General features: G+C 44.8%; 1 protein-coding gene across 1 annotated transcript; it reads left to right on the forward strand.

The window, feature by feature from the left end:
• The first annotated feature begins 19824 nt into the window (after positions 1 to 19824).
• On the forward strand, positions 19825 to 57851 carry APCDD1 (APC down-regulated 1). The gene is made up of 5 exons (XM_010586852.3): positions 19825 to 19986; positions 34642 to 34825; positions 38557 to 39088; positions 54219 to 54540; positions 56182 to 57851. The coding sequence occupies exons 1-5, from the start codon at positions 19929 to 19931 to the stop codon at positions 56631 to 56633; spliced, it is 1548 nt and encodes a 515-aa protein (XP_010585154.2). The 5' UTR covers positions 19825 to 19928; the 3' UTR covers positions 56634 to 57851.
• The last annotated feature ends 14238 nt before the right edge of the window (positions 57852 to 72089 follow it).

Below are 72089 nucleotides of genomic sequence, written 5' to 3' on the forward strand. Positions count from 1 at the left end.
GTCTTTTAAAACAAATAGATATTTATCAAAGAACTTTTATTCAACTGGTCAACGATTTCTGTATTACAATTTTTTATCTACTGCTACTAGCTTTAAAAAAAAAGCTATAAAGACCCTTGCTTATTCAGGCAATGGTAATACCCAAACAGTTCAACATAGAAAATTATGCACATGTTCTCAAGTTAAGACTCTAACTTTGTCTTTAACTTTTTATTTGAGACAAAAAGTTAGCAAATTCCAGTAATCCCCCGAGGCTTTTAATTTAGCTATTTACGATGCAATGAAAGGATCCGCTAACCCATGGAGGGATGATCTTCCATTTCTCTCACCTGAAAGAAAGGGATCCAACTTCTCCAAATTTTGATAAAATATCTGGAGCTGAGGTCTCAACATTTTTGATCATTTACACCAGTCAGTTAAAAAAAAAAAAAAGTTTCACTCTACTATGTCCTTAATACATAAAGAATATGATTTTTAAAAGGATGAGATAAAGACAAACTAAACAATATCTTAAACATTAGTGGCACAAAAACCTTTTTGGCTTTATGCTTCTTTGAAAAACCTTTGAAAATCTTGCTTTAACGCTTTGTGATAAAGAGATCAAAATGTCTGATTCTAAATTCAGTTTACCCTGATTCTTGGTTACGGTGGCTGTGCTGGCGAAAGGTAATACTCAAAAATATGTAGCTCCAAACTGAAGAAATCTTACGTTGGCTGGCTTTTCTAAATACTGACACCCACTCTTCCATCCTGTCCACCAATTTTATCAAGGTTCCCACAAAAATTTGGCTAAAAATGTGCTATCATCCATATGTCAATTGGGATCTTGTTCTGTTCTGCTTCTTTGCAAACCAATCATAAGGTTTTGCTCTTAAACATTTGGAAAGATTTTAGACAGTTTAAATTTTTTCTTCCCGAGTGTTTTAAAAGTAGAGATTTGAGTTTTTATATTATTTTAGCAATAAAAATAACTGCTAGGTAGCTTTTCACTAACATGGACTTATTTTTACAGACAAGGTCAGAATTTTTGAAATACGTTACTTTTTTTATAAGAAAAAATACACTATTCATGTTAACTCACAATCTCATGGCTAAGTATTACAAATATCTCCCATTTAAAATTCTCAGTTTTGTGAAAACTGACAAAGCAATGACATCCTAGGTCTGCAAACTTCAGCGCTGCAGTGATGGGAAGGGAGCCAACGTGTGCGGACGGGCCCACAGGTTCAGGAGCATCAATCCAGAAACGATGAATTCCATGTGACTCCAGGCCGGACGCATAGACCACGAGAGGATAACAGGCCAGTCTGTTTATTAAATGCTAGTAAAACAATTTTTCTTATGTTTAACATAAAAATAAAAGTAAATAAAAATTCTAATATTTTCTTCCTGTCCCCCAGTGAGGCAGGAAACACACACATACCACTTTGGAAACAACCGCTCTTACCGGCTTTCAAAATTGTCATTCTATCCCTGATTTCCAATCTAAGGTCTGGGAATAGACAAGAATACGTCCGCATTGCACGGCATAAAATCTACATATGCAGGTTACACTCTGAGAAGCTCAGGTTGTTCACTCGGTCATCCACATGTACAGGGACCTGGGGGTACAGAAAGCAGTGCTTATCTTTTGTGAACTTTCCTGGTTCAGTTTAACTGAGAATAAAAGTCCCACGAGTCCTGAGCAGAGGCATGAGGAGGTTTGTCAAGCCCTTATCACCAGACAGTGTTGGACAGCTGTAGTTCACTCAGACAGTCCATGTTGGCAACAACCAGCCTGGCCTTCCCCACTCCCCAGGTGCTCACTCGTCTCAGGAACACAGGCCAACGGGGCTGGTGACTTTGAGTCCATTCTCTCAGTTTACTTCTCACATCAGCTTCCAGTGACCTCTTTTTCCAATATTTACATTCCCACACATTTCCTTCTATTCCAATTTTGCTTTCTCATTTAAACTCCTAGGAGCCTTCCACAAGGAACCCCACCAGTTTCCTTTTTCCGAGCTTCAGGAAAGGCTGAGGTGGCTACAGGGAGCAAGATCAAGGTAAGACACAGGGCACATCCAGAGCCTTGTACCCTCCAGTGCTCAAACATTCCTCTTCTTGCTCTACAGTTCACAGGTCTGGCATCGACTCAGTGACCTCGGCCCATGGCAGAACCAGGGAGACCCTATAGGACACAGAGTAACATCAAGGGGCCCCAAGACACAAAGAACCCAGGAACACAAAGTGAATTCCCACACACTTAATATAAATTGATAGAACTAGGGGAGCTTTTTTATACTTCGATTGTGTGAGATGATTGCTCAGACCCAGCTGATGTCTGAGCCCCACTACTTCAATTTTCATTCTGTGTCTACATCCTATGTGCTCCTTTCTCTTGTCCTTGGTCTCTTCCCTGGCTCAGCATACAGGTCTTCTCATGGTCAAAGAAGACTTGGATCCTTGTTTGAGACAGGAAGCCCATGCTCAGGCATGGGGCTCCTAAAGAATTTCTTCCTTAGGGCTTCTTAGAAGTACACGAAGAGGCCTTGGGGAGGAGGAGCCTTCCAGACCCTAAAGCGACACAGGCCTGAGTCCAACCATTGTTTCTGGAGGTTATCAGAATGCACAGAACAAATGATTTGGGACATCTATGCGGACTCCAATTTCATCCATGGACAACAGAGGCATATACACACTTTACCTCCATCTGCATTTTTTTACCTTTTGCCACAGCTCCTTAAATCTGCCTAATGTGGAGGTGGAGCCAAGATGGCAGAATAGTCGGCTGCTTCTGGGGAGCCCTCTTTACAACAAAGACCTGAAAAAACAAGTGAAACAAGTATATTTATGACAAGCTAGGAGCCCTGAGCATCAAAGGCAAGCTTAGAAAATGAACTGAGGGGCAGGGGGAGGAAGAGACGGTTCAGAAGCAGAGAGGAGTAATGGCCCTAAATCACAAGGAGCCCTCAAGCACCATTCCCTGAGCGGTGTTAACAGGCTGGTACTAGCGCTCGGCTGCAGTTTCCTCAGGGAGAAGCAGCAGCCACACAGCCTACTCACACCTCCGGAACCAGAGAAGAACGGTGCTCTCAGCAAAAGCTAAGTACATACATATATTTTACCACACCCCACCCCCACCCCCAAGCCAGCTTCAGCGGCTGAATTCCCTGGGCCTGAGATAGGCCCTGTTGAGCACCTAGAGCCATCCTCCTGGCCTTGGAGAAGGAAAAACTTGCAATTGGGGGAAAAGATAATTTGCCAGCTCCACTAACCGGGGGAGCTCAGGACAGAAGCGGCTCCTGTTCAGGCATAAACAGTCTGTGGACTTTGAGCACCTTTCCCCTCTGCATGGACCTGTGTGGGCCTGTTTCAGGAGAATAGGCCCTTGTTGGCAGTCTCCAACCGTTTCAGCTGTGCAGTGGAGAGGTGGGTGTTTGATGTTTGACATTGCTTTGCCTATTAAACAGGGTCATCACCTAACCACATCAGGGGCCTAAGGACTGGTAGCTCCACTCAGGTCATCCAGCTACCTGTGACAGGGGTCCAAGGATAACTGGTACCTCCCAGTCCTTACAACCAAAAACACTGGGTGCCCGTGGTCTGTCTGCAGAACCCACCCACCCACACACTCTAGGGAACAGAGACACGCTTTCCTCAGAGACACTTGGGGGTCAGTTCTCAGCCCCCTGCCTTGTTCAGAGCATGACCCCCCCGCTGCAATCAGATACCAGTACATACACCAATCACCCCTTCCCCTCTAAGACTGTAGGACAGAGCCTGTACCACACTCCTGGACACCTGAGCTAAATTCAAACAAGAAAAGTGAATGGACTCCTAGACTGATATACCTGAAAACAGGTCTAGCCATCTGGGTACAGGACATCAGAGCATCAAAAGCGAAAATAATCAAGCTGGCTCACTCAAGCAACCTATTTGGGCATATCAAAATAAAACAAAGCAAGAAACTACGACGCAGTAAACAAGCATAAACTAATACAGTAACTTATAGATGGCTCGGAGACAACAGTCAATAAACCTGCCTAATGGATTTTACTTATGCCTTTGTTCCCAATTATGTAAATAAAGCTTTTCATAGACTGAAATTGCTTGAATAAAGCACAACTCCTGACATTATGGAACTTACAATTTTGTGAGAAAGACAAACAAAACAATTAATGAAAACACAGCAGAGGGATAAACACTATAGCAGGGATATGCTCAGATTCCCCTGGGAGCAGTCAGAAAAGGCTTCAGTAGGGTAAACTGCAGGCCACTATGTGCAGGGATGGTTCTAGAGACTAAGGACAGGAAGCTAAACAAGACAGACAAGGGCCTCGCTCTAAAGAGGACTTGGACAGCGTCAAGAGGCAACAGCAAAACTAGTTTTGCCAAAGACAGCTTTTTAAAATTCAAACCTGAATATTCACTTAGACACTCAACGAATATTTATTATGCATCTACTGTGTTCCAGAGGCCATTTCCGGGTGAGGATACGGCAGTGCACAATGCTGCCCTTATGGAGAATAGATTTTAGTGGGGGAGTCAGACAGACAGTAAAGTCAAAAAAAAAGCCTATTATAATGTCACTCCTCTGCTTTTGCACTGACCCACCACCACATTCAACATCCCTAAGGCATAAAAGCCCTTCATTTCATTGCCTCCATCTACCACGCCAATCTTCTCTGTCTCAACATATTCCATCTAAAGCCCGTTTTCTGTAATTAAAGGAAAACAAAAGCAAAATTTCACTGATGCTTCCATGCTTTTGTTTTCTTCCCACAGTTCCCTGCACACAGCTGTCTCCACTGATTCCATTAAAGCGTGTAATTTGTTTCCATGCCGTTCTCTCCTGTGGACTAGCCCGTACGCTCCTCAGAATCAAGGCTAGGTCTTGTTCATCTCTGTAGCACCACTGCCTAGCAGACCACCAGGTACATACCATGTGCTCAGTCAATGTGCTTGTAACTGAATTCTCAACCCTAATGATACAGAAAGTAAGTCGTATCATGTCACTTCTTGGCAAAAAAGCTTCCAGTTGCTCCTCATTTCATTCACAGTAAAGGCCAAAGCCCTTAAAAGGCCTCCCAGGTCCTACCTCCCTGTCCTGATCCACTATTCTCCCCCTTGCTCACTGCTGCAGCCACGCACACCTCATTGCTGCTTCTGAGCACACAGTGCATGCTCCCACTCCAAACCTCAGCACCCCAGTTCCCACCTGCAATCTCTCCCCCAGATAGCTGTGTGATGCCCCTCACCTCCCTCAGGTCTCAGCTTTAAGTGAGGCTTCCCTTCACAACTCGATTTAAAATTGCAACTCTTACCCCAATACTTCCTAATCCCATTTTCCGCAGTATTTTTCTTCTTTGTCCTTAATTACTACATTTACTGAGCAGGTGCCTGGCACACAGTAGGCATATAATCCATATTTTTTTCAATAAGGGAATAAATCAATAAATGAGCTGAAGCAGAACACTTGAATATGCCCATTATTCAAGCTGTGCTGTGATTTTGTACAGTGTAATATTTATTGAGTACTGCATTGTACTGAGTATTGAGGTTGTACTGAACACTGTAATCCTATGTTCTGGGGACTCTCATATATATGATGTAATTCCATCTTTACAGCTCCATAAGATAGGTATTATTACAATGATTGTCATTTTTCAGATACAGAAACTGATCTCTAGAGATGCTCTGCAACTAATTCCAAGTCACAAAGTGACAGTCAAGATTGTGCCACATCTCCTGACTCATCATCCAAACCTCTTTCCACCACCAACTATGGTGTCTAAACTGTTAGACATGTACAAGACATTTTGATACGGTAAATCAGTTCTCATTTTGGAGGCTGTGAGAGAGAAAATGATCCTCTTTTGAAATTAGGTATGAAACCAGTTAACATAATCTAGGGTATGAGAGAGTTCCTGTCTTGTTCAGTCCCCAAAAGCATGTTTTCAGGCTGTCATTGACCTACAGTACAACAGCCCATGATTATTAGCTAAGTGAGCAGACAGTAGAATAGGGAGTCCTCAGGACATTTGCCAATGTTCTTGTGGCAGACATTTGTCATTTTGGTTGACCTTCCATCCTATTAACCAAAAGGTCAGCAGTTTGAATCTACCAGCTGCTCCTTGGAAACCCTATGGGGCAGTTCTACTCTGTCCTTACAGGGTTGCTATTAGTCAGAATTGACTCGATGGCAACGGGTTTGGTTTTTGGTTTTCCATCATACAAATCCCATTCCTATGATTAGAGTAGTACCACCTGCCACACAGAAGCTGAAAATTCCAGCCACCCTTGCAGGTAAGGGCTCAGACGTATGACTAGGCACTACCAAACCCAGTCACCTGCTCCAGGTTTGCTCAGAAGCTTGTGGTGGCAAGAAGAGTCTGGTAGGAACCCTGCTGGCATGAGTGGAGCATTAGGGCCAGCCAGTCACAATTTCAGAGGCAACAGAAGCCATTCCCAGGGTCCAGTGCCCATGGTGTTCCAGGCAATCTGCACAGTCTGGCCCAATGGCAACAGTGGGAATTTCTTTACTAGACCTGCTCTGTGCCCTGGTGGGGCATTGCTCCTGACACACTGCCTCCAGGCCTAAGAAAGAATCTGTGGGCCCACACCATCCTTCCAACAAACCCCCTTTCTGTTTAAATTAGCTTGAGTTCATTTCTGTGGCTTTACAACCAAGAACCCTAGCTAGTACAAGGCAAATGTGAATAGTTGTGATCGGTTCCTGGAACCACCTGGCAGCACAGGCTGGTGCTTGTTAGGAACTCATCTGGTCAGCTATCTCCAGCACTGCTCAACTACTACCACTAAATATTCACTTAGTGACATTTTTCACATGCCAGGCCCTGGGGGCAAAGCACTTTACCCATGTCATCCCATCTAATCCTCACAGCATCCCCAGGAGAACAGCACTCCTATGTGACCATTTCACAAATAGCTGTAGTCAAAACCTGAAACCAGGCCCGTCAGACACCAAAGTGCATGCTCTTAGCCACTGTAGTATTCCAATTCCACCCATCTCTTTCCACACAGTTATTTACTACCATGTAGATCAGAAAATTTGACGATGAGCAGATCTCAGGTTGATACAGTATGAGCTAATTTTAAAATGAGGGTCAGACTAAAATCGTCGACATTCAGATCTCTACTTCACCAAACGCAGGTTCGAGAAACAATTCTGATCACTGCAGATGTGGCTGAGCCCCTCAGTAACAAGAAAAAAAAAAAAAAGGCCCAAGAAGTTGTTGATCTAGAGCATTAAGTAACAGAATAGAAACCGGTTTTTCCACCATGCAGTGCTCTGTGGTACTCTCTCCTGCAACCTGCTAGACCACATTACCTTAGAACCAAACAAGCCATCAACTCCTAAAGCATCCCAGTGGTCTTATATTACCAAGCACTTGTCATGAAACACTGTTAGAATCTTCCCTGAGCTTCTCATCAGCTGCCTTCCTGCTTTGGCCCAGCAAGTGCTCACCATGTCGGTGCTACATAATTAACCATCTCCACTGACATCTGTGTTGAGGCTGGGAAGTCATCACTGAGCTGGAATGATAAGAAAGCAGTGCGCTGAATGCTCCTTTGACTTAGACACAACCCCAACGGTGCCTCCCCGTACGAGGGTTCTTCTTAACAGATGGGTTCACTTCAGTTTGAAAAGACATGTTGTCTGACCTAGTGACACCATCTACACTTTATACATAAAAGGAGTTGGTTCTGTGCTATATGGTTTTAATATTTTCCTTCTTTGTATGAATGTCTGTGTTAAGACACTCAAAGGGGATTGTAAAGTGACTTGCAGTATTAACTCTGCCCAGTTCTGCTTTGTTTTCTCCAGTTTATTCATATTACCATGCATATTTTGCAAATGAATGAAGTGGGCACCACACACACACAAAGCTTGATTGTTTAGAATCTGTCTGAATGTGGTTTCATTTGGATAAAAAGATACAATGTCATTTAATACTATTATTATTTTCCTTTGTCTATGTGTGTAATTTCAGGCTGTTTCTCAGCCATCCTGTATATTTTATGGACTGTAAGTAAAATTACACCCCAAAAAGCAAATGAGTTCAAGCTATTCAATTTCTGCTTTGTAACAACTTCTGTCTCTACTTGAAATGAAATAAATTCAATAGGTTGAAGATGCTGCATCTTCATATTACTAAAAGTTGTTCTGCTTTGAAAGGAGAAAATAAAGAAGGAATCTTAAATAAACATGGACAGCCCACATCTCAGTAGGCCTACAAGAAATTTTTCTTTGCATTTCGTACCTCTTAAAGAGTCACAAGGCTTACTGAAGTCCAGAGAAATATTTGTAGTTTTACTTTTTGTTTTCTGTCTCTTTATTTCTATTTATTTTAACTTCAAAGACTTTTATATCCAAATGGGTTAGAAAGTGTGAACAATTATTCTGAAACTTGAGTGAGAAAATATCTCTCGTCACCTGCAAGAACGGCAAACCTCCTTCCACAGCGAAAGAAGTGATGGTAAGGCGTACGGTACAGCTGGTGTATTTATTTCGTTAATTAATTTACCTACATGAGGTACACTAATTTTCATAATGATTATAGATAATCTTGTTAAGGATGACATTATGATACGAAAGTCTCAAACGGCAACATGAACTTTTCCTTAGGAAATGCTGAAATATTCGAGTAATTTGCTTGGGTCTTGGGCCAGCCATACTACATCCCTCTCCCTCACCCCCAGGCCATCACCTATCCTGAGATCCACCTAGCATCTTTAAAACCCCATCATGATACAAAGTATCTGTAGCATCTTCCCATTTCATAAAGTGTTCTTGGACAATCCCAAGGACCATGAGCATATTAAATATATCTTCACTACCTACTTTCCACCTATTGTAGAAGACCGCAGGGGCTGGGCCACCGGCAAGCTGAGAACAGAAACTGGGAATCTCATATTCTCTGCTTGCTGGTAATGGAGAAATATTGTTGTTAGGTGCTGTCGAGTCAATTCCAACTCATAGAGACCCCATAGGTTTTCTTGGCTGTAATGTTTATGGAAGTTGATCACCAGGTCTTTCTCTCCTGGAGGTGGCTGGGTGAATCTGAACCACAAACCTTTCTGTTAACTGTTGAAGACACCAGGGCTCCCTGGTGGAGAAATAGCCACCACAAAATGGAAGATACAGAGATGAGGTCAAAGCATGGAGTGAGAAGCAGGTGGAGACTTTGGTCAATGCCCTCCTTTCCGAGAAATACCTAATAGAAGATGTGGTGACTGACTGAAGGGTATTAGTGAAGAGGAAGGAGAGGTGAGCAGAGGGAGGAGAGGAAAAAGTGAGAAGGAGGATGATCCATATATGAGGAGGAGACAACCCTAAAAATCTTACTGAATGTATATGACAATTACCTGTAGCCAAGTCCCACTCTTCCTCTTTGATTTCTCGTGGGAAAGGGAAGGGCTATGCAACCTGATTAATGGTCCAGCTAATTTAGATACCAAACTTACATTACATAAAGTGGAAAACAGAATAAACCCAGGTAACATTGACAAGTTAGAACAGAACCAAAAGACAACACTCCAGTGCATTACAAAATCATCCACCCCCAGCTAAAAATAATAAATAAAACAAGGGCCAGGATGTAAATGAAAGAGAAATCCGGCTTCCTTGGAGTTTAAAACAAACACAGCAAAGCCACGTCCCACCACTCCCTCCCCACTCATACCTCTGTGGTGGTGGGGGATGGCGAAAGGCCTTGTAGACACAGGCACAGAGCTCTGGGCTGGGTACGGATGCTCAGTGAGGTGAGATGTGGTGGCAGCTGTGGTGGTCAGATAAGATCCTGCCATTTTAGGAGTGCCTGGCTATGCCCTTTGTCCCTTCCCATTCCTGAAACTTCACTGTTCCAACTTCATACCAACATAAGGCTTCGTCTGCAGTTGACACATAGACTGACACTTTAGGACTTCCTATGTATATTTTGGTATGAGTGAGTGCAGTGCAATGGGTTTCTCTTTATATATGGCCTTTCTGGCCTTGGGTTTGTAGTTCTGCCAAGATGATTTGCTAGGCCACAATCTTGTGGGGATTGAACAGTTTACTATGCCAAAAAAAAATGCATAAAACCCTTGTGGGGATTAGTTGATAACTATGCAAATTAGCTGACTGTGGCCTACTCATGGGATTGGTCAGCTCATGGTCTTAAAAGAGGCAACTGCACAGAGGTTGAGGGGAACCTCACTACCATTAAGAAGAGCCTGGGCTGGAGCACATCCCTCGGACTCGGGGTCCCTATGTTGAGAATCTCCTAGACCCAGGAGACAGAGAGATGTAATGCTGCAGAGGGCACGAGATGGCCAGAGATAGTGGTGGCGGCAGCAGGAGCACAAGCATCAGGAACCAGGAGACCCGCTCAAGGCAGCTGCAGTGAGTTTGCTGGCCCACGGATTAACAGAGAGGGAGTGAATTTGGGCAAGAGGCTTGCTGGTGGAGTGGGGAGCCTTCAGGCACTTCTCGGTGGGGCTAAAGAGCTGTAACACTTGCCGGAGCAGGGCAAAGGCCAGGCCCAGTGAGGCCCGGTGGCAGGCACAGCTGATATCAACAATGGGGCAGAGGTCAGGCCAAGAGTGAGGGCCTACCTTTGTGCACGACAGAGAAAAAGCTGAGAGCTGTCTTGGTTGGAAGTTGTTCTAACTGACAAAGTATATCCTGTCTCCTGAGTTGTATCCTGTTATTTCCAAGTTAATTCTAATCCTGAGTTATTTAGCCTGTTACTTCCCTAATAAACCACATAATCACAAATATAGTCTGTGAGTTCTGTGTGGCCATTGTAGTGAAATATTGAACTCAGCAGAAAGGTAGAGAGTGCTGTGGGAGGGATGACTGGTGTCAGAAATGGTAAAAAGTTGGAGAGTGGTGATGTGTCTGACCCCACTAGGTAGGAATCAGCTTTATGCTGATCCTGGTGATTCGCCTCCCCTCTCAAGAATTTAGAGGGCTTATTTTTTGTTTTTCGGTTTTTGTGTGTGTGATACCAGTAAGAATCAGTGAGTTTATGCGATAACTTCTTGTTGGTTAAGGAGGAAGGGCAGAGAACACAAAGATGCTCTAGGACCTTTTGGGAGGATGGTGCAAAGAAAGGAAGCCCAAAGAGACAGATTTTGAGCCTGACAGTTCCAGCTAGAGGCGAGGTGGAGCCCAATCCAGGGCAATGACAGGGAGGAGAACAGGACAAGAAAGGATCCCAAACAACTCTGCCTGTCACCTTGATGCACTTCTGGGTTTTGGATGTGAACAGGAGTGTATTTACATAGACAGTGCCTGAAACGCGGCTAAATAAATGTCAACTGAATGAGTAAATGACTCACAGCAGACTGAAGGGCTCTCGCTTAGCCTGCTTATCATGTCAGAAACCACTGTCCTGCTAGGAGGCCCAGAGTAGAAGAAGGCACCCAAGGAGGAAGCGGAAGGGGCAGCGGCCCTTTGGCCCCACTCCAGGCCTTCAGCCCTTTACACCGAGGCTTTGCTTCAGTACTTACCACCAGATTTTCTTTAAAAAGTTCATCCTCTTAATCCACCCAATAGCTCCAAGAGATGACCATTATTCCTGATATGATCATTTTACAGATGAGAAACCTGAGGCTTAGGTTGCTCAAGGTCTCATGGATGCTAAGTGGTGGAGTTGGAATTTTAACCCAGTTTGGCCTGCATTCCTAACTGCCTCCTTTGTTGTTGAAAAGGTGAAACTATGCAATCATGCGTATTATTATGGCTCTATATCTATTCTTATCACAAGTGTTTGGAACCTACTTAGATATAATTTAGTAGATTCTCATGGGAAATTTTAGAAAACCAATGGTTTTCAAGTCAGGAGTATATCTGCCAGTAGTATTTCCACATTTGGCTCTATTTGTAGCCGTAGAAATTTTTATTTTCAGGAATTTTTTTCTGTGTCATCCTTATCCTATGATTGCTCTGTAATGTTTCTCTTGTTCTTTATAGACTCAGATTTTTCCTGGTTTTTGGCTTATTGAAAAGAGGTAATATTTGTTTGCAAATTATTTTGCTATTCTATGATTTTAATTACTGCTTTTGCAGAAGTCTTTGGTCACATAAACGTTTAATTACCAACTCATCTCAGAGTCAGTGTGGCCAACAGCAGGTACAATGGACTGTCTACATGACCATCACTTATTACCCAAGATGATGACCTTAAAAGTGTCAGAGCTAGACAAACGCAAGTGTGGACTTGTGTCCTAGTAAGTAGTGTTAATAACTACCTGTGTTTATATAATGCTTACGGTTCACTACTGAGGGCTTTTACTATTAGCTTGCCCTCAGGAACCCACCTCCCGTATCCCAGAACTCAGCCTGCAAGAGCTCCTGGGTTACCTGGCTCAGACCATCTCTCACGGCTGAGGGTAGATGCGTGTAGGAGGGGAGAGGGGAGGCTCTTCTACGCACAGTTTTGTGCAGGAGGTTGAGCTGCAGAATTCAGTGTAATATGCTGGGTCAGCTCTCTTGAAGTGGCCTCAGAGCAACCTACCCCACCTCTACAAGTGCCAGATCTTGTGAGATTTGTCTGCTGCAGTGGTTTCCCTGGAGTTGGTGACGCCAAATTTGGCTTGAGTAAAAACGTGTTAGCTTTAAAGCAGGGCCCAACGTCTGCCCCGCCCCCAGGGCCCTGCATTTGTGGAGAATCACCAAGTCTTGGCATACTCAGCATACCCAGCTCAGCAGCGGCAAGGGGGATCTTCCTGTACTGTACTGTACTCTGCACTAAACCACGGGGAAGGCAGCCTGCAGATTGGGGAGTGCACGGCACACGCCCGGGGGGTGCAGCCTCTGGTTTCTCTCCCGGGTCTCCCCAGTGACCTAGGGTTGGCTCTGCAGCGTGGATCAATCAGCCAGGAGCTCCTCACCCTGCCTTTCCTCTGCTCACCCAGAGGACTGCTGTGTTTATGCTTCGGAGAGCTAAGCTTTGGATGGGTGAACTGTAATTTTGCATGTAGCTTTGCCCACACAGTTATCTACATAAACACATGAAATCAAAAGCACACTCATACACACACACACATATTTTCAAAGGGCTCATGAGTTTTAATATTACAAAGTTCAAAGACTCCCAGCACTAGGCTGCATTTTAGTGCCCATCTTGTCCACTCACCTATTTTACAAAGTCAACAGCGTGTTCTAGAAACTAAAATGTTTGGATACTTTATACATAAAGTGAACTGTGGCACCAAGAGTACAGATAACATCTGCAGTGAATGTCCAAACTGCCTACACAAAATCCCCCCTTGAGACTGAATGTCTCAAAAACATCTAAATCAGTTTTCTACTCCTGAGAGGTGAAAGGTTGTTTTGTTGTTGTTGTTGTTTTTGTACAGGCTTAGAGCTGGAAATAGAACCCAAGTGGAAGTTATAAAACCTAATGGTTCTACCCCTATAAAGTTGTACAGCTTTGAAGCAAGCTACTCAACCTCTTTGTGCCTCAGTTTCCCCATCTGTAAAGAGTGACTAGCAGCGCCTGAACTATCTAAATCAAGAGTAAACAACATTGATTATGTTATGATGATGTAATCAGATAGTACACTGCCATTCAGTTGAAGTAAACATATTTAGTGTCATGTAACCAAAACATACCCAATGAATGAAAGAAATGAAGTTATTATCAACATTTGATAGATGATTAATTATATCATTAATCTTATAATTTATTCATCTAGTACAGTGTTTCTCAAGCTTCCCCCCCCCCAATATTTCTCCCTAAGGAAAATTTTTGGACACATTTTTCTAGATGCTCTCACCTACCCCCACTAAATTGTAGGTCCGTGGTTATCCTTTATACGCTGTGGCTCTTGGGTGGGCTACAAATCATCGTACTATCTAAATCCCCGCCCCACACCAAACCAATTTTCTCGCTTGAGGGATAACTTTGCCGCAGCTGAGAATGGATGGTCTACACTCATTATTGTTAGCGTACACTTAGGTAGTGCTTTACCGTATGAAACTGTACGCTACTGCTGTCTCCCTTTCACAGGCGGGGACACAGGGCCACAGCAATGTCAGATAACTTGCCCAGGGTCACAGAGCTGAGCGATTGGAGGCCAGTGAGTCTGCCTGCTAGTGCTGTAACCAGTATGCTACATGAGTCAGATGTTTTTGAGCGTCACTATGTGTGCCACACAACACAGCACATGCTGGATTGCACAGCAGTGCTTTTGTACCTCTCTGCCTTTGTAGTTGTGTGCTGCAGTGGTTTAGGGTGGTTTTGCCTCCATAAAGACTCTTTCTTGATGGTGTGATCTTATCCTACATTATCTACCAGTCCAACAAATGCCTATTATGGAAGGACTTGTAAAAGGGCTGAGGGAGGAAATACAAACATAATACCCAATTTTCTTCCTGCCCTCAAAGAGCCTAATCATCTAGCTGGACAGATAAAGCAGTCAGACATACAAGACAACCAGCACTACACAAGTCATGTGAACAGTGCAGAGAAATGCTACCAAGGTCCTTGACAGTGTCCTCTCTGAAGGGTCTTATATTTTCTTCCAGTGTAAGAGTTCTCAGACTTCACTTCAACCCCCCAAACTCATGACAAAAGGTGAACGAAACGGTTAAGCTGAATCACTCCCATACATATCTGTCCCTATTTTCGGATGCGAGTACATATGTATCTGGTACTCAGCAGTGTCCATAATGTTGGATGGATGAATGAATAAATGCTAAGCTCACAAACATGTTATTAGTTTTCACTGATAATGTCCGTTAGTATAAAAAAGAATGTAATACTTAATTTCTTACATTCAGAAGACTGTGCTCTTCCAAAAGATACATCTAAACTACATTCTCAAAATAGAGTTTGTTCTAATTAACATGTTTAAAACTATAAAAGTAAAGTATTCTTTTCTAAGGATTCCTCAGGATAATTTTACACTCTCTGCCTCTAAGGGAAGTTGGACAGGATTTTAAAAAATTCAATGTATTTTCCCTTTATCGAAGTATCACTGTGGGCAAAATACTGAAAATACTGGCTTAGGCACTGGAAGCAGACAGAGATGATTAAACACTATCCCTGTCCGCCAGATACTTATAATCTATGATAATTTACCATAATGACGTCACAGGCTTGGCAGCGACATCTAGCAAGTTTTGAAAAAAGTCTCTTCCTGGTTATATTTCTCATCCTTTGAGGACGCAGGCCAAGAATGCAGTTTTCCCTTCCCCCTCTCATTCTCTGGCACCCTGTGCCAAACACTGAAAAGCCACAACATGCTTTTAACCATATTCATAGTTGAGCACATTTAGGAATTAACGTTTTAATTATTCTAACCGTTCTTATAACTGTCATTTTCTTTAAGAACAGAAAGACCTAGAACCTCTTAAATTCCAAATGACTTGCATTAGAGCATAACTGCAGATGAATTTTCATGATGACTGTATTAAAAAACCCAGCCGCAGCACTAGTTTTAAAGGACATTGGGGTAACAGTGCCCTCTAATACCCTGTGCTCCCTAAAAACTGAAACAGCCCCTAAGAAGATCAAGCCCTGGGGATCGCTCAAGCTCTGTGCCCAGCACAGCACATTCCAGAAAGCCTGCTCATGATTCAGTTACTATGGAAGGTCAAAGGGCTAATTTTGGCTCAAAAACTGAGTCAATTATAGAGGCTCACAATTAGCATCACAATGTTTGTGGAAAGAGACAACTTGGAAACCATTCGAGAGGCCTGGTGAGTTGGCAACTGAACAAATCATGGGAATTACAAATGTGCCTGGTGATACACTGTGCTGAGAACTTAGCTCCTATGAGTTTCCTCTTCCCATCAACATGGCAAATGTTATTCACAAATAGCACTGAATCTTTGAACACACTTGTTGATGCTACTAAGGGAAACCTGTCCAGTTGTCGCTGCCAGGGTCTCTCCATTATCACTGGGACCTGGGCTGCAGGAGCTCCTGCCCAAGGTCCAGGTCCTTACAGGTGGTCTGGGAAAATCTGTGGGCTTGTTTCAGGGGCCCCATTCTGAGCTGGAGCTAAGAACTGCCAGCTGCCTCTCTAGAAATGCTCTCCTCCCAATTCTAGCACCCTTGGCATATAGCCACACATAATCATTGTAAGACAAATTAAGACCATATTTTTTTCACTATCCTTGAGCACTATGTCGTTGTTGTCGTTAGGTGCCGTTGAGTTGGTTCTGACTCATAGCGACCCTATGTACAACAGAACAAAACACTACCCAGTCCTACACCACCCTCACAATGGTTGCTATGCTTGAGCCCATTGTTGCTGCCACTGTGTCAATCCATCTTGTTGAGGGTCTTCCTTTTTTTTTTTTACTGACCCTCTACTTTACCAAGCATGATGTCTTTCTCCAGGCACTGTTCCCTTCTGATAACATGTCCAAAGTATGTGAGACGAAGTCTCTCCATCCTTACTTCTATTGAGCCCTACAGCTAGGAAAATACTAGCCCTGGCGGTGCAGTGCTTAAGCACTCGGCTATTAACAAAAAGGTAGGCAGTTCAAACCCACCAGCTGCTCCGCAAGAGAAAAAAACTGGCAATCTGCTCCCATAAAGATTCCAAAAAAACAAAAACCAAACCTACTGCCATTAAGTTGATTCTGACTCATAATGACCGGATAGGACAAAGTAAAACTTTCCCATAGGGCTTCCAAAGCTGTAATCTTCATGGGAGCACACTGCCACATCTTTCTCCAGCAGAGTGACTGATGGGTTCAAATCACTGGCCTTTCAGTTAGCAGCCAAGTGCTTAACCACTATGCTACCAGGTGTAGAAAACCCTGTGTGGCAGTTCTACTCTGTCCTATAGGGTCACTGTAGGGTCACCATGAGTCGGAATCTACCCGACATCACACAACAACGTAGCTAGGAAAAATCTAAGCCTACATAGGCAGAAGTTGATGAGGGCATTTCTGGAAGCAGTAGCTCCAAGATGTTACATTGAGGGTTGAGAATCTGCATCTATGACACTACATGTGGAAAATAGACGGGCAGAACAAATCTCAAACTGGTGACATCATCTATCCATGTTCATACCACACCAGTAAAACCAGCTGAAAAACAAAAATTGAATCGACCTGAAAAATGACACAAAATTATAGCTGGCTTATTGGTTTTTGTTTGTTTTGTTTTTTAAATAACACAGTCAGATAACTATTTATATAAATGTATTACCTAATTGTTCTGCTAACGTGTGATCAATGACCTTAACATTTTTCAATTACTATCAACCAAGTTGCTTACACATAAACACATCATCCCTAACACTCTCTTACGTAGTTTGCTTGTTTCAAATACTCCCAGATAGACTAAAAGGCATCACATGACTAAAAGGCATAGAAAAACTAAACACTGCCTAAGTATGTGTTCTTGGTGACAAGAGAATGTTCTGCTGAAGCAGCCAAGTAGGTTGTTTACATCATTTCCAACTGCCCAACCATTTGTGAAGAAATCAAGTTCTTGGTTTAAAATAAAAACCTAATTGACACTTGGGAAGCATTCAAATTCCACAAATCATAATCTGCTACCCAAGCCCAGCAACAAGGAAAACAACTGATTGGGAACAAAATCAGGCTCAGAGATGTAGCCAAGCACGCCTAACTCAAAACAACACTCACCCTCGTGGGCATCATGACTCTTCTTGCACACTTGCTGTTAGCTGCTGTCGAGTCACCCCTGGCTCGTGGGGACCCCATGCACAGTGGACTGCTGAGATCCACAGGGTTTCATGGACTGACTTTTCAGAAATAGATTACCAGGACTTTCCTCCTAGTTTGTTTTAGTCTGGAAACACCACTAAAACCAGTTCAGCAACACAACAGCACACAAACATCCACTAACAGCTGGGTGATGGCTGCACAGGTATCCCACACGGAAGGCAAGAATTTTACGACTGAACCACCACGTCCCACGCTGTGTACCCGTGGAGCCCTCATCTTTAAGATCTGCAAACATTAGCATGTTAATTCTCACAACATCCTTGCCAGCTAGGCAAGTGGTCCATGTTATGATCCCTCATATTAGAGATAGAAAGAAAATAATGATGGTGATAAAATTAAAACACATCCAACAATATCAGCACCATCACATCAAAAAAACCCATGGCCTTCGGCAGGTCGGGGGGGGGGAAGAAATGAAGAAGAGGAAATTGTCAAACATATTATCATCTATTTTACTAAGTATTACTTTAATGCTGAGATCTAGCTAGTTTTGAAAGTGTAAAGCATAAGGAGTTAGATCATTGTTGAAACGGGCAGAGACTTCTCTTGAGAAGCCAGACACTTCACTTTTTTTTTTTTTTAATGTGGTAGATTAGTTGATTGGTTTCCAATGTTGAACCATCCTTGCATACCTGGTATGAGTCCTACTTGTTAATGGTGCATTATTTTTTTGATATGATGCTGAATTCTATTGGCTAGAATTTTGTTGAGAATTTTTGCATCTATATTCATGAGAGATATTGGTCTGTAATTTCCATTTTTTGTGGTGTCTTTTGGCCAGGCACTTCTTGAACATGTTTTCTTGATGAAAAGCACCAGTAGAGTCGAGTCAAGAACTGTTCTCTTGATTTCATCTACCCTTTTTTTAGTTTTAGTGACTGCTCATCATCCCCGTGTGACGAGAAGGGGACATTCAGTCTAGGGCTCTAGACAGGACTCCTGAGGGAGGACAGAATGGCCCTGGAGGCCCTTGCAGCAGAGGGGCCTCAGGTCAGCCAGAGAGCAGCTGGGCAGGTGGGAAGGCCACCATGCATCAAAAACAGCCCATACCACTGCCCTGGGGAATTAAGGGAGAGGGGGTTATTTGTTCCTGCCTTTGGGTATTTAACACCAAGGTAAAATTGAACATACCCCAATAGGCCCACAGAACACGAAATCAACATAACGGAGGTTATCAGGTTTGGGGTGGAGAAGAAGAGGAATCAGAGAAGGGGCCTACGCACTTTCCCAGGAACTGACAGAGAGTTTCTCTGAGATGTCTCCTCTGCTTCAGCAAGTCCTTCGACTTCTGGAAGTGGGAGGGAAAAGACGACGGCTCCTGCTGCCTACACCTTTCACCGGTCGGGGCCTGTGACGCGCGCACTCTCCTCTCAGCCCAGAAGCGAGGCCTGAACCGGCGGCGGGAGTTTTCAGTTAAGACACGCACTGCCCCCATTAGAAGCCCACCACTCCTGCATCCCCACGCCCGGGCAATTTCCCAGATCTCCCGTGCCTTCTCTCCTCCTCCTCCTCCTCTCTCACGCGCGCGCACTTCACCGCTCAGAGCCCACTCGAGGCCCCCGTGCGTCCAGCCCCTCTCACCTGTGGAGAACCGAAGCCAGGCTCCCGAGCTGCCCTGGGCGAGGCGGACGATGAGGGCCACTAGTTCCTTCCTGGCCGGCGGAGCGCGTGCCCAGCCCCGGGGAGCCCCTGGCAGGAGGCAGTGGGCGCTGAGGCGGAGGCGCGGAGGGGCCGCGCGGAGCCCGGGGAGGGCGAGCGGCGAGGGGCGCGGGGGGCGCGGGGAGGGCGGGGCGCAGGGCGGGGCTCCCTTTCAAGTGCCCCCGCCCCGCCCCGCCCCCGCCCGCGGCCCTCCACCCGCCGCGCGCTGGAAATATGAAGAGACGCTGCGGCTGCACGGTGGTGGCGGCCACTGCTCGTCGGCGCGCGGCGGCCGAGCAGGACGCGGCGGGCGGCGCCGGGGGCCACGGAGCCCGGCGCGGAGCCGGCATGGGGCGCGCGGCGGCCGCCTGAGCGGTTCGGCCCGAAGAGGCCCGCGCGGCCGGGCTAGCCGAGGGCGAGGCGGCCGGCGCGGCCTCGCCGGGACGGCCTTTGTACGCCGCCCGCCGGACGGTCGGGCGCGCGGGGACGGAGGTCCCCTCGGGCGGGCGCGGTGCCTCTGCCGGCGCCCGGCGGCGGGCGGCCGCGAGATTCGGAGAGCCGGAGCCGCCGCAGGAGCCTGGAAATGTTCTGTCTCTGCTGCCTCCTGGTCAGATACCTGTTCCCGGCCCTCTTGCTTCACGGTGAGTCCGAAGGTGACCCACTGCTCTCCGAGCCCAAGGGGTGGGAGCCGCGATGGCCCCGGACCCCACCCGAGAGGCCGTGCGGCCACGGCTGGGGCTGCGCTGTCCTGGGCAGGGGCTGACTTGAGGAAAGCCCCGCGTCGGCCTGAGCGCTCCTCGGAGACGGCTCTCCGGCGTCCTAGCCCGGAGCCCCTGCGCCCCTGCGCCCCTGCGCCCTGGCGCCCAGAGCGGCTTTGCTGCGGGAGTTTTCTTTCGTGGGAGGGTGCGAACCTGTGCAGAGCACTCCCCCTCGACACACACACACAGACACACACACACACAGACACACACACACACACACACACACCCACCCCAAGTGCATCCACGCTGTGGAACTTTAAAAGGATCGACTGTAAGGAAGCTGCACGCTCTGCGATCCAGTGTCCGAAGCGTCAGATGCAAGAGAGACTCGGTGTAGTTCCAGCTTTTACGGGTCTGTAACGAGAAACTATGGTCATTTAAGGGGGAAACCATTTCGGGGGGCGGGTTGTGTAGCGTTTGTTAGCATTCATGTGTGTTGTATGGATAAGCTTTGAGTCACTCTGAAGAGGTGATGGTGGGGTTGCCTTCTAGTGCACTGATGGGTAGAAGCTCCTGGAGTCTTTGGCTGCAGTTTGAAAGAGCAGGGAGCTTCTAACAGCCAAGACGTAATAATTAAAACCAGTCTCCCGAGTCTCACCCGACCTTGATGCTTTATTTCCTTGTACTCTTGCTTGGTGGTTTTTTTTTTTTTTTTTTTTTTCAGGGTTGCATGTGCTACACTTTCTCAGGGACTGTGCTAAACCCTTAGCCAGGGAACATCGGCCCTTTTAAAAGGGTTGCAGAAATTGCAGTGAGAACAATTAGGCAGAATTGCACTACAGTTTGACGATGCAGATTTGGGGGTTGGTCGGTATTGACAATCATGACCTGCCAAGGAAAAAGATTCAGTCCTCCACAGACCCTCCCTCATGGTCAGACAGTGAACATTTCAGCAGAGTGACCCCCCCCCCGGAGCAGCGGCCCTCCTTCCTCAGCACCTCTTCACAGCCACTCCGAATCTGGGCTGAGATCAGCGCCCTCAACAATTCTCCTTCCGGGTTTTGAGCAGGAGCCTGCAATGGATCCAGCTTCAGAATGCTTGTAGCCAGGACTGAATATTAGGCTGTGTTCCTTACTTAGCCCACAAGCTGCTGCTTTGCTGTCTTCTTTCAGGTCCCCCCAGGTGGCTCACCCTAACGCCACAGGCTGTGTGGACCTGTCTGGATGGGCAGACCTGCGTGATTGCCAAGGTGCATGTTGAGCCCCCCAACAATCGCAGAATTTAAAAGTCAGGATGCAAGGCTTGCAGTTAGAGGGCAAAAGAGAGAAGGTATAATTACAGGGTTGAGCTCCTAGGCCCATCTGCTTAGAATTACAGAGCAGTTTTAATCTTTGGCTGAAACATGAAACAAATCAGGGGCAATGAACAGATCAAACAGCAGCTGCCACACACACAAGAAAAAAGAGATGAAACAGGAAAATTGTCCCTTTAAAGAAGTCTGTTGTGATATCTTAAGAAAAAAATAGGATGGTCAAATAACTTAAAATGAAAAATTACTTGAAAATTTGGCATGAACAGAACTTTTTGCATAAAATCGTTGCTTTTGAACTACAAAAGCAAGGCTCAGAGACGGGGCCTACTCCTGTCCAGATGGAGCATTTTCTTCTTGTTTTGAGATTCAGGGTTGTAATTATACTTTTTACCTTCCAGTCCAAGCTGAGATAATAGTAATAGCTATCAGGCAGGTAGCAAAACCCCAAGTATACCTTTAGTGAGGTTATAGTATAGCCCTGGATCTCCCAAATTAGAGTCTGGAGCCTTAGGTAACTCCTTGGGATCTGCAGATATACCCAGACACAGAGGTGCTGCAAAGAGGACTGCAGGGAGCGAGAGAGTAACTGAAGGCACAGGCTGAGTATGAAGTGGTGGGACAGTGGAACCAGAACAGCACGTGTGCATGTGTGTGTGTATGTGAGAGAGAGAAGAGGAGGTATAAAATAAAAAAGGGGGTTGCAAAATTTAATTGGATTACATGGATAAACCTACAAAAAATTATCCAACTTCAAAATGAATCTGCAGTGGCAAAATTTTTAAAACAAAAGTAGCCCAAAGATCTACTTAGGTCCGTACGGGAGGGTTGGGCTTTAGTGCAGAAAATAAACAGACGGAATCATTGTTCAACTTGTAAATCTTCAGGATTTATGGAAGGTTCGTCACAATTAGTTAGGATAATGTAAAGCAGCCGAGAAGAAGTGGGTATTCTCCCCTTCCCCCCTGATTTTTTTAACGTGATTGAAGTAGTGTCTTAGCTATCTAGTGCTGGTGAAACGGAAATACCACAAGTGGATGGCTTTAACAAAGAGAAATTTATTCTCTCACAGTTTAGGAGGCTAGAAGTCTTGAATTAAGGGTGCCAGCTCCTGGGGAAGGCTTTCTCTTTCTGTCAAATCTGAGGGAAGGTCCTTGTCATCAATCTTCCCCTGGGCTAGGAGCTTCTGGCACAGGAACCCCAGGTCCAAAGGACATGCTCCACCCCTGGCTCTTCTTTCTTGGTGGTAATGAGGTCCCTCTATTTGCTTGTTTAATCTCTTTTATATCTCAAAAGAGATTGACTTAAGATGCAGTCTAATCCTGTAGATTGTGTCCTGCCTCATTAACATAACTGCCTCTAATCCTGCCTCATTAACCTCATAACCTAACCCAACCCCAACCCGTTGCATCAAGTTGATTCCAACTCATGAGGTTAGGATTTACAACACATAGGATAACTAGATCAGATCACAAAATAGAAGTCAACCACACAGCACTGAGAACCATGGGCTAACCAAGTGGACACATATTTTGGGGGGACACAATTCAATCCATAGCAAGTAGTTTTACCAGAAAATGGCTATTAATCAGCCTAAGCCAAGAAAATGGTTTTGTGACTATGTCCTACTCTACAGTTATTTTACAAGCATTCAAAAATTCTCTTCTGTAGTAACAGATGGAGCTTGATCATATATTTAAGTTGAAGTTATGAGTTGAAAGGAAATCTCAAGATGGCATAATGATTTTTTCCTGAGAAATACGACATTTTATTATTTAAGCCATGTGATATCATTTGTCTATTTATGGGAGTAATTTCTAGGTAAAATGTATTTCCTATGGTTATGAATGTACTTGTAACAGAGTTTAATAAACTTAGTTTCAGACATCATTTATAGATTTCTATGTGCACAGTTCATGTTGATAAGATTAAAACGTGCTCTTCTTTTTTTTTTTTTTCTTCTTTATGACCAGTCCTGTGAGGGTGCTATAGATACCATATGTTTGGTATCCAGTCATTGTTCAGTTTTTTGGTTACTTCTGTTTCAATTCATTGCAAGTCATAAATCACTCCCTAAGCGCCTATTGATGAGTAATTCAGACTCTGGCGAGACTTGAACCTGTTGTTTATTTTTCTTGTTTTTCTAAACTGTAAATGCAGCACAAGACCCAAGTTGAAAATTTAACAGCGTAAAAGTATACATGTCAATTTTACTTTCCTCCCCTTCAGATTCTGAAAACAATTGCATTTCTTAATCCAAATAAAACCTATTGGATGTCATGAAGGTATGCAGCTGGAAGACATCCGTTATCACTGTTTTCTTTGCTTACATGAAAAGTCACAAGCGTTTCAGATGTCAGATGCTAAAAATCATTCAGTTCCAGAAACACAGATTAGCACGAGGCTGTCTAAAGTCACTGGTGCTTTAACACACGTCAAAGCACTGATTCCCTTTGCTAATGAAAACATTTGTTTTTAAGGTTTGGAGCTAATGTTGGGAGACAGACTATATTCCCAAATGCTGTTTACTTTTGTAGAATTGACTTTTCTGAAAGGTAAAGACTCTGGAGCTAGTCCCTTTCATTCAAGCTTATTCTGTCAAAACTTTTAAAAGCTGTAGCGATTACCACATGATAGCTTAACCAACAAAATGGGAAGACATTTAAATAGGGTCAAATAGGACTCTGAAATGCCATTTTACCAAAGACAGTTTTTGTAACCAAGAAAATATTTTCTTTCCTGCACCTTTTTCTCCTTTAGTCAAAAGATGAAAATAAAATTTTGAAAAGAAACATGACTCATCTGTATATCACAGGAAGGCAGAGTCTTAGATTAAATATTCTCTTGTTAAATAAGTCGACTTCTTTCAGGCACGTGACTGCAGGAGACCCAGCAGAGTTCTGTCAGGCTGCGTTCATTCTATCTCGCCCTAAAGGAGGAAAGAGCTGAGTAGAGGTGGATGCTGTGACTGTAATTAAGTACTGTTTTGGAATAGACTGGTGACAACATGATATAATGTATTAAAGCAAAGCATAAAGCGTTTAAGACTACAGGCGAAATATTAGTGATTTTATCTTTTGGCTGAAAGCATACATGGCAGGACACATCTCCAGTAGACTATATATAGAGTTGACGTGATTACAAAGAAAGCTTCAGGAAAAAAAGACTGCCATAAATGTCAAGATTTTATGTGTATAGGTTGTTACTTAGTTCTCTCCAATTTGGGAACAAAATTATTCTGGGAAGTCATATGTTAGTTTCATTCATTCAGCTAACTATTCATTCAACAAGTATGTTTATGAGGTTCAGAGCCCCGGTGGCCAACTGGTTAAGAACTCAGCTGCTAACCAAAAGGTTGGCACAGGGTCACTAGGAGTTGGTTTGGTTTTGGCTTACTGTATGCCAGGTGCCACACATTGCTGGGCACAGGGATTGTAAGGAGGAACATTTCCTCTTTCCTGAAGGTTCCCGAAGAATACCAAGGGGTGGGAAGAGATGAGGATTGTAGAGCCCCAGAGCTGGGGCACGGCATGCTGTGCCGTGGCTGACAGCAAACACACACACAGGCTCACGCTCACACACGCGTACACGCGCAGCTGGGCTGAAGAGGACGGGTATGCCGCAGCAGTTAGCTGCAGAGCCAACGTGTAAGATTTGCAGTCTCGCTTCAACACTAGTGTCTAAGTGGGACATGGTGTCAGAAGAAAATGACATGAAAAATTACCTCGTTTCAGCTAAAGTTAAACAGAACTAGGAATTTGAGATCTTGACACTAGTATATGTCTATCAAGAAAAAAGAAAAATACTTTTAAATATGAAGGTTTAAAGATTGGTAGAAGGAGCTTTCTTTTAGCTCAAAAAAAAAAAAAAAAAACTTGAAAGTAAAAACAAGAACTTGGTCGGCACCTGTGTGTGGGAAGAAAATCCAGTCTTGTCTGTGATCCACAAACACTTTATTCCAAAAAATGGAAGCTGTGCTGGAGTTTATCTGGCAATATCCACTTCAAAGGACACATTTACAGTAATGACTGTTTATTTAATTGGGCAGGGCAATTTCATGGCTAAGTAATTACCTGTGTTTAATCAGTCACATTTTATCTGCTTCAAGTTTTTACATATCATTCAGGTTCTGACTTGAGAATACTTTTCTCACTCTGATTATCAAAGTAATAGATGGCTTATTACATGAAGTGTAACCAAAACCAAACCAAACCCAGTGCCGTTGAGTCGATTCCAACTCATAGTGACCCTATAGGACAGAGTAGAACTGCCCCATAGAGTTTCCAAGGAGCGCCTGGCAGATTCAAGCTGCCGACCGTTTGGTTAGCAGCCGTAGCACTTAACCGATACGTCGCCAGGGTTTCCATATAAAGTGTAGGGACATGCAAAATGTATAGGAGAAACAATCAAAACCCTTCTACCCAAATACAACCATTATTAATATCTAGGCATCCTTATCTAGTCTTTTTTAATGTAATTAAAGACTATTTCTTAAGCGTGTGTGTGTGTGTGTGTGTATTTGGTCCCAAGCATGCTTGAAAATGATTGTTTCCTTCCCAACTAATTTTACATACGATTACATGTAAAATGGCCTTGAACTTTTGGTTTCTCGTAGGCAGGTGAAAAATGGTGGAATGTACTAGATAATTCAGATTTTTCAAATATTGAGAAATCAGGGACCTGGACATGGAGTCTACCATCCTTCTGTTTCACCTTTTCTTTCATATGTCCGCAGTGGTCAGTGCCGAAGAGGTAAGCCAGTGCTTAGTAGGCCTTCAGTGACTTGTGGGACATGAATGTTGACTTCCAAAGGCAAGCAGCAACAGCAGTGCCCTTGCTGTTCTGCCCCCTCGGCAGCACTTTCTGAGCTCTCTCAGTGGACCAGCCTGCTTTTTGAGAGCACCTTGGGTTTAGGACTAAGATCTGCTGTGGGTGTCTGTAGCAGAGGTACTGTGTTTGTTCTTTTGAAAACTGCCAAGGACTGCTTTCTGTATTTGTGATCTGGTGAATTCAAGCAATGTGAACCGTTAGCCTAGTCACATAGGCCTTTTATTTAGGGTGTAGATCTCTGTGTGAATGGTCAACTCTGTGTTTCCTTTCATTTACAGAAATCTTTCTTTTACCTGTTGTCACTGGGAATTTTCACTCTCTGAACGGTAGGTTACTGGGATTATGATTGTGGGGTAGTTTATTCCTTGGGATAAAAAAAAAGGAAAGGTATAAGCCCTCCAGGGATCTCATTTAGAACCCTGGTAATTTATAAAATTGTACCCTAAAGCCCTCAGGACTTAATTTGCTTCAACAGGTGAGCGATTTCCATCCTGAGTCTACCTTTTTCTCTCTCACTCACTCAAAAGAAGCTAGCCCTGTGCCATAATAATTTTTATACAGGCCATAGGGCTCCCGGTGTTTGTAACCATTTTATAGTGAAATCATTTCCATAACCTCCTTAATCAGAATCCACTGGGCTGGCAGCAGTGCTGTGGGAGTCCTGGTTTCCTTGGCATCGTTGACTGACGTTACATGACACTCCCGTTGAAGAATTCTCGCCTACCATTACCCTTCCTGTGCCTTCGTAGGAACTAGCACTTGATTAAACGAGATAATACACACATGAAGTGAAGTGCCAGGTGTTGGACAAACAGTGGTTATTTTCACCGTTACTATAATTTTTAGTTTATACTGGAAAAAGAGAGGCACAGATTGGGTGACTTCCCAGAGCCACTTGGGAAACTAAAATCTCACAGCCACTCTCTCTTTGCAGTTGTTGTTTAATCCTTTGAAATGCTCTTTTCTCTGAATTCATTTTCAGAAAAATTTAAATAAATGAGAACCAGTTAACTAGTCCCTTTAATTAATATTGACTCAATTAACCAAAATGTCGATGTTATTTGCATGCACACAAACATATGTATGTATGTGTGTGTGTATATATATATATATATATTTTTTTTTTAAGAAGAATAAAGGGAAAACTTTCACGGCCTGAACAGGGCTGATACTTGATCCTTTAGGCTCACTGTTTCCCTGGCCACAGTACCATCCCATGAACACTGCCCTAACAATGACCTTGAGCCACTTTGAGCGCCTGAATCATCAGAGAAAGGTCATAATGTCAGTTGCATTCAAAATACAATGGCAGAATTTTCAACATCCAAATATTGTGATTAACCAAGACTTTATATTACATAACTAATCCAATTAAGTGAAGGATTTTGCATATTATTGTTACGGAGAGTAAGCACATTTCTTATAAATAACGGGTATACTGAGACAGGAAATATTACACTCGTTAGCTGCCATCCTTGAGCACTGTATTGCGAAGTACAAGGATGATTGATAATAGAATTTAAGATACATCAAAGTAGGACACACAGTGTTTTACAAAAGCTCTTATTCAGGTGCAGTGCTAAATGAGTGTAGGTTTCTTTCCTTCTTTTCTCACTCCTCCCTTCCTTCCATCCTCCTTTTCTTTCAATATAACTTCTTGGTAACACCTCTTCCACCCTAAGATGCAAAAGGTGGTCAGTATGTCTCCAAGACTACAGAAAGGATTTTGTGTCACTTGTTGAAATCAGCTCCCTTCTCTTCTCTTAGCTCTCTAATTTATTCAGGCAATAAATGATACGACACTCAACTACTGCTAAAAAAAAAAAAAAATTTTTTTTTGCTTCAGCTTAATAATTAGTCTTCCTGCTTCTCATCTGCTCCTCCATGCCTCCAAAAAAGGGAAAAGCAGTCTTCGAAAATCACCACTGCATTGTTTATAATCTTTTGATGATTTCTCCTGACCTTTCAAATCGAATGCACACCCAGAATGACACCCATGACATTCTCAGCCATGGCCTTGCCTCCTTCCCGGCGACACCTACGCCCTCCTCCTGTGCACCCTGTGCTCTGTCTCCTGATAGGAATCATTCTCTCACACCCCCATGTGTTTGAACATGCTGTGTACTCTGCCTAGAGAGCTCCCATTCAGCCTACAGGCTGCCCCTGTGTGCATCCCGCAAGGACGCACCGAGAGCCACCCCTTTTGTTCTCACGAGTCCCTGGACAGGCCTGCATGTAGCTGGCATGTACCTTCCCTGAGCGAGGCTCCTCTGGGTATCATGCTTGTAGCTTCTGTGCCTAGCACAGTGCCTGGTCCTTCAGAGCTTTAATGATTGTTGGAATGAGTGAGTTGTTAGTTTGTGCCCCCCCAAATTTGGAGTTGATGCAGTGAACTGTGGGTGATGCAATGAAAACAGGGGTCCCTGGGGTAATCAGAAATCTAAGGCCGGTCTCCTTAGAGGGCACCATGGCTGATTCTCCAGAAGGGAGCCTCGGAGTATAAAGACACAGCTATTACACTTCGTGCCTTCTGCATTTAAATTGGTGCTTCAAATGAGCGTTTAACTTCCTGTCATTTATTACAAGTAGCACTTGCAAGAAGGCCATCCATATTTTGCACATTAGACAAGCCCAGTGAATATTGGAGACCAGTGTCAGTGAACTGAAGACCTAAGAGATGGTTTCTCCTACTTTATAGCAACTCTTTCTTTCACTTCACCTAATTAGTTACTTTTGCTCCGTAAGTGGGGCAGTGATTAAGAGCTTGGCTCCTAACCAAAAGGTTGGTGGTTAGAATCCACCAGCTGCTCCTTGGAAACCCTATGGGGCAGTTCTACTCTGTCCTATATGGTTGCTATGAGTCGGAATCAACTCGATGGCAATGGGTTTGGTTTTGTTTCTAAAAACAATCAAGCTGGTAGGTTTTTCAAAGGGAAAAGATAAAAAGAGAATAAATACGAACCGTTTTTCTCACCCTTAAAAATACAGTATTGCCTTAGAGAGATGGCCCTAAATGATAGCACTGTCGTTGGTGAGGCTAGGCCAGCTATAGAGCTCTTCTGCAGATGGGCTCACAGTGCCCACGTTGATGCTGCCCCAGCACTGACAGCCCCACCAGCCTGTGAGCTCTTCTCCATAGTTGCAGGAGTGAGGTGGGAATTATTTGCCATTAGAAACCCTGAGTAAGTTAGTCACTTGCCTGCTTTCCAGTGATGTGCATATTGGTTATTGTATTTTATTTCTTCCACCACTGGCTTTAAAAAACCTAACTGTAGGCCCCCTTCACTGTGTGTCTCTAGCCTGTGGGAGGCCCGTGCAGATGATCACGCACCCTCTCCTTCTGCCTTGGCAATCCCCAGCCTTCCTTCCCTAGAGCCCTCCCTCATCATCTCAGCCCTTGTTCTTTGACATCAAGGCCAATGACACCTCAAGATCCTCAAGGCCAGAAAAACTTATATTTACTCTTTGTGCCTGTGGGCCCTAAAATATACAAAGTAATAGTAGGTACTTGTAAAACAGAATAGAGCTTGTCGGAGCCTGGTACTTAGGATCCCACCCTCTTCTACATCAGGTCATCATTCAGCTTTGGGAGCCCATCTCTTTACCCTGAACATGTTGTGCTTCTGAGAGCTCAGAATACGCTTGGCTCTGGGTGACTTGTGTCATTACTTCAACTGTTCTGTTGGTCAGGAAGGACTTTTTGAGGGTGGTCTAAGAGCCAAGGCATTACTTAAACTAATAACAGATAGCGTTTAACGAGAACTTACTATGTGCCAGGCACTTTGCAAAGAAAATTCTCACTTAATCCTGAGAACAACCCCATCAGATGGGTAATGTTTTTATCCCCTTGTTACAGATGAGTGGACTGAAGTGTGGAGAGGTTAGGTGATTTGTTCAAGGTCACAGTACTTTATTTCATTGATTGTAAAAAGATGCATTTTTTTCATACTTTAAGATCTTTGAAGTTGGCGTGCACCTTAGAATCGATAGGGATTATATATAGCCCCACCAGTCAGCAGGCAGTGATGGGAGGAGGCATGTGAACTTGCCCATGTGAACTTGGCTGCAGCCGCTAACACCATCTTCACCTCAGTCCTTTCCCGAGTGTTGCTGGTACTCCCTCCCTTGAGTTCAGTTGCTAATAGGCTGGTTTTGAAAATAGAACAAAATGTCTGAGTCAGATACGCTTGGTTTCTTCTCCATAACTCACTTAAGCATTCACACTCTCAGCATTGAAAAGTAAATTCATTGTGAAAAGCAGAAGGGCCTCATAACAGAGCTAGATAACAGAGCAGTGGAGTGTTAATTTGATATTAATGAAGCAATATTTATTTCTAGAAGAGTAATGCTAACCCCATATTTCCTTACACAGCAACAGTCAGTTACTTGGAAAGGAAGATACCCAAGAAAAGATGAGGCTGAGGCTGGCTTTTTGTTTTGTTACTGAGCTTCATGCGAAGCAAATGGATTACCTGTCACAGTAAAAAAAAAAAAAAAAAAATGCAGCTGAAGGCCAGACAAATTGCCAAATCTCTTTAAACTGATAAAAGAAGTTTCAAAGTAGTCAGAGGCTGCTGTGGATGACCCACATGTGCCTCAGGTCTGCTGTCAAGGCATGAGTCACCATTAAATGGAAGTGTTTTTTTCCACTGGTACATAAAATTATGATCCATTGTAACAATCACTGAAGTCTTAGATTCAGTGAAATCCTTTCAGTGGCAGATCCAATTTCAAACCCAAGCAACCTAGCTCCAGAGATTTCATCCATACCCACTACCCTCCTGGCTTTTATGATATTTATTCAAAAACATTTTGCAAGGGGTAAAGTGGTTTACAAACCAATTTTTAGAACACAACTAGGTTGATGCTGATATGATGGCATCTTTACTGAATGCTTGGAGCCCTGGTGGCACAGTGGTTAAGAGCTTGGCTGCTAACCAAAAGGTCTGCAGTTCAAGTCCACCAGCTGCTTCTTGGAAACCCTATGGGGCAGTTCTTCTCCGTCCTATAGGGCTGCTATGAGTCAGAATCAACTCCAGTGCAGCAGGTTTGGTTTGGGTTTGGTTTTACTGAATGCTTCGTAGGCCATATTTAAGACAGAATCTTCCCCACTTCCAATACTTTGTGAATTTAATTAAAATCAGTTTCAGGTTAACTACACTGTAATTGATCACAATGCACCTGACCCATCAGGCACACATTGCAGTTTGTTTCATTCCTTGATTGCCTAACAGAGACCGTAATGGATTGAACTGTGACCCCCAAAAATGTGTCAACTGGGTTAGGCCGTGTGTGGCTGTCCTCCATTTTATGATTTTCCTATGTGTTATAAATCATAATCTCTGCCTACAGTTAAAGAGGATTAGGGTGGGATGTAACACCCTTGCTCAGGCCACATCCCTGATCCAATGTAAAGGGAGTTTCCCTGGGGTATGGCCTGTACCACCTTTTATCTTACAAGAGATGAAAGAGAAGCAAGCAGAGAGTCAGGGACCTCATACCACCAAGAAAGAAGCACCAGGAGCAGAGCGCATCCTTTGGACCCAGGGTTCCTGCGCAGAGAAACTCCTAGTCCATGTGAAGATTGACGAGAAAGACCTTCCTCCAGAGCCGACAGAGAGAGAAAGTCATCCCCTGGAGCTGATGCTCTGAATTTGGACTTCTAGCCTACTAAACTGTGAGAAAATAAATTTCTCTTTGTTAGAGCCATCCACTTGTGGTATTTCTGTCATAGCAGCACTAGATGACTAAAACAGAGACGTTCCAGAAATGCTTACAATCATCAGGGTAATTACAACTATTGGGCTTGGTGTGGTTACAATGAATAGGACCCAATCTTCCCTACACTAGTTAAAAGCTATCTGAGATCAAGGATGTGTCAGACAAATGGGGATTAAAGCGTTAGAATAGGGGTAAATACTTGATTGGAGGACACAGTTTAGATGTGTGGCCCATGATAGGCTTGCTAATAGTTCACTCTGAATTTTTCAGACTTTGCACCTAGTCCAGTGCCACAGGAGAACAATAGAAAGAGCAGGGCCTTTATGACATGTTAGAGGGCAGATCAGAATATGTACATGTTGTAAACCAGCATGTTTTGAATAGAGAAATATGACTGAGTCAAGCACACTTGGTTCCTTCTTCATAACTCAGCACCTTTTCCCTAGGAGGACTGGTTGAGGGGCTAAGAGAGAATACCCAAGAGTATTTCTCTAGTGGAAATGCCTTCGCTCTCATGAAAACAGATGGCTACAGGAAAGGTGGTTCCTGCTTAACCAGATGAGCACTGGTAACGATACCACTAGACATGGATTTTTAATTTTTACTGTTCCCCCCTGTTTAGCTCAGGTCACAGTTAGCTTGGCTAAATGGGGTTGGTTGAGAGGTTGCATTTAGTTTGAACATGGTACAGTCACGTTTCTAGAAGCTCTTTCAAAATTTTTATTTAGTTGAATGGCATCTACAAGTATCTTCACCTGATTGCCTTTCACTTGATTTAAGATCTATAAGAACAAATCATGAAGCTTTTTTTTTTTTCCATCAAAAGGCCAACATTTTACTCAGTGGAAAACCCGAGAGTTCAAATATTGAGACTTCTGTCTTCCTAATGCCAAAGACTTTAGATAAAAAATTAATTCAGTCTCCTGAGTGTTTTATCCACAGGATGGCAAATGTCTGCATATTTTACAGATAACCTGACTGTTATCGGTCTTTGGGTCTGAGTTTATCCAGATACATTTTCATTTTATTACTCTAAGTCACTGTATTCCAGATCTAACTTTTCATTTTCAAATGATCTCTCATAAAGCATGGTTTTTATGTGAAGTTATTTAAGTGTTGATTAAAAATAGTAATTGCCTTCCTGTAAGTAGCATTCTCACAGGTACATTTATTTTGCATCTCCATTTTCTTTCATTTTTGTACATTTGCTGACTAGTGTCTTTTTTGTTAACACAGCGTTGACTGCATAGTAGACCAATTTCTTTAGGAGTGAATCCAAAAGGAAACAGTGGGCTTAAATATTTTAACTCCATTTTTTTCCGCTTCTTTTTTTTTTTTAATTGTTTTACTGTGGTAAAAATATATGTACCAAGACATTTTCCAATTTAACATTTTTTACATGTACAATTAAGCGACATTGATTACATTCATCATGTTGTGCAGCCATTACCACTGTATGTTTCCAGATTATTCTGCCGCCATTAACAGAAACTCAGTGTTGCTTCAGCAAAGACTTCCCCTTCCCGCCTTCCTACCATTCCTGATAAGCACTAGTAAACTTGGTTTCCATACATTTGCCTGTTTCGTGTAAGTGGGATCATACAATATTTGTGCTTTTATGACTGACTTATTTTGCTTAGCATAATGTTTTTAAGATGTAGTGTACCAGGATTTCATTTCTCTTTATAGCTGAATAACATTCCATTGTATGTATGTATATCCATTCAGCTGTTAATGGACATTTAGGTTGTTTTCACTTTTTGGCTATTGTAAACAGTGCTGCAATGAACATTGTCATACGATCCATTTTTTTTATTGCTTTATTCTGAACACTGGGCTGATGGTAGTTTTGCATGTGTAAATTTGGGCCAACCTAAACTCCCTGTGGTACTAAAGATAAACTTAGACCTAGTATTCCTTTACCCCTGGAAAATAAAAATGTGCAATCTTTTTGTAATTCATTCTTAATTTTAAGCCTTATATCGTTTGTCACTGGCTTTTGTGGGGATGAGAGGCTTGATGGAAGGAAAATACCACAATGTCCCCAAATTGTAGGGAAGGCATGGGTGCCCCCCCCCAACCTTGTTGATGAGCAGCCTTGTAGAGGCATCCACCTGAGACCGAGAACTGGAAGATGCATGTCTTGGTGGAAGCAGATCTTAGGTGGGAGTCTTTGGAACTGTTCCTGGGCCTTCCTCCATACCATCTTTGCCCAGGTTCCATTTTCACTAAGCTGGTCTCCTTGCTCTTTGCTCACCTAAATGTGTCTTTGTACACATCTACACTTCCCGATGCCTCCCTTCTCACTGCTTCCTTCAATCCCATCTCCTCTTTGGTGATGCTGCAACATGTCCGTTTCTTTCTTCTACAAACCCTGTTGCACTGATGTGCCTACACTACACAGGTACTCACTGAGATGCACAACCTCATCTGCTGTTTCGTAGGTGCGTGGATTTCAGTTCTGGCCTTCACCACGAACTAGCCAAGTAACCTCAAGCAAGCAGATTTGTTGTCTCTTGGATCTCAGTTTTCTCACCTGTGAAGTGATCACCACAGACACTTCTAGTTCAGGAATGTGAACTCTGTGAGACCAAATACAGATAATATCTGGTAGAGTAAGAGTGCATTTCCAATTTGCAGCTATTTCACTACTGCCGAAGGCAATTCTTCAACCTGATTCCTGTCTGCCACTAATTCTCCTGTGGGCTAACTTCTCACTTTCTTTTTTTTTCAGGGCTGGGAGAGGGTTCTGCCCTCCTCCACCCGGACAGCAGATCCCACCCAAGATCCTTAGAGAAGAGTGCCTGGAGGGCCTTCAAGGAATCCCAGTGCCACCACATGCTCAAACATCTCCACAATGGTGCTCGAATCACCGTGCAGATGCCACCCACAATTGAGGGGCATTGGGTCTCCACAGGGTAAGGGTTGGGAGAGTGGGAGTCGTCGGGATAGCCCAGAGAGCACACTGAAGTGGAAAGCTCTTGCTGTGCTTTCTCAGATGCGTAGAAACTGTATATGATGTACAATGATACGGGTGTTGTCTACATGTAAAACTAAGACCCAAGCAACTTTTTGCAACTATGATTGGTAAGGAAACAGAGGTAGGACTGTCGAAACCTTAGGCTAAAGCACAGATTACGTTGTACCGGCATTGACCACATAGTGTGAGTGAACAGATCCTTGTTTACTGAACTCTATCGCACCACTTGTTTATAAAAAGAAACCATTAGCAAGTGGAATTAAGAATCTGTGTTTCCCCAACCCTGAAACATGACTTGCAAAGCTTCTTACGGTCTAAGTATTCTAGCCATATTCTGGTAATTTAATATATGGCTCCAAGTTCTGAGAGTGAGTTAAAAGGTACTCAGGCTACCTTGACTAGCCAGGGCATAGTGCTTGGATTCTTTTCCATGCTAAACTCTGTTCCACCCTGAGCTCTGGCTTATCTTCCCATTAGACCTTTTAAAAATAGCCTAGAGGCACACCTGTGTTTTTTTTTTCCTACCCATTAAATTGTTGAGAATTACGAAGACTAACTCTGGGATCTGATACCTTCTCCCTGTACACTATGCCTGGGATATGGGTAGCTTCCTCCAGATACCTTGGAGAGAGATTAAATGAATATGAGAAGAGAAAAAAGTTTTATAAAGATGATGAAGACCCAGAATTTTTTTCAGTAGGGTCTCTCAAAAAAACTTGCGCAGTAAATATTTGCATAAACAATCTTAATGTGATGTGTTTTAAAATGATTTATCAATTTATTCAACGCACATCTATTATGTGCTGACTGTGCCAAGCATGGTTCTAGATTTGGAGCTTGTAGCTGTGAACAACACTAGACATGGTCCCTGTCTTCATAGATTTTACAAATAAATACACAAAAAAATAAGTAATTATAAAGTACGCTGTGAAGGAGAAAAAAAATACTCAAATGCTGAGAGAGAATATCCCTAACCAACCTAACCCATTGCCGCTGAGCCAATTCCAATTCATAGCACCCCTGTAGGACAGAGTAGAATGCCCCCACAAGGTTTCCAAGACTGCAAATCTTATGGAAGTAGCCTGCTATTTCTTTCTCCCGCAGAGTGGCTGGTGGGTTTGAACTGCTGACCTTTTGGTTAGAGCTGTGCACTTAACCACTGCGCCAACAGGGCTCCTTGAGATAATACTAGGGAGGTCTGTTTTAGGTTGGGGTGGGGTCAGGGTAGTCTACTGAGGAAGGTGACACTTGAGCTGAGAAGCATTGGCCATATGAAGACTAGGGAAGAGATTTCCAGCTAGAAGGACCAGCCTGGATTGCAGAATGAGTCAGAGCCTGGCTAGACAAGCGTAGTAACCAAGGGGACAGTAAGGCTGGAGAGGAGGGCGGGCCAGATCTCAGGGAACTTTTCAGGCCCCATCTTGGAGTTTGGCTTTTGAAAATTTTCGGTAGGAGGCATGCTTAAAATATGACTCAACTTTACTAAAGGGCACTCTGGTTTCTGTGTGCCGAATGGATCATAGAAAAAGTGACTTTAACAGAGCATGGCAACAGTTCTGGCTAGAAACAGGAGGCTTAGATGCGAGTGGTGGCAAGGGTGATGGGGAAAATGAATGGATTTGAGATGTACTTCACTTTGGAGACAGAATCAACAGATTGTCACTGCTTACATAAAAAAATAACAATAAGTGATCTTATCTACACCTCATCTGATATTAGTCACTTCTTACGCTAACTTTTTCCTCGGAAGAGAATTCTTGGGTCTGTTCTCTCCCTTTTTTCACGGATTATGAATGCTTGAAGTACTGCTGAGGGCTTTGTGTCCATATGATGTTATTTGACATCAGTTGACAATCTTCATACAGCGAAAGTTACCCACCTTTAAATAGTGTTTATCATTCACTAATTTGTTAACGATTTTGAATGCCACTTGCCTTTGGGATTTCAGACCAACTGCCTGCTTTTGCAATGCTACCAAACCAAACCCAGTGCCATCGAGTCGATTCCGACTCATAGCAACCCTATAGAACAGAGTAGAACTGCCCCATAGAGTTTCCAAGGAGCGCCTGGCGGATTCGAACTGCCGACCCTTTGATTCGCAGCCGTAGCCCTTAACCACTACACCACCAGGGTTTCCTTGTCAATGCTAAGTAATCTCAAACCAGAATTCTTTGTTAAGGTTGTAGACACAGACAAAATTGTAAAGCCACGATTAGGGAGGTGAGAGTCAGGATATAACTTAGATGAAGATCTGGTAAAAGGTTACATGTGAAATGACAGTATATTGAAGAAAGCCTCGTCTTCCTGGCACAGGCTGTGCTGCATGTGTGTGAATGTATTACAATTTTAATTGTTTGAGAAGCTGACTTGGGTAAAACCTGCTGAGCCATTTTATGTTCTGCAAACCCAGTCTAGGTGTTTCTGGTTGGGAATATATCATTTACCTAACGCCATAGCAAAGGACGTTGTCTCCTTATCAGTCAGCTCAGGTAAAAGGAACCCTTGTTTCTATTGTTAACGTGAGTTTTGCTTTCACAATGAACACTAATTGCCCCTTTATTTTTCTCCTAGAGGGAGAATTACTTTTGACTGGAGTAGAGGGTGAACTTCCAGCTGCCTCTAGATGATGTCGCTAAAAGGCTAGGTTCGGTTTCAGCATGTAGTTTCACCACATAGTACGTGTCCTCTCCATATAAGGCCTTAAAATGAGTGTTTAGGAAATCAGATAAACCTCTTTGATCTAGTACCAGAGATCTTTTATAGGCCTGCTCTACACTTCCTTGTCCAGAAAGAAGTCCTGTGTAAGTTAGGGGTGCAAGTGAACAGGTGGAACCACAGATGGCATGGTTCTGCCCTCCTGGCCTGTTCATAAAAGGAATGAAAGACATTCTGGGGTAGAGTGTTTAAGAGCACAGTGCTGGAACCAGACCACTTGGATTCAAGTTCTGGCTCTGATACTTGTTAGTTATGTGACCTGGGTTTTTTACCTAACGTCTTTGTACCTCTGTTTCCTCCAGGGCTTCAAGCTGGTTCAGACAGGTTCAATCCTGACCAATAAAGCGAAACCAGAACAGACCCACATTTTTGCAAGTGGGGTAATCTGAAACGATAACCAGAAGGGTAAAAATTACAGGTTGAAGCCCTGGAATGGGAGACTGGAAGAGGCGCAATGAGCCCTTTCAGGAGCCTGACGTGTGAGATTGCATTATTGCCAGGACTGAGGAGAGTGACACATAGTCAAAGTAGTGCAGTCAGCTGCCGTCTTTGAGCTGGGCACCACTGTTCCCTACTCTGCTCAAAATCCCACAGGCACTGCGCTTATTTTCTAAGAGGGAGATTAGGTTTCTAGCAGAGCTTTGACCTGTAATTTTTCCCATTCTAGTTATGGTTCTGGTCCACACCAATTTTAAAAAATTCAGGTCAGTTCTAATTTCGTTTCCTTGGCCATGACTGAACTAAGAGGAACTGGTTCTAAGACCTGGTTTCCTCATCTGTAAAATGTGGATGGTAATAATACTTAACCCCTAGGATTCAACAAATGAGCGTGTATAAACAGTGCCTGGCCCAGAATAGGCATTTTGTTATTACCATCATTTCTTAGCACTATCATGAATCCCTTCCTCATGCCTTGGGCCTTAAAATTAAGTCTTTCCTTCCTTTTTTCTTCAGGTGTGAGGTAAGGTCGGGCCCCGAGTTCATCACGAGATCTTACAGGTTCTACCACAATAACACCTTCAAGGCCTACCAGTTTTATTACGGTGGCAACCGCTGCACAAATCCCACTTACACCCTCGTCATCCGTGGCAAGATCCGCCTGCGCCAGGCGTCCTGGATCATCCGAGGGGGCACCGAGGCCGACTACCAGCTGCACCACGTCCAGGTCATCTGCCACACGGAGGCTGTCGCCGAGAGGCTCAGCCAGCTAGTGAACCGCACGTGCCCTGGGTTCATCCCAGCCGGGAGCCCCTGGGCACAGGATGTCCCCCACGACCTGTGGCGCGAGGATAGCGGCTGCGAGTGCACCAGGGCCATGAATTTTGCGATGCACGAGCTTCAGCTGATCCGGGTGGAGAAGCAGTACCTGCATCACAACCTAGACCACCTGGTGGAGGAGCTCTTCCTTGGTGACATCCACACCGACGCCTCCCAGAGGATGTTCTACCGGCCATCAAGTTACCAGCCGCCACTGCAAAACGCCAAGGTACCTGCGTCAGCCACCTGCTCTGCGGAGGATGGGCACCCCTTGTGAGGGCCTGTCAGGGCAAGGTGCCTGAGAAATGAGGCAGCAAGTCTAGGCGTGTAGGCTGAGGCAGGGGCTGCTGGGAGGTGGGAGGCTGCAGGACGAGGGACACAGCACCGGCTGAGGGGACTGGGTGTGCCACCAGCTGACCCTGTAGTCTTGGGCCTTGGTTGTTCCATTTGCAGTGGGTAGTGGCCGGGGTGGTTGTGTGAGAAAATGTCTTAGACCCCCTGCAGCTCTCACAGTCCGGGAGCTCTTCCTGTGATCCTAAGAGGAAGGAGCGAAGGCAAGTAGGAGGCATGTACCCACACTTGGAGGAGACACTGACCACAGCAGTGACACCAGACCTGATAGAGGTGGGGAGGGACCGCAGACAGGATAGCAACGTGGCCTGCATGGGGCTTTGGGCTTTATAGAGGTTTCCACATACAGTACTTCTCAGCCCTCATAGTGGCTTGGGAGGTAGACATGATCACTGCTGTCTTTTGCAGAAGCGGGAATTAAAGCTTGAGGGGCTGGGTGACCTGCCCAAGATCACAAAGTTAGTGAGTTTCAGGGCTGGAACTTGAACCCAAACCTTTTTGCTTCAATTCCCACATTCTTTCAGTTTTACCAAGTAAAGTATAAAGTCACGGTGATCAGAAAAGGAGGACTCAGAAGGTCAGGAAATAATTAAAACTTTATAATGCTCTGTTCTTGAATGATAGTCTTATAATTACACTTGGAATTCACAAAGCATTTCCTTCCCACAAGCTCAGAATACATGTCAGATATGTAACGCGATCACTTCCACCACAGAAGTTAGTGAAGTTCGAGGAAAGGAGGGTGGTTTGCTTCTGGTGGCTGTCCTGGGGAGCCACCCTGGCCAGCTGCAGGTGGTCCTGCAGGCCCTACCAAAGTGGCCCACAGCCTCTCAGGTGGGCTTTTATGGAATCCTTCCTAGATCAGTGGCTTTCTAATTGCAGAACCCAGTTTGACTTTTGCTTGGTGGTTTATTCATTTTTTAAGTCTTTTCTTTTCTTATTCATACTTTCAGCTGATTCATAACTGGTCATGATATATCACAGAGTCCTTCCCCTGCCAGAGACCACTCAGTGTTATCTCTGTTTATCTTATGTTATTGTGAGCTCATGCAATGAAAGTGCCCTTTGTTATATTTTTGAAAACTCTGCTGAGAAAGCCATCTTGGCGGAGGCTGCTCCCGTGGGACCATCTGGTCAGGGATGCTCGAGTGTGTAATGGAAGGAAGCCTGGCCACGAGCCGGTGCCCTCAGACCAAAGCTGCCCGCACCCCTGCCTGTACCCCTACCTGTGTGGGCAGCTTGCCAGCAGGCTCAGAATGCCACAGTCCTCCTTATTTTCTGCCTTATGAGTGGCAAACCAGCTGAAGAGGAAGGTCTGTTAGGGCTGGGAGGAGCGACCGCTTGTGCTCGACTCCATGGCTGCTGCCGTCGAGCATCCCAGAGGCTCTCTTAGAAAGCGCTGCCCTTTTCAAGATGCTGATTATCCTGGAAAGGCAGAAAGAGGAGAACCTGCTCACCAGAGCAAGACCTCAGCAAGGGTGGTGGTGTCTGCGCCAGGCTCTGTTGATCTCTTGTGAAAACTGGTGTGAATAATGGGCTTCCAGTTGTTTGGGACCTTCCGGTGCGTAGTATCCAGAGTTAGAATTGAACATGGCCGCTGAGTAGCACTTCTCTTGAAATCTCTGGTTTGAGATAGTAGAAGGGGCTTCCTCTGAGTAGGGCCAGGTCAGCTTTCACATTATCTCCGATAATGAGAGGTAAAGAAGCCATGAATAAAATGGTCCACAGATAACCTAGAAGCTTCACATTAGCCAGGAGCAACCTTGAGCTTTTATAAGATCTGCTAAGCAAGAAGAGTGTTCTTCATCTTCTGTTCACCTTCCAGCCAAGACACTAATGAGCAGCAGAAGACCCAACAGCAGGGAGAAGGGAGTCCAGGATCCGAATTGTGGGGCTCAACTGCTCTAGGTGGAGGCAAGGAGCAGTAATGGGACTTACCCTGGGCTGCAGTCAGGACCACAGGCTCCTTTGCTCCCTGTTTGACCTTGGGCTAGCCATTTGCATGTGTTCAAATTCACTTTCCTCAACTGCAGGTGACAATTTAGGCTCTTGATGCCTCAAGCTCTTTTTAGCACTGACAAAAAAGGTGTCAACCATAACCACCTTCACTTCACTATTTGTACTTCTTGGATGTGGCTCTTCACATGGTGGTCTACGAGGTTCCCTCACTCACTCCTCTGGTCTCAGGAGGAGCAACTTTTCACTGCCCAGTGTCCACCCAGTGAGCAGGGACAATCTTTCAAGAGAGCAGCACACACTCGTGACAACTGGAGGGACAGCATCTTGAAAGTGAGAGTTACTAAACATTGGCCTGGGAATTAAGGATGGCAGTTGTAGGGCTGACCGTTGAGGATTCTCATAAGCCAAGAAGTTGTTTTTTTAACACAGTCTGGATAAATTGGCAAGGTTATGGATGGACTCTGGAACCAGTAGCCAATTCTGGGATCCAATCCTCCTGCTCTCCACAGCTGTGGGTGTTGATAGTGCTATCTGACCTCTTGGAACCTTAAACTTTTTTTTTTTTCCCTATAAAATGCCAAAAAGAAAAGAATCGATTAGGTTAATGTTGGTAATGATGTTGGGAAAAGGCCCGTGGCTGAAGCTGCCTTCCCTTCTGGTCATAGTAAGTAGCCCTCTGGACCTGAAGCTCTTAGAGGCTGGGGAACATCAAAATGTTTTATGATCCCTGACTATAAAATGTCTCCTCCCATTTCCTCCTCCCTGCTCTGCTGAGGCACTGTTGGAACATTTGCCCAGATTTTCAAGCAGCAGACTTTTTAAACTATAGGCCTGATTGCATGATTCCAGAAATATCAGGGGTTTCAAGGACCTTAGATGTTATCTAGGATATACCACTAAGTTTAGAAAAAAATAAAGGAGGACACTGACTGACATTTGTTAAAAGTAATAATAAAAAGAAAAGAAGAGCTTACAGAGGAGTAGAACACCTGTGAAAGGAGACACAGGAACCTCTACAATGGCAGCCTCTCAGGAAGGGAGCTACGTAGCTGGGGGCTGTCGGACAGAGACTTCTCACGACATAGGTTTTTGTACCTTTTGAAATTTGTGGCATGAGCTTATCTTCCCTAAACACAATTAGCACACAACATGAAAACTGGAAGGGGAGAAAAAAAAAAAAAGCTGGGACTCTGAGGCTTAGGGGAATATGGGGGGCCACAGATCAAGATGGCAGCAGAGCTGGGGGAGGACCTGGCACTCCAGAGTCCTGGCTTGGTTCTCAGACCACTTTGACTTCCCACCAGCCAGCCTGGAGGGCTGAGGGGGAGCTCATCAAAGGCTGGCCCTGAGGCCCGACAGCCTGCTCGTCCTCACTGCTCTAGGAGCTGAAAGGGACCATTCTTCTCATGTTGTTCTTTGCGTTGTACTTCTTGGCCTGGCGTTCACAGCAAAATCGTCAGGATGTTTTTAGATCCTGTCCCCAGGACAGCTATGAGTATGAATGAGTGGACTTGGACACTGGTGTCTTTCCAGGCACAGGAAAATGAAAAACCACCATTTTCTCTGCCTACTGCAGACTCTGTTAGACCTGGTGGCAGCTTTTGGGGCTGAGAACAAGAAGGAAGGGCCAGTGGAAGCTGGCCCTTGAGGAGCTATAACTCTTCTTCTTTGAACTCTGTGCCTTACCTAATTGCTGGTCCATAGACACCTGGCTGAAAATTCGTTTAAATGCTAAATTGAGTTTGAAACCACTAGTCTCAGGCCCCTCTGGAAACGGGACACCCTGGTAAAATAGAAACATTAAATCAACTTGTTTTTTTAAGCTTTATGCAGCTTTGTCTGAGGTTGAGGGGCCTTTGGCAAGCCTGCGATGTTTGAAGAGCATCAGGTATGTGGGAGGAGTCTTTCATTATGGAATTGGCGACTCATCATTAAAACAATCAAGATAGCCTTGAAAAAAAAAAAACGCTTTTGTCTGAATTCAGCTTAAACTTGGCAGGCATAACCCTCGGCCTAGATTCCTTAGGACTGTTGAAGGGTCTTGCAGTTGGAGAGTTAACTAGGTTCATTCTTTCAGTGTTAGAGTCAAATGGTAATTAAAAGCAAATGATTGCCTGGTTAGTTAGAAATACCAAAGCCTCAGGATCTGACTTTTAAGCAAATAGAATTGGTCTTTCTCGAAAATCCTGCTCTGCTTTAGCCACAGAGTGGTAAATCAAAGGGGTTGTCTGAAAACCAGACAGCTTTCACCAAGCTGTATATCTTAAATATTTTATCCAAGCATACACACAGCAGTGGAGATGCATGATGGAAGAACAAAATACCAATATTCTTCGAGTTCCTTGAGTCCTCTAGAAGCCCTGGTGGCCCAGTAGTTAAGAGCCCGGCTGCTAACTGAAAGGTCAGCAGTTCAAATCCACCAGCCAGTCCTTGGAAACCTCATGGGGCAGTTCCACTCTGTCCTGTAGGGTTGCTATGAGTCAGAATCAACTCAATGGCAATAGGTTTAAGTACTCTAAGAAGAAAATCCGCATGCTTTCTGTCTTGAATTCTAGAAAGCTCTAGGCTCTGAGCTAGTGAGTGTTTTAGAGGCATCCTATCTTGCAGAGTCATTTTAGAGTAAGTCAAAAGTGTAAGGTAACTGTGGGACAAAATATTTGTGACATCAGAGGGCCTTTGGACCAGATGGCTGTGGGCAATGGAGGATTTAGCCCAGCCCCAGGAAACCAGCTCTGCAGAGGAAGGTTGTCTCTGTGTCTCTGCTTGGTTTGCTCCTAGTGGTGGGTGTTGCCAGAGTAATGCTAGGACCCAGGTGCTTGTGGAAGAAACCCATGTCCCTTCTCATCTCCCAGTATGGGGAAAGGAGAGGGGTTTGCAGAATGGGGAGATGGTGGAGGACCAGGAAATCCAAGGAGTCACGACTTAAAACAATTTCAGGAGCCAGTCTTACATTCGTGATGACTCGAGTTTGGTATTTGTATACGGCAATAGATGCTGCACATTGTATAAAATACTGAGCTGGTCTGGAATCAGATGATGGAGTCTTGCCTCTGAAAGGGTTGCTCTTATGGACATTTTATTTAGGTCAAGGTATGAAGGGTCACAGCACTGCTGTACCACACAGCTGCTGTCCTACACTTTTATTGCTGAAACAGTTCATCATCTCTTTCCACCACAGAGATAAACAAGCATGCAAGGTTGCTCTATTTAAATAGTGAGCAGACCAGGAAATACTTTTTGTCAGGGACAATGAAAGTGGTAAACATTTCATCCCTTAAAAGGCAAGAAAGCCAAGTGGACAAGCGAAAGCCTGAAAGCAGGAAGTCAACCACTCCACAGGCATTTATTAAGGATCTACTATGTGGGAGTATTCAGCCGAGTACTGTGGGGAGAGACAGTCCAGACCATGGAATTCACAGCAAATCTAATTTAATTGTTAAAACTAATTTAACTATTTAAATGAATTGAAATTAATAGGTGTCAAAGAAACAAGCAAAAATTTTCTTCTTCTGAAATCACTCTTAAAGTCATTTCTACTAGATAACCAGCTGCTCATGGTCCTTATCAGCTATACATAGTCCGTATAATAGGATGCAGCATTATCTTTTTGTTGTGATTACTGATGTTCCTTGAAATCCTGGGTGGTGCAAATGGTTAACCTGCTTGGTTGCTAACCAAAACGTTGGAGGTTTGAGTCTACCCAGAGGTGCCTCAGAAGAAAGGCCTGGTGATGTACTTCCAAAAAATCAGCCATTGAAAACCCTATAAAGTGAATGTAGTTCTACTGTGACATGCGTGGGTCGCCATAAGTCAGAGTTGTTCCACAGCAGCTGGTTCAACTTCTTAGGGAACCCGTTTTGGGAAGCATGATGTTGCTCCTGAGGACCCACCCAGGGCCCCTTCTTAACACCAGGGTGCAGTGGAGTTTTTCATTGACTTTTTCTCCACCTCTAAGTGTTCTGTAACCAAATACAGAGTCTGGAGGATCTGTGTTTCTATTTTTTGTCTTCTCCCACCATGCTCTTGGGCCCACACCCCTTTATGGATGATCGCATCAGGGTACAGGTCACTGTACAGTGTTCCCTTGAAGCTCTGTAAGCTTTTCTACAGCCTTCTAGCAAGTGCCCACTACCTGGCCAGCAGGTGACCAGCGAGTGGAGTCGGTACCTGGCCATGGAGACAGGGCTTCAGCCACCCTGCCTTTCACACTGCTGGTGGTGGCTTCCTGAAGCTACAGTTAAGAGACACACACACCACACAGCATGTATGGATGCGACTGCTCACCCCACTTCTTTCTGAAAGTAGAATCATGTGATCCCTTTAGGTGACCGAAGTGAGCCAGAGTTCATAGCCTCTAGGATCCCACGTCTGAAATATACCCAAGAGATCTCTCCCACAAGGCAGGTCAGCCTTCATCCTGTGTGATGAGTGGTAGCTTGCGCTAGTTATCTTTTTAAACATCAAATTACTACTCTCAGTGTTTCAGTCAGTTGTATCAGTCCATCTGTTTCTCCTAGACGTTATGGGAAATACAAAAAATGAGAACTTTGCTTTTGGCCTCAGAAAACTTACAAAGAAGTAAAAAAGATCCAAGAATAGGAATTGCTACAATAGAAATTTAAGCAAACGCATGGCAATGGCAGTTATAAAAGAAGCCTCCAACACTGGTCACCAGCCATGACAGGCTTCTTTTTGAAAAACATCAGTGTGCTTTTTATTCCTTGGTTATCTATTGGAACAAAGCCCCAGGAAAGGAAGTTTCCATCATCTATTCCCATTTCTCCTCCTCCTCAAACAAAACTTTTAGCCCAAGAAATGATGCGCCTTTGAAGACTTCTGTTTTTTTTTCAGCCTGCTTCTCTAGTTGATCTGTTCACAGCAAGATCATACCAAGTAATTTCTTCCATTCTGGGAAGACGGTTAAAACACGTGGGTACTGTCAGCAAATGTTGTTGACGGACCAACTCTCCAGAAATAAATGTTGTCACGGAATGAAGAAAGCCTGGAGAATCCCCACCAGTCATCAGCCAGAGAAGACCTTTCCAAGGAATTGGGCCTGTCTTAGTCATCTAGTGCTGCTATAACAGAAATACCACAAGTGGATGGCTTTAACAAAGAGACATTCATTTTCTCGCAGTGTAGTAGGCTAGAAGTCCAAATTCAGAGCGTCAGCTTCAGGAGGAGGCTTTCTCTCTCTGTCCACTCTGGAGGAAGGTGTTTCTTGTCATCAGTCTTCTCCTGGACTAGGAGCTTCTCTGCGCAGGAACCCTGGTCCAAAGGACACGCTCTCTTCCCAGTGCTTCTTTCTTGGTGGTATGAGGTCCCCCCTCTCTGCTCACTTTCCTTTTTATCTCTTGAGAGATAAAAGCTGGTGCAGGCCACACCCCAGGGAAACTCCCTTTACATTGGATCGGGGATGTGACCTGGTTAAGGGTGTTACAATCCCACTCTAATCCTCTTTAACATAAAATTACAGTCACAAAATGGAGGACAACCACAGAATACTGGGAATCATGGCCTAACCAAGTTGATACACACATTTTTGGGGGATACAGTTCAATTCATGACAGGGCCCTTGATAGGGCAACGTTTGTTCTTTCAGCACCTCAGCGCGAGAAGCAGTATATGTCCAGGAGGGAGCACACAGCAAGGCCAGAGACCAGAGTATCTTCCTGATTCTACATTCTGCTTGTAAATTCATCTGAGCCAAGTTATTTTCTCCCTCTGTGCCTAGGTCGCCTCATCTGTAAAATGTGCCCGTGCTCTCTTGGGGAGGTTATATAATGTAAGGAGGTGATACACTTAAACCTTCTCAGAATGGAGTAGCCATGAACACAAGCTGCTACTATTTCATGTGTTCCCAGTGGGCTGGGCATAAACTCTAAGTGGGGCAGGCAGAACCCCATTCTGTGCCTAGGACATAGCTCACCTATAAAGTATAAGGCGTGTTTTTCATTTTTAGAATAAGCTTGATTTTTTTTTTTTAAGATATTGTATAGGAAGCCTTTTTTTCTCCCTCCCCTTTCTGAATTAAAGTTTCTTATAGTTAGTGTAGAGAATAACAACAAGGAAACACTTGTGATCCCTCTTTTTTAACCTCCAATCATCTATGTACAGAAACTCTGACTTCAAATAGCCCTTTCTGAGATTGAAGGGAAGGGCGTGGTGTTGAGGCCAGATCAGTGAGCCTGGGAAAACAGACCTTCCCAAGTGAGGACTATGTGTCAGAACATGGATCCCAAAAGTGGAGCAGCTTCATAAAGCAAATGATATTTCCTAATGGAAACCATTCTGCATGTTTACCAATGCCATATGTAATTCTCTTTCCATTTATTAACCTTGAAAGGTACTTTTTAAGAAAAGCATCTTAGAAAAATTTAGAGCCAATACAATATATAGGCTTTAATTCCTGCTTCCCTGAAATAGTTCCTTTAGTTCTTTGGTTCTTATTCAAGCCAAGAACTGTGAAAAGTAGGAGCACAAATTACAGTTTTTAAAACTTGCCTATGAAAACAGAGAGGCGTCCCCCTTATCGAATCCTGGCCAAAAGTGCCCCCTTGTTGACAGTCTCTGTCAAGAGGCCCAACAGTTTACCCTTGATTGTGACATCTTCCATTTCTTAACGGCAGAGAGTAGTTTAAAAAAATTAACTGGTTTAAAAGCCATTCCTGAAGCCAGCTCTTCAGACAAAGATTAGACTAGACTATAAACTATAAAATAATACTCGTGAAAAGTGTGCTTCTTAGTTCAAATAGATACACAAGACTAAAGGGGCAGCTCCTCTCCAGAGGCGGGATGAGAAGGCAGAGAGGGACAGGAGCTGATTGAATGGACATGGGAAATCCAGGGTGGAAAGCGGGAGTGTGCTGTCACATTATAGGGATAGCAACTAGGGTCACATAACAATGTGTATATAAATTTTCGTATGAGAAATTAACTGAAGCTGTAAACTTTCACCTAAAGCCCAATAAAAATTAACTCGTTTAGAAATTTGGCAAGACCAATAATCTAAGAGCCAGGCTCCTCCCATTCCCTCCACCCCACCCTAAATTCTCACAGACCCAGATAACAGAAGGCCAGCCTTCCCCATGAATCTGCTTGGACCTGCCGACCTTCTCCAAAGCTTTTTCCGAAGAGCAATTGAGCCTTGATATTATCCTAGCAGCATCTTTTGTAAGAATAAAGATCCCTCCATTCTTACAAGAGATTATGGATTAAATTGTGTGTCCCCCCAAGATATATGTTGAAGTCCTGTCTGCTGGTACCTCTGAAAGTGAGCTTGCCTGGAAATAGAGTCTTTGAGGATGTTATCAGTTAACATGAAGCCACGCTGGAGTTAGGTAGGTCCTAGCCAAGTGGAAGTGGTACCCTTATGAGAAGAGCAGAAGCACCGACAGACAGACAGAGGGAGGAGCGCCAGTGAAGATGCATCTACAAGACAAGGAACACCTGGGCTTCCACAAGCCGGGAGAGACAAGAAAGGGTAATCCCCCAGAGCCTTCAGAGGGGCCATGGCACGGCTGACACGTTGATTTGGACTCTTAGTCTCCAGAGACAGTAACTTTCTGTTCTGATAAGCCACCAAGTTCGTGGCATTTTGTCACAGCAGCCCTAGAAGACAATATACCCTCTGTCTCCCCCCAGTCTCAGAAGCTTCTATCAAATTCTGGAATTGCTGTCGATACTTAAGGAAACAAATCTTTTCAGGGAGTAAGACTTGGGCCTTAGAAAGGCCAGAAATGAAATAGCCACAATCGATTTTTTTTAATTCCCAAATGACAGCAAACCAAGTTGTGGGGAAAGGCACAAAGGGGCGTGGAGGCCAGGGTTGGCGTGTAATCGAGCAGGGCCTAGCGCTTGGGCTATTTCGGGTTTGCTTGATGAGCAGGTGGTGTGGCTAATGCGCATCACTGCCTTCAGAGCAGGCCCGCGGGCTGAGGAGCGCTGAGTGAGAGGACCGCAGAGCGCCTTCGTAGGTAGTTTGCTGAGCGAGAGGACCGCAGAGCGCCTTCGTAGGTAGTTTGCTGAGCGAGAGGACCGCAGAGCGCCTTCCTAGGTAGTTTGCTGAGCGAGAGGACCGCAGAGCGCCTTCCTAGGTAGTTTGCTGAGCGAGAGGACCGCAGAGCGCCTTCGTAGGTAGTTTGCTGAGCGAGAGGACCGCAGAGCGCCTTCGTAGGTAGTTTGCTGAGCGAGAGGACCGCAGAGCGCCTTCCTAGGTAGTTTGCTGAGCGAGAGGACCGCAGAGCGCCTTCGTAGGTAGTTTGCTGAGCGAGAGGACCGCAGAGCGCCTTCCTAGGTAGTTTGCTGAGCGAGAGGACCGCAGAGCGCCTTCGTAGGTAGTTTGCTGAGTGAGAGGACCGCAGAGCGCCTTCCTAGGTAGTTTGCTGAGTGAGAGGACCGCAGAGCGCCTTCGTAGGTAGTTTGCTGAGCGAGAGGACCGCAGAGCGCCTTCGTAGGTAGTTTGCTGAGCGAGAGGACCGCAGAGCGCCTTCCTAGGTAGTTTGCTGAGTGAGAGGACCGCAGAGCGCCTTCGTAGGTAGTTTGCTGAGCGAGAGGACCGCAGAGCGCCTTCGTAGGTAGTTTGCTGAGCGAGAGGACCGCAGAGCGCCTTCGTAGGTAGTTTGCTGAGTGAGAGGACCGCAGAGCGCCTTCGTAGGTAGTTTGCTGAGCGAGAGGAGCGCAGAGCGCCTTCGTAGGTAGTTTGCTGAGCGAGAGGACCGCAGAGCGCCTTCCTAGGTAGTTTGCTGAGCGAGAGGACCGCAGAGCGCCTTCGTAGGTAGTTTGCTGAGCGAGAGGACCGCAGAGCGCCTTCCTAGGTAGTTTGCTGAGCGAGAGGACCGCAGAGCGCCTTCGTAGGTAGTTTGCTGAGCGAGAGGACCGCAGAGCGCCTTCGTAGGTAGTTTGCTGAGCGAGAGGACCGCAGAGCGCCTTCGTAGGTAGTTTGCTGAGCGAGAGGACCGCAGAGCGCCTTCGTAGGTAGTTTGCTGAGCGAGAGGACCGCAGAGCGCCTTCGTAGGTAGTTTGCTGAGCGAGAGGACCGCAGAGCGCCTTCGTAGGTAGTTTGCTGAGCGAGAGGACCGCAGAGCGCCTTCGTAGGTAGTTTGCTGAGCGAGAGGACTGCAGAGCGCCTTCGTAGGTAGTTTGCTGAGCGAGAGGACCGCAGAGCGCCTTCGTAGGTAGTTTGCTGAGTGAGAGGACCGCAGAGCGCCTTCCTAGGTAGTTTGCTGAGTGAGAGGACCGCAGAGCGCCTTCGTAGGTAGTTTGCTGAGCGAGAGGACCGCAGAGCGCCTTCGTAGGTAGTTTGCTGAGCGAGAGGACCGCAGAGCGCCTTCCTAGGTAGTTTGCTGAGTGAGAGGACCGCAGAGCGCCTTCGTAGGTAGTTTGCTGAGCGAGAGGACCGCAGAGCGCCTTCGTAGGTAGTTTGCTGAGTGAGAGGACCGCAGAGCGCCTTCCTAGGTAGTTTGCTGAGTGAGAGGACCGCAGAGCGCCTTCGTAGGTAGTTTGCTGAGTGAGAGGACCGCAGAGCGCCTTCGTAGGTAGTTTGCTGAGCGAGAGGACCGCAGAGCGCCTTCGTAGGTAGTTTGCTGAGCGAGAGGACCGCAGAGCGCCTTCCTAGGTAGTTTGCTGAGCGAGAGGACCGCAGAGCGCCTTCGTAGGTAGTTTGCTGAGTGAGAGGACCGCAGAGCGCCTTCCTAGGTAGTTTGCTGAGTGAGAGGACCGCAGAGCGCCTTCGTAGGTAGTTTGCTGAGCGAGAGGACCGCAGAGCGCCTTCCTAGGTAGTTTGCTGAGCGAGAGGACCGCAGAGCGCCTTCCTAGGTAGTTTGCTGAGTGAGAGGACCGCAGAGCGCCTTCGTAGGTAGTTTGCTGAGTGAGAGGACCGCAGAGCGCCTTCCTAGGTAGTTTGCTGAGCGAGAGGACCGCAGAGCGCCTTCGTAGGTAGTTTGCTGAGCGAGAGGACCGCAGAGCGCCTTCGTAGGTAGTTTGCTGAGCGAGAGGACCGCAGAGCGCCTTCGTAGGTAGTTTGCTGAGCGAGAGGACCGCAGAGCGCCTTCGTAGGTAGTTTGCTGAGCGAGAGGACCGCAGAGCGCCTTCGTAGGTAGTTTGCTGAGCGAGAGGACCGCAGAGCGCCTTCGTAGGTAGTTTGCTGAGCGAGAGGACCGCAGAGCGCCTTCGTAGGTAGTTTGCTGAGCGAGAGGACCGCAGAGCGCCTTCGTAGGTAGTTTGCTGAGCGAGAGGACCGCAGAGCGCCTTCGTAGGTAGTTTGCTGAGCGAGAGGACCGCAGAGCGCCTTCGTAGGTAGTTTGCTGAGTGAGAGGACCACAGAGCGCCTTCCTAGGTAGTTTGGAAATACCCTGGCTCTGGTCCTTCTCACACTGACCTCGCGTGAGTTCCTATAGGGTCCCTCTCTTTCCAGAATGTGATGGAAATCCCAGTAGGTGGTGTGGAGGCAGGGCCTCCTCACCACTTCAGGGTCTTCCTGCAGCAGACACCACAGCCCCAAAACCTGGGTCCTCTGTGGGAAATGAGATTTGAGCCCCAGCCTGGTGCTGGTGTTCAGGCAGTGTTCATGGCTGGTGTGGTGGGACACCAGGCATGGTTCTGACGACAGCAGCCAGTGCCATCACTGTGTGCTGGGCACATTCTCTGCAGCATATTAATTTTCATCCTCTGTTTGGAATATCAGAACCCCCTTGCCACGTAAACATTTTGGAACATTTACCTCAGAGTAGTTTACTGAGAAGACAGATAATGAAAAAACCGCTGAATTCCGTAATGCATTTAACTAAATTTGTATCTTATTCGCCATAGCGTGCAGTGGAAAGGCAGTAGTGCGTACAGGTGGGAGGCATGCCTTCACTTCTCCTCATACCCGGAGCTGTGGCGCCAACATTCCCACTCCCTGTTCAGTTGCCCCTACAGACTCCCTCCCTGAGGCGGTTCTGGGCTTCCTAAGGCGGACCACTTTATAAATGAGGAAGTTAAACCTGAGAGATGAAGTCACTTGCCCAGGGTAACTGTCATTAAGGGGCAGAGCCTTGATAGCAGGTGCTGCTGAAAGAATGGGCCTGGCCATCTGTTTCTGTGCTGCAGTTGAGGACAGCCCTGGCGGGCTGGGTGCCAGTGCTTTCACCCATTGTAACTCGTAGGCGCAGTACACCCCAACCACAGGCCACGGGTCAGGGTCTCCTGTGCTGCCAGGACCCTTCGTAGGCATACAGTAGGCAGCAAATACAGAGCAGACCCGGGAACAGCAGGGGACTTCACTGTCATCTCCACTGCAGCCCATTCAGTCTCATTATTTATAAGCCACAAATGATGTTCACATAGGAAACATTCTCTGAGCTCGTTTAATCAAAGTAGTCACCCATCCCTAAGCTTATTGTCTGCTTCTGCGTTCTGAGAGTGTAAAAGGATGGCAGTGAGAAACCCACTCCTCCTGCCTCCGCCCCTCTTGAAAATGCCAACATCTAAAACCAATCAAACTGCAGCCACAGCAAGAGTAAATCAAGCCTGAGTGCTGAACACTAAAAGACCCCAGTGATTTAGATTGCCGAGTTTAGAAAACACGTGCTTGCCACCCAGAAGCCTGAGTGCCCTTCCAGCCATGTCCACAGGAGCTGTCTTGCGTGGACTTGGGCCTGGGGTGAGTGCTGGTCTTGGTGGCAGCCGAGTTGTCCTCTGCAAACTCTGAGCTACGTCACCCTCCCTGCCTAACCTCCACCGTGTCTGAATTGTGCTTTTAGTTTGATCTAGTATTTTGTTAGCCCAGTTGGCTTTATGACATCTGTGTGGCAGGGAGAATAGCAGTAAGATTGTCCCCATGCCTGGCTCAGAGCTATCATGTGGCTTGGGTCAAACAGCTAGATAATGCGGGGTACACCTAAGCACCCAGGTCTCCTGACTTCTAGGCCTAGACCATGTGGTGAGCCTTTAATGTCCCTGGGAGGCACAACCCTTTGCACTTGATGACTCACCAACAGTTGGCAGTTGAAATCCACCCAGCAGCTCCTGGTGACCCACTTCCATAAGATCACAGCCATTGGAAACTGTGGAGTATATATGAGGCACATATGAGGTCACTATGAATCAGAACCAACTGGACAGCAACGATTTCAAGTCCTCCAGGCAGATGGTGCTCTCACGTTGCTGAGCGTCTCTGTGTGCACTTACGTGCGTGGCAGGAGCTTCTGTGAGATGCTCTAAGCCATGTCCCAGGCAGCCTGCCCGTGGGCCCGTACCAGTGCCGTAAGAGACTCACCCAGAGAAAGATGCATCTGCAGCTGTCTTGCGCTAATTAACTGCTCAAAGCTATGAAAGCAGGAATCGAATTAAGAGCCCATAAACCTTCAAGCCTAGCGGCTAGCAGACACAATTGGGTGGAGGGGTGCCTGCCTCCCCCTCTGCAAAGACCCCGAGTTGCCTTCCATCAGGCCTCCTGGGTCCCGCCTCCAAGCAGGCTCTCTGCCTTTGTTAGATAACGTGCTTCTCACACACAGCAGCTGGAGTGTTGTCCTGGGTTTTAGACACTCGCTGTGCAGCCTGAAAGCTTGATGGGGTTCCAGGAGGAGTCCATTTCACAGCTGAAACGTCTACCCAGCTGCAGTCACGATGATTCCCACTCACGGCGACCCATGTGTTAGAGTAGAACTGTGCCTCGTGGGGTTTTCATTGGCTGATTTTTGGAAATATATCACCAGGCCTTTCTTCCAAGGCACCTCTGAGTAGACTTAAACGTCAAACCTTTCGGTTAGCAGCCGAGTACCTTGACCATTGCCACCACCCAGAGACTCCCTAAAATATCTGGACAGGTGTATTGTGTCAGTAAACACATGTGTTTGTGAGTGCGCACGCACACGCAAGCACACACACACACACTCTCCCCTCAGTGCTCCCAAGACTGCCTCCCATCGCTTCCTGAGTCCTCCGGTTATCAGCAGAGGTGACCTGGTCTCCGCACACTCAGTCATGGTAGCCCAGCTTGTAAGGACACGTATGCCATGCTGAGCTGTGAAGACAGGTCTCTGAGCGTGTTTCTTTCTCGACTTCAGAACCACGACCACACCTGCATCGCCTGTCGCATCATCTATCGCTCGGACGAGTACCACCCCCCGATCCTGCCCCCAAAGGCCGACCTGACCATCGGCCTGCACGGGGAGTGGGTGAGCCAGCGCTGTGAGGTGCGCCCCGAGGTCCTCTTCCTGACCCGCCACTTCATCTTCCACGACAACAACAACACCTGGGAGGGCCACTACTACCACTACTCCGACCCCATCTGCAAGCACCCGACCTTCACCATCTATGCCCGGGGCCGCTACAGCCGGGGCGTGCACTCCACCCGCGTCATGGGAGGCACCGAGTTTGTATTCAAAGGTGGGTCCATGGAGAACAGCCTGAGGGCCGAGGGGTCCTGAGCATCTGTGACACTTGTGTAGCAGCCGAGCCTGAGGGCAAGGGCCGTTTGCAGTCATTCGCCATCATGCCCTGACCACCCCTTGGCTCAGACCAGGGTGGGTAGACCGCCTCAGGTACAGGTCCCCGCTGCCAAGGAGACCCCAGTGGTGTGTTACCGCTCATAAAACACAGTCTGCACACTTCCTTTCTCAGACACAACTTAGAGCAGTGTGAGAGTCACTCCTATGATAACATCACTCTCGCTGCACTTAGAGTGCTCTCCTGAGGAGGTCGTGAGAGGGCTGCCTTGGTTACACGTGAGGTGCTCAGAGCTGACAGGCACAGCCCTGGGCTTGTCGTACTCTGAGAAGCTGTCATGTCCATGAGGTGGATGCTTCTTGGGGAAGGTTTATGCTAGGAATGGTTCATCTAAGTGATGTAAACAGGGGTGAGATGAGCCAGGCTGTTATCAGCAGTGGAGGCCTAACTGTTTGCCATTGAGTTGACTCGGCTCATGGCAACCTCGCGTGCAGAGTAGAACTGCTCCATAGGATTTCATAGGCTGTGAGTTTTCAAAAGCAGATCTCCAGGCCTTTCTTCCATGGTGCCTCTGGGTGGGTTCAGGCCTCCAACATTTCAGTTAGTAGTTAAGTGCTTAACGTTTGTTCTACCCAAGGACTCCATAGGGAAGTCTAGTGGTTTCTATTTCTAGAATAATTTTTTTTTTCTTTAAAGCTTGAGTATCTTCATAAAATGATCTCAGCCCCATCGTAAGCAAATAAAGACGGACGGCATGAATACTGGGTGTCACCCCTTCCAGGTTACATTCCAGGTTTGGTCAGTTTAATATGAAGGATTTCTGTTAACCTAGCAAGTCCTGGGGCATCTGGGCCACCTGTAAAGAAGGAAGAAGGCTTGCTCCTAGAAGACTGGACCTTTGATAAACTCAGGAAAGGGGACCAGAAATGTCTTTACCTGATCCCATGCCAGTAGGATACATTCCATATGTATCTTAATTATAACGTTTAGTACCCTGAAAGGATCTTCAGAAGCAATACTCTACAAGTGCTGGGGTTTCTATCTAGTGTGTGTGTTGTGTTTTTCTTGTTTACAGCCTGACTTACTTTAGATGCCAGCTTTATGGGTGTGTATTAATTTGCAAGAACGCTAAGTAGTGTAGGTATTTGACAACAAAACTTTTAAAGACCATAAAACCTTCTTTCATAAAAACAAAATTCCAGCTTTCATCGACTGTTTCGTCAAACCCAAAGAGTTGGTGCTGCCAGATACAACTACTTGGGAACACTTTGTGCTATGGTTGTATTTCACATGAACAGACATGGTCTATCAGCTGCAGTCTGGGCTCAGCACGTAGACACAGATGTAATGGATTATTTTCTGGTCACGACTGCAGTGTATCTGGTGTGACCGCCATTCACACAAGCACATTGGACTCTTTCCACATTAGTATGCTCCTGAGAGCACTGTGGTCAGGTGGCTTGGTGTGCGGGATGGTTTTAAAAAGGAAGTCTTGTCTAGACCTGGTTCTGCCAGCGTGTGCTCAGTGGGCTGTCGTCATCATACGCTCAGAGTCAGTGATACGCTCCTTTCTCCCTCCAGTGAACCACATGAAGGTCACCCCCATGGATGCAGCCACGGCTTCACTTCTCAACGTCTTCAGCGGTAACGAGTGTGGGGCCGAGGGCTCCTGGCAGGTGGGCATCCAGCAGGATGTGACACACACCAATGGCTGTGTGGCCCTGGGCATCAAGCTGCCTCACACAGAGTATGAGATCTTCAAGATGGAGCAGGATGCCCGGGGCAGGTACCTCTTATTCAATGGCCAGAGGCCCAGTGACGGGTCCAGCCCCAACAGGCCAGAGAAGAGAGCCACGTCTTACCAGATGCCCTTGGTTCAGTGCGCTTCCTCTGCACCCAGGCCCGAGGACTTGACCGAGGAGCACAGAGCCCACCAGTACGGGAGTGGGGCCCGCCAGAGCAGTAGCTTCCCCACCTTCCTTACTGCAGTTGCCTCCCTCTGGACTGTGCCACATTGGAACGTCCTCAGATAGAACTTCCTAAAAAGTTACATTTTTCCAAACTGGGATTCCTCACAATTTACAGATTCTTCTTAGAAAAAGAAAAGACATGTACTCTCTGGATGCACTTACATGCCTGAGCATTGTTCTTATTCTCCTCTCGTCCCTGTCCTCCTTCCCAGCCACTGAGTCATGAGAGTGCTTGTTTGAAGTTTCTGCTTTGAACTCCATCCAGTCTGATCCCTGGCCTGGGTCACTCCACGGCAGTAATTGCACTTTAAGACTGCAGAGAGTGTCTGGCTAGTGTGGTTGGTAGGGGAGCAGGGTGAAAGCTAGGTCTTTCCCCAACCCCTTCTTAATTATTGTTATATTTCTGAGTTGAACTTAGAAGAAACAAAGGTCAAACTATAACTTCTACTGCCTTTTTACTAGGATTATTTCCTGTCTCCCTTTGAAACTGTTTTGCTATCTGAGTTTTACGACCTAGGATCCAGTGCAGAGTTGGTTTGGGACTGTAATGAAGACATCGTTTAATAAAGAAGAGACTTGGGCGTGGATATGTGCATATGAAAAGACATGAGGTTTAGCTGAACCACCTTTGTGGCCTTTATGCAAAAAAGGAAGAGGATTGGAACTTTAATTTCAGAAATGGTGAATGGAAAAATATGTGTAATTAAAGTTTCAAAGTAATTTAAACTATTTTTACCATAGTTGTTTTAATTTGCTAAGAAGAGAGAGCTTTGTGGTTTTTGTTACATGTTGACTTCCGGATGGTTACAGAACGTGAGTTTCTTCCATACCCTCTGAGTAGACAAAGGCAGTAGAGAACAGATGACAAGCAACCCTGTCGCAAGTCAGAGGATACCCCATGAAGAATGACCTGTTCACTTTACAACTTCCTGCTCAGGGGACCATACTGGCTCACGTTACATCAGTTAGGGGTCAGCAGAAGGAGCTTAACTTCTGGCATCTCTGCTATGCCCAGAAATGAACATACAGAGGCGAGGCTTGGTGCTAAGTACCCGCTGTTCAGAGCAGAGCTGTGGGGCCTCCAGTAGACCTGGATTTGATGTGCAATTGAGACTTTGTGTCCAGTCTTCTCACTGTTGTACAGCACAGCTTCACTCGGTTTCTTCACCCCCCACAGAATTTAGACACTGGGGGCATAAATCAGTCTGCCTCTGTCCATAGCTTTCAACTGTTACAAATGGTGCTACGTAAACACCAAGCATTATCACTAGATAGCCCGGGGAGGGAAGCAGTGGGGGCAGGGGGCAGGGGGCAGGGGGCAGGGGGCAGCTCCAGGAGCCGGAGGCGAGCCTGGAGAACAGTCAGGCCTGATTTACTGTGTGCAATGCTATCAGATTCAGGCTGACATTAGGTTGTAAGGATCAGGATGGCATTAAGTATCAAAGTGTTTTACCTTAGATTATATTTTAAGTTGTGTGTACCAAGGTGGTTTATTCAAAATGAAAATACTAACTTAATGTCTGCCAAGTTTAATAAACAAAGATGTCAAAAATACTCCCACAAAATACATATTACCTGTAAATCTCTTTAATACTAGTGCTGTCTTTAAAAGACATTATAAAATCATGTGGAAAACTATGTTTACTGCTAAAGAATACCTCAGTGATTTAGCACAGGAGTGGTAGGTTATAGCCACTTAATTCACAGCCGCTTGCCTAGGTTTAAATATTTGCAGTTTTTAGAATTACACTACACACACATAGACACAGGTGTTAACATGTATGCAATGTATGTGTATGTATATATGTCTTAAAGATGACATGAAATTCATGTGGTCATATCATTTGAAGAAATGTGTATCTTTAAGAGTCATTCAGGTTTGAGAGTCCAGTAATTTTAACTCAGGACCGAGATAACCTCTCTTACTGGAACTGTAGTATTCCTGACAAGCTTAAAATACTCCATAATGTGTACTGAGATGCACCAGGCTGCCCCTAAGTTAAAAAAAAAAAAAAAGCAGCAGGTAATTCTACTTGTAAATACAGGATTTGGTGAAAGCAGTGGGTAAATGAGGAACAGCACCTCCAGACTCCCTGGCCTGTGGTAACGAGACTTCATTGCTTCTAGGTGCAGGCTGATGATGGTCAGGGTCAGAAAGTTTGTTCCCGGGGTAACCATAAAAGGTAGGGTGCTCTAGGTTTCAAACTATAAAATCCAAGTTGATCCTGGACTCAAAAAGACAATTCCTAAAATCCCAACTGTACACAACACTGAAGGAAGGTCAGTTCGTTCAGACACAAGAAATGTGTAGCAGAGTGGTAACACACATCATACCCCACGCACTGTGACTTCCAGGGCGACGTCCACCACAGACACTCGGGAGCAGCATTGCAGCCCTGTGGCAGCTGCTGGAGCAACACTCAACTTGCCCCTGTTACAGGGGGTGGACGGTACAGTACAGCCTCAATCGGGCCTCATGCAGACCCAATGGGAATGACTTGAGTGCTAAGGAAAAGCTTTAATGATAATAATTTTTTAAAAATCTCTACCACGCTCTTTAAATATATCCTGAAAACAAAGATGTCATACCAAGCCACACAAATATTAAAATATCTTATTTTTAAATGGTATACCCTGTAAGAGACTCAAGGTATATGACATTGGAATACAGCAAAGAGCATCTAATTAAGCATTTCGGGATGGTGTCCACAAAGGAAAATGCTGAAGACCCTGAGGGGGCATTTCTGGGGAAGGGATGGTGGGTGGAGACTCAGAGGACTTCCCTACCCATGCAGACTTGTCTTTTTGAGACATCTGAGCTTTCATGATGTCAAACATCTTTCGAAATGGTATACCTACATCATGAGCAAATAAAGGCAATTTGGTTAAATGTCTCCCATAGGTTGCTAGATTAATGGGAAAACGCATAGCATTATTTTCTTACCAATAAGAGAATCACATGTATTAATTTAAATTCTTCAAGTCCCTGTGATGATCCAAGAGTGCTCCTGGCTTGGAGGGTAAACAATCTGAATATAAAATTTGGCCGCTATTTTATTATCCCTCCCTTTCCTTCATGCTTCAAAGTAAGTGTCTTGGCCTCCAACTTCTACATTGGCTAAAGTGGAATCAAGTTGACACAATTCTGCCAATCCAGAGGAGACTGGCCAAGGTGTATCCAATCAAAGGTGTAAAACTGGAGAAGCAGCATCTCCTTTAGTTAAATGCACAGTCAGAATTCAGAAAAACCAGGTCGCAGTATCTAACTAATGATCCCGTTCTCAGAACAAGGCTGAGGTTTCTGAGAATCCATTTTGTTCTCTTAGTTTCTGACTTGTTACACAACCACCTCCAGGACTCCATACCCTCTAGAACACCAAATGAGCAATCCCACTTAATGGAATTACATCCAGAGTCACTTAGTCCAGATTCATTTAATAAATCTGATGTGGTTGTCATGCTGGAATTCAGAAGCACATAGAGTGTGTGACACACAGACTTTGCAGCCTTGGGCCTCCAGAGCACAGTGGGCACCGCGCCCCTCAGTGTTTGTCTCCCGAGCTTAAGGAACCGTCGTCATTCTTCAGCCTCTAAGGAACTGCTCTGGCCTTTTTCTTATTGAGTTGCTTCTTCCCAAGTGATCTTAAAAGCTGAGGCAAGTCCTCCAAAAGATTGGGCATTGTATTTTCCAAGGACTTCAGGCATTTGAGGCCCAACCTTCTTTCTGCAACTGATGAAGCAACATGCATAACTCTTGAGAGGTTACCAAAAATCAAGGTTACAGTAAATAAATGAGAAAGTACTTACCCAGTCGCTGTCAAGTTGATTCCAACTCATGACGACCCCATGTGTGTCATAGTAGAACTGTGCCTCAAAGGGTTTTCAATGGCTGATCTTTTTTTGGAAGTAGATTTCCAGGCCTTTCTTCTAAGGCACTACTGGGTGGACTTAAACTTCCAACCTTTTGGTAAGCAGCTGAGCATGTTAACTGTTTGCACTACCCAAGAACTACAAATAAGTGAGGACTGGTATCTATTAAGAAAGTCATATATAGAATGTCTTACTGTGTCCTAAATAAGATGGTCCAGGGTCTCACATCCTGAGCCCAGTGTGATACACCTGCACTGGCATTAGTTTTACAGTAGATTTAAAGATGAAGTTATCTGTTATAAGTTGCAGCTTTACCCTCCAGCTTATTTGGGAAATGAAGCCATATCATATCTAGGTTCCAGGAATACTTACATGGAAAAAAAAAAAAAAACCCAAACCCATTGCCATCAAGTCAATTCCAACTCATAGCATACAGTAGAACTGCCCCATAGCATTTGCAAGGAGTGGCTGGTGGATTTGATCTTCTGACTTTTTGGTTAGCAGCCATAGCTCTTAACCGCTGCGCCACCAGGGCTCCACTTACACAAAAGGAAATTGTTAACTAGCCTTGTGTTGTGCCCTCAACTCATAGCTCCTAAGTCCTAGTTGTTAGTTGCCATTGAATTGACTCCAACTCATAGTGACCCCATGTACAACAGAATGACACGTTGACCAGTCCAGTGCCACCTTCATGATCTTTGTATATATGAGTCCATTGTTGAGTGCCTTCCAACTAGGGGATTCTGAAAAATTAGCCAATAAAAACCTTGTAGACACAACAGAATATTGTCTGGTATAGTGCTAGAAGATGAACCCCCTAGCTGGAAGGCACTCAGCAGTCCTTTATCACTGACCCCTACAGAACATGTGGAGACACAGCAAAGCTTGGATAATGTATGGTTTAGTCCCTGGCTTCTGGAGAGATGAAGTGGGAACCAGGTGGTGGTCAGTCTCTGCTTTTAACTGGAGAGTAAACCCCACTGCCATCGAGTCGATTCCGACTCATAGCAACCCTATAGGACAGAGGAGAACTGCCCCATAGAGTTTCCAAGGAGCGCCTGGCGGATTTGAACTGCCGACCTTTCAATTAGCAGCCGTAGCACTTAACCGCTATGCCACCAGGGTTTCCAACTCCCCAGTTCCTACTCCCTTGGTCCAGGGTTAGGGAAGCCAAGGGAGCCCCCTGCCTCCCAGAACAGTAGGTCCCCACTTTGCAAAAAAGTGAAAAATTTCAATTTCCCAAATTCTTGGGCTTGAGCGACCCTCATTTCTCAGTTCCTCAGCCAGCCCAAGAATGATTCCTTCCAGAGCTTTCCTGGTCCAGGATCTCCAGAGAAGTGAGCAAAGGTGCCTTCAGGATGGGCTCCTGTCACACACAAGCACACGCAATACTTCACTTTCAAGGGACAAATATTTGAACATCTCAGGTTAATCTGGAGAGCTGTTTAATGCTCTCCATGAAACTCCTTCAAAGAAAACCGCAATATGACGGATCACCTGGGCAGAGGTGTGGACACTCAGGCAGCCAGTGTTCTTTAGTACATTGCTCTGGTATACCACTTTGACAGTGGCTGGTCTGTCACATCTCTGGGTACAGCCACACCGGCATGTGGTTAAATAAAATAACATACTGCCCAGCTAGTCCGTCATTTTGACTCTCCATAATTTCTCCCAATTCTTACACCCAAGTCATATATTCAGCCATTGCTTCCATCTGTGAGGTGGCGGCCTTGGCCAGGCCACAGTCTGGCCATTTCAGAAAGACAGGCTTCTTTATACCTTGAGAATGAAGTGCTTGGAGGTGAGGCCAAGCTCAGCAGAAGAGGCTACAGGAAAATCCAGGAAAAACACTCCATGGTGAGTAAGTTGTGTAGATTCCCTTTCTTAGGTCTCTCCAAGCCCTCTCCCTCCCACCCCACTTGCTCACTCACCTGTCAGCTCCCACATAGGTTGCCAAGGTGGGCTCCCTTGCCTTCTGCCTCCCAGTGCGTTCAGGTAGTGAGGGCATAGGCAGGAGGAGAAAGCAGAGGGCACTTGTTTATTGACTCCTGTGCTCCCCACGGCTGGGTCAGCTACCAGGACCACAGCTCCTGTCAGGCAGCCTCTTCAGGCAGCGCCCTCTCTGGGCTACAATAGCCACTCCTCCACACCTGCTCCCTACTGCTGCTGGCCACAGAGCACTGCCCTACCCTCATCCATTTCCCCAAATCTCCTGTACGTGCCTCCTTAAAAAACTCCCCTCAGATTGCCCCAGTGGAGCAGGCCATCGCTGTCCTGCCAGGGCCCTGACGGAGACCCAAGGGACGTGAGTACACATGGTGCTCAATGTTTTACAGATGCCAAGCTGATTACATAAGCCAAAGTGCTGTTGACTGGTGTCAGTGAGTAATAATGAGCAAATGTTTGCTATTTGTCCATGCTCTAAGTAAGGAAAGAGAGCCTAGGAGAAAGCACCACAGAAATGAAATCCTAAATAAACTTTTTAAGCACTCATTTTGTCCCAGTCAGTCCCTTGTAAGTGGGCGTTCCTCCCTGCATAGAGAGACTGTCCATGTGCTAGCCCTGGATGGTCCTGTCAGCACTTGTCCTGCCGTGTGGAGAGGCCGCACTTTGCCGAAGTGCCACGGAAAAGTGTTGCATGCCTCAGTGCACTCGGTTCACTGTCTCATTACTTGAGGCTGCTTTTCACCCAGGCTGGGAAGATTGGAAGAAGAGTCAACTGGGAGAGAGGATGAGTGCATGCTGGGACATTCTGCCTGTGACATTCAAGGGAGATGGCTTGTAGGTAGGCAAAAAGCAGTGAGCAGTCCTTGAGTGCTGCCGTGACCTTAAGAGCTTTCTTGTAGTCAATTCTCACAGCACATGTATGAGGCAGGAGTTACTGTCACCATTCTGTAGGTGTGAAAATTGAGGCTTAGGAAGGCTGAGCAACTTGCCCAAGGCCTGCCAGCCTGCTGTCTGGAAGCTTGTGTGGTTCACGAGTGGGCACCGAGATTTAAGACCTCACAAGGGCCGTAGTGCCGGGCAAGACCCATTCTAGGCCATGCGTGAACCTAACAATGGGCTCCTGAAGTGGTGCAGGTAAAGGGATCTGAAAACCCCTTGGTGGCAGATATTGCTGGGTTATTCTAGTGTTTTTTCATGTTTCCCTTTGGATGATCAGCTTTGAGTGTCATTTTCTCTCTTTGTACCACATCTGATCGCATTAGAGAGAACAAACAAATATGGATTTGAATCATTTTTCAGCTGAGGCCTTAGTGCTTCTAAGACATATGGTCCAGTTTGGTGCCAGCCTTCCCGCACAGTTGCTTCCTTCTGTGCGCAGTAAGGTCAGCACACACCTTCACGCACCGTCACCTCCCGCACCTCACAGATTGCGTTGCCAGGGGCAGGTGAGCTACTGGGCAGGAGTGATGGACAAAAGAAGACAAGAGAGACTTGACCAAGCAGCTGAACTACTCAGGTTTTGTGTGGCCATGTTAGATGAAATATGTTTTTTTCAGGTTGCACAAGCTTTGCTCTCCACTCAGATCAGATTGCATATTTTTACCCCAGGCTATTTTCTATTTGTTTCCTCTTTCATTAATCATCCCATAGCTGACTTATGTGGTCATTATGACTTTGAACTAATTGATACTGTTATTTTCAATACGAAAAGTTCAATGCCAACACATGCAGTATGTTAAAAAGAAATTACGTTTTATTTTGTCTCTGCCTTGACTATTAATTGTTTGCCATGGAAACAACTGCATGATGTCACAGATGGATTTCATAAACATAGAAGTTAGGACTTTGCAAAAGATTTGCTCAAAGATGAGAAATAGCTCAGATTCCCAAATATAAATGATTACAATAGCCAAGAAAACAGACCCTGGTACAATAAATGCATTCTTTAAAGAACCTTCTTTGAGTACGTTCCAGCACAAATGTCGGTCTACAGTATTTAAGCAAACTCTAGCCAACCTGCACTTCCTTATGAGCTTGAAACTAAATGACAGGAAACACCCAGGGGCACCAATAATACTTCAGAATCTTGTGCCAATTTAAAACTGGGTGGACAGTACTATGGAGCTCGTTTCTTAATACTTTGAAAAATTCCATTGAAATGAGAGATAACAAACTTAAAAGGCAAGTTTTTTTTTTTTTTTTTGCATCAATAAATAAAACATCAAAGTGATTATTGAGCCAAAGATCTGAAGGGGTCCTGTGTAATTTTCAGCAGAATAAAGCAGTGAATATGAATTCAAATGTGCACTCCTCATTAAAAAAAAATAGCAGTACTTTCTGTTTCGGGAGCAGCCTTTCTCCCGGGGAATGATGTGGGCGTTTATATCACCGTAAATTTTTTTTTTTACTATGGTCAATTTTTGACATGTGCCTTGTTTCAGATTTTTTTCAAGGGCCAAAAGTTCTTTTCCATTGCAATTCACTTGAAGAGCACCAGAATGTTAGAGACAATGGTTGTGATAAAAAAAATAACGAAACCATTAGGAATTCTGGAAACCCAAAGGTTCTTGTGACAGTACATAAATTCAAGGAATATGAAGTCTCTTAGCTGACCCTTCTAATGATTTGCAGGAAGGCCAGAAATTCTCACATTTTCCCCTGAGCAGGTGGGGGCAGAGCTGCCTTCCATTCCCTCGCTCCCTGGATGCCTTGCTCACTGGGGCTCTCTGCTCTTACCTTCCCCAGCCATGAAGTGGAAAAACCATGGGCTTTGGAGTCCACCAGATCTGAGTTTGAGGTCCTGGCCCCCATTGCCCACTTGCCCTTTGGGTAAATCCTGCACCTTCTCTATGCTCAGCTTCCTCATTTATATAATATAGCACCTTAACTCAGGAGAATAGGAGCTTTCCTAAGAGACATGCATTACCAACATCCTGGATTATAGGACACTCCCAGCCTCTCTGTAAAATATACCGTTTAGTCCCCTGCTCCTCGGAGGGTGAACAGTGGGCCACCTGGCATGCCATCACCTAGGTGTTTGTTAGAAATGCACAATCTCGGGCCGCGTTCCAGACCTGTTGAATCGAAATCTGCAATTTTTTTTTTTTTTCTGGGTAATTTGTGGGCACATTCAAGTTTGAGAAGCATGACTTGAGTTACTCTCTAGAACACCCAGGTATTTCTGTCACTGCCAGCTGAGCAGTACACCCATTAAGAGTAAGTTGTTTGAATTCCAAAGCTTATTTATGTTTGATGTTTGTTTTGCTGTAATTATGTGGTAATTTCAACACTGATGTTATAAAAAATGAGAAGAGAAAAAATTAAATAAAATCAATTAAAAAAATTTTTAAAGGGAGATTTGTTGTAGCTTAAAAACCAAGTGAATGTGTTGGAAAGACTGTGTTAAAAAAATGACTGAAAATACTGCTGCTGAATAAAGTGTAAATATGATAATTATACTGGTTGGGCTGGAGGGACATAAACACATAGGAAGAATTTAAATTCTAATGATTTCGCAAGTGTCTCTAGTTCTCCTTCTCAATAAAGAAACCAAAACTAGAAATTGTAGACCATGCGTTACAGGTGAGGTGTATTATATCTTTTCAATTGAAATTAAAAGGAGCCCTAGTAGCGCAATGATTAAGCGCCTGGCTGCTAACCAAAATGTTGGTGGTTTGAACGAACCATTGGCTCCACAGGAGAAAAGACTCGGCGATCTGCTCCTGGGAAACCCTATGGGGCAGTTGTACTCTATCATATAGGGTCACTGTAAGTCTGAATCTACTCAATGACACAATACAGCAATTAAAATTAAATATTCAAGGTAGGTTTGGATCATTGTTTATGACAGTCTTACTTTAACTCATTCTTTGTATTAGCAGACCAACTATTTTCCCCAGGGTAGGCTGGTGCCCCTATCTTGTAGAATTGTTACTGAGATTAAAACAACAACAACAAAAAAAAACCACTGCGATCAAGCCAATTCAGATTCATAGCAACCCTACAGGACAAAGTAGAGCTGCCCCATAGGGTTTCCAAGGAGTGCCTGGTAGATTTGAACTGCCTCTGGTTAGCAGCCTCAGCTCTTAACCACTGCGCCATCAGGGCTCCGATATTGAGATTAGACACGATGAATGTGCAGGTACAAAGTAAGTGCTCAAGAGATAAAAGTTATTAGAGGGTGGTGTTACGCAACTTGTCACTGTGCGTCTGGCAGCTTTGATTCCCCTCTCCTTTTTACTTTACTAATGATTGTATGCAAAACATTGAAAGTGGCACTGTGAGAAATGCAGAGAGATGTAAGACCTGGACTCCGACTTCAAAGAGTTTGCAGTTGAATACTAATGATAAAAAAAAAAAAAAATTTTTTTTTTTTTCTAATGATAAGGTAACAGAAATAATTATTTAAGATAAAGCTTTATCTGTACGTTTTGATAGTTATTCACTGTCATAAAAATGTGACACCAGTCAGGAGTAGACAATAACAATGTCTATAAATAACCATTTACACAATAATTGTTATTGTGATAAAATCACATAACATTAAATTTACCATTTTAATTATCTCGAAGCGTACAATTATCTCGAAGCGTACAATTCAGTGGCATTTAGTATATTCACAATGTTGTGTGACTGTCCCCACTATCTAATTCCAGAAAATTTCATCACCCCAAAAGGAAGCCCCATACCCTTTAAGCAGTCACTCCCCACTCCTCTCCTCCCCTAGCCCCAGGCAACCACTCGTCTATGTTCTGTCTGTGTGGAGTCAACTATTCTGGGTAATGCATTTAAATGAAGTATATATTATATGGCCTTTTGTATCTGTCTTCAGTTAGCATAACGTTTTCTAGGTTCATCTGTGTTGTAGCATGTTATCAGGACTTCTCTTTATGGTTGAGTAATATGCCACTGTATAGATACACCATATTTTGTCTACCCATTCATCACTTGATGGACATTTGGATTGTTTCTATCTTTTTAATCATTATCAATAGTGTGTGCTGGTATGAAAATTTGTATACAAGTTTTTGTTTGAACACCTGTTTTCAATTTTTGGGGGGATATGCTGGGTCATATGGTAGTTCTTTGTTTATTGAGGAACCACCAAACTGGTTTTCACAGCAGCTACATAATTTTGCATTCCCGCCTGCAATGTGTGAGGCTTCTAATTTCTCCTTGTCCTCACCAACCTTTATCTTCTGTGTGCGTGCACAGGATATTTTTGTTTTGTTTTTTTTTAACAAGTGTGAAACGATATCTCACTGTGGTTTTAATTTACATTTCCCTAATGACTAATAATGTAGAACATCTTTTCATATGTTTGCTAGCCATTTATATATCTTCTTTGGATAAATGTCTAGTCAAGTCCTTTCTCCATTGTTTAAAATTGAATTGTTTTGTCTTTTTCCTGTTGTAAAAGTCCTTCATATATTATGGATCCTAGACCCTTATAAGATATATGATTTGCAAATCTTTTATGCCTTTCACTTTTTTATGCTTTTCACTTTCTTGATAATGTCCTTCGATGCACAAAAGTTTTTAAAAACCCTGGTGGGAACTCCAGCCAACATGGCGCCATAAACAGAATCACCACGCTGTCCCTCCACGGCAAAGACCTGAAAAACTAAGTAAAATAGAGACAAATGTCATTCCTGGAAGCCGAAGTGTCAAACACTGAATGGAATAAGAAACTGACAGAGGACTGAAAGTGAGGAGAGATACTTGCTGAAGTTCCTTATCAGCTGACACAGCACAGATTTGTCATCTTGGACTCCTTTCTGAGATCACCTGACAGGGAACAGAGGAAAGCAGCCTCACGGAGCTCCCAGCAGGAGACAGAGCACCCAGTAACCAGCGATACACGCTTTCCCACGCCCCATCCTCTTCCGGCTGCTCTACCTCTGAGCTTCCTGGTTGGCTCCAGTGGTTTAGCAGGCCAAGAAGTGCAGCATCTGTGCTGCTTGGATTCACCCCACCCACATCGCAGGTTTGCAAACAGGAAGTACAGGAAAGCAGCTTCACCAAGTTCCCAGCAGGAGACAGGGCACCCGGTAACAAGCCCTATATGCTTTCCTCATCCCCATCTTTCTTCCCCTCCCACTTCAAAATCCTCTACTTCCTGCCAGCCACAGTCTCTTGGCCAGGAGGCAACTGCTTCTACCCTGAGCCACTTGGACTCACCCCGGCTACATGGTTCAGGTCCCTGAGATGGTGTAGCTTCTTTTCACCTCTTTTGGTTTCTTCCCTGCTTCCCAGCATCTTCCCCTACTTTCTTTCAAACACCTGGCTCCATGTGCCATCTTGGCTTCTTCTTGAAAGACTGTGAAGTCCTGCCCAACTGGGGATCCAATCACCCTGGCCCACGACACCATGCTGGTGGGGTTCCTGGGGTTTTCTTTTCTTTTTTTTTTTTTTTGCTTGTTTTGCTTTGTTCTGTCTTGTTTTGTTTTCTTTCTCTTTTTGCACTTGGAAGCCCCATCTAGCCAGGTGGCCCTGCACGGGCTAGGAGCCCCTCCTCAATCTGTGCAGGGGCAGAAGCAGGATCCCTGGGGGCATTTCTTTTCTTTTTTCCTTCTCTCTTTTTCCTTTTCTGTCTTTCTTCATTTCTCAGTTCGCCTCTGTCTATACCTACCTTCTTTTCCAGTCTCCTGAATACCTGGTGCTGTGTGACAACTATATCCCCTCTAGCCAGGCTATACTGTGCAACCTGGGAGACTTCCCCAGTCTTTGTAGCCACACTGGTGGGACCCTTGGGGACTTTTCTTTTCCACTTTTTTTGCTTCTCCAAATTTTTATCTAGTTTTCTCTCTCTCTCTCTCTTTTTTTTCCTTTTGCTTCTCCCCATTTCTTGGGTTCTCATCTCTCTACTCCAATGGCAAGCTCCCTTTACACTCTTTTTTTGGGGGGAGGGGAGGTGTGTTTTTTTGCCTTTGATTTTGGCTCCTGTTTCTCTCTCCTCTTTCCCATACCCATACTAACGCAATACATCCAACCTCCTCCCTCCTTCCTGCCTACATCCACCGTGTGCTGGACATCATACCTTCAAGTAGCACAGGCACAGCCTACTGGAACCTGCCTGGTACTGATTCCTGGCCCGCCCTGACGGCTGTAGTACATGTCACAAACAACCCATCCCAGCCCCTTCCCTTCAGCTAGGCCTACCCTGCTGCGCCATAGCTGAATGAGTGGCACCACCCATTGGACAAGGAGGTGAAAAGTATCACAACAACAGATGAGCAAACAACAAAGTACGCGTAGCCCCCCTGGTCAGACATAACCAAATAAAACAAAAAACCGGGATGAAACAAATTTGCAGTCAAGAAATGAAGAAAATAACTACTAAATGTCCCAAAGACAGCAGACAATATCAAAACATATGAAAATACTGGAAGGGTGGTTCCAGAAGTCCAAAATAAAACACCAGATGACATTCCAGTAGAAGAAAAGGCACTAGAACTACCTGACAGGGAATTCAAATCTCTAGTATTCAGAGCAATCCAAGACTTGAAGCAAAAAGCAGACAAAAATGAAGAAAAAAAAGACAAATTTATGGAAAAGGCAGACAAATTCACGGAAAATACAATTAAAAAAAAATGGAAGAATCCAGGTAAATAATACAGGAACCAAATGCCAAAATAAATTCACAACTAGAAATCATACAAAAGCACCAATTAGAAATCCAAAAGATAAACAACAAGAGTTCAGAAATGGACAGTGTCATAAAAGGACTGAGGAGCAGGTTTGAAATGATGGAAGACAGGATCACTGAAATTGAAGACAAACACTTGGATACAACTCTGTTTGAGGAAAAAATCAGAAAAAAGAACAAAGAAAAATGAGGAAACCCTAAGAATTATGTGAGATACAACCAAAAGCAAAAATTTGGAGTTATTGGAGTTCTAGAATAGGCAGAGAAAACAGAAAACACTGAGAGGATTATTGAAGAATTGCTGACAGAAAACTTCCCTAATATCATGAATGATGAAAAGCTGACCATCCAAGAAGCTCAACCAACCCCATATAAGATAGACCCCAAAAGGAAAGCACCAAGGCATATCATAATCACACTCACTAAAACCAAAGACAAAGAGAAAATCCTGCGAGCAGCTCAAGAAAAACAAAAAGTCACATACAGAGGAGAAACAGTAAGACTAAGCTCTGATTATTTGGCAGAAACCATGCAGGCAAGAAGGCAATAGGATGCTGTATGTAGAACCTACAAAGAAAAGCATTGCAAACCACAAATAATATATCCTGCAAAACTTTTCCTCAAATATGATAGTGAAATTAGGACATTTCCAGATAAACAGAAATTAAGTGAGTATGTAAAAACCAAACCAAACTGACAACAATTATTAAAGGGAACCCATTGGTCTCAGAACAAACAACATCAGACCACAGCCTGAATCTAGGACACAAGATTATACTAGCCAGATACCAACCTAGGAAATGAACTCTCAAGGACTACACAAAACCAAAAGAATTACAACAGGGAACCAGTGAGATTAATCTGTAATGACAACAACTGCAGGAGAATAAAAGAGGAAATAAACAGTGTAGGTATAGAACTTCCTAATGGAGAGGAAGGCAAGGTGATACCAAGTAATAATAGACTGATTCAAACCTAGGAAGATAAGGGTAAATTTCAAGGTAACTACAAAGAAAGTTAACAAACCTACTCATCAAAATAAAGAAGAAAAACATAAAGTCTCAATAAAAACAAAATCTACAAAAACAAAAGAAACAGCACAGAAAAGTAAAAGGAGCAAAGAAAACCTTAGCACCACACCAAAAAAAACTACAAAATGACAGTAATAAACTCACACATATCAATAATTACACCGAATATAAATGGCCTAAATGCACCCATAAAGAGACACAGAGTGACAGAATGGATTAAAAAGCAGGATCCATCAATATGGTGTCTATCAAGAGACACACCTTAGAAACAAAGACATAAATTTATTAAAAAATCAAAGGATGGAAAAAAATATATCAAGCAATTAACTACCAAAAAAGACCAGGAGTGGCAATACTAATTTCACATAAAATTAAAACAAAATTCACCATAAAAGACAAAGAAGAGCACTATATAATGATTAAAGGGACAATCCATCATGAAGACTTAACCATAATAAACATCTACGCACCCAATGACAGGGCTCCAAAATACATAAAATAAACTCTAACAGCACTGAAAAGAGAAATCGACAGTTCCACAGTAATGGTAGGAGATTACAACACACCACCCAATAAAGGACAGATCATCTAGAAAGAAACTCAACAAAGATACAGAAGAGCTGAAGAGCATAATCAGCCAACTTGACCTCACAGACATATATAGAACACTCCACCCAACACCTGCAAAGTACACATTCTTTTCCAACACATGTTGTCCATAGTAGAACACACCTTAGGCCACACCCTCAACAAAATACAAAACATTGAGATAATACAAAGTATCTTCTCTGACCACAATGCCATCAAAATAGAAATTAACAACAGGAAGAATAAGGGAAAAAAAAAATCAGTTACATGGAAATTGAATAACACCCTGCTTAAAAACCAAGAAATCAGAGGTGGAATCAGAAAAAATTCCTAGAATCAAATGAGAATGAAAACACGTCATAGCAAAACCTTTGGGATACAGCAGAGGCAGTCCTCAGAGGTCAATTTATAGCAATAGATGCACACATCAAAAAA

This window comes from Loxodonta africana, chromosome 11 (assembly GCF_030014295.1).
Source record: "Loxodonta africana isolate mLoxAfr1 chromosome 11, mLoxAfr1.hap2, whole genome shotgun sequence".
NCBI lineage: Eukaryota > Metazoa > Chordata > Mammalia > Proboscidea > Elephantidae > Loxodonta > Loxodonta africana.

Bases quoted from the DNA above. Each gene is read 5' to 3' on its own strand.
- APCDD1 (XM_010586852.3), top strand. From the start codon at position 19,929: ATGTTCTGTCTCTGCTGCCTCCTGGTCAGATACCTGTTCCCGGCCCTC. The intron at 34,826-38,556 runs GTAAGGGTTGGG...TTTTTTCTTCAG, and splicing joins GGGCATTGGGTCTCCACAGG to GTGTGAGGTAAGGTCGGGCC. The intron at 39,089-54,218 runs GTACCTGCGTCA...TCTCGACTTCAG, and splicing joins CGCCACTGCAAAACGCCAAG to AACCACGACCACACCTGCAT.